This window comes from Pipistrellus hanaki (genome assembly GCF_964339955.1).
Source record: "Pipistrellus hanaki genome assembly, chromosome: 3".
Taxonomy (NCBI): domain Eukaryota; kingdom Metazoa; phylum Chordata; class Mammalia; order Chiroptera; family Vespertilionidae; genus Pipistrellus; species Pipistrellus hanaki.
In genome coordinates, this window is record NC_140505.1 from 74,618,404 (window position 1) to 74,690,492 (window position 72,089).

Sequence of the window (72,089 nt, forward strand, 5' to 3'; positions counted from 1 at the left end):
CATAAGTATGATTGTCACCAGGAAAAGCACTTGTGTGATTATTCAAGTTGCAAGATGAATAAATGCCATATACATATAAATTAGCTTTCCAGACTTAGTGCTAGGCAGATATTGCCTGGAAAACAAAGTAGACCTGTCAATTTAAGGAAAACAATTGGCAGCATTTGTTGCCAATGAAAGAATTCAAGTTTTAAGGAAAAAAAATAGAATTTTTCAAAATTCCTGTTACTGTGAACTTAGCTTTCTAATACCAAGACTTTACTGATAAAATCAGTGGTGGTATTAATGAATGAAGGTTTTTCATATTGTATCATAAAAACTGTCAACATTTGGAAAATGTATGGAGCTCAGTGAACACATATTTTCTGATGACGAATGCCTGATACAAAATTATCTCTGGGTAAGAGATCCATTCAAAGGAAAAGGCACACCAATGAGTATTATTATAAAAGAGGAGTAAAACTTCATTGATGGTTTTACATTCCAGTGTAGCTAATGGTTAAGAGATGAGCACTTGTATTTTGGTGTAATACAATAGAAAAGGAGAACTCCACAATTATCTGGGAAGGCAACGAAACTATTCCTCCCTTCTCTAACCATGAGTTTGTGTGAGGCTATATTTTCTTCATACAACTCTAGGAAAAACAATGAATCACATCAGTGTGGGAACAGAACAGAGAGGAGAATACAATTGTCTTCTATTAAAAATTTCAAAAATAAAAAATACAACTCTTATCATTAATATTTTTAGTTATTTTTCACATTTTTATATTACATGTAATATTTTTATATTACATATTACCTCAAATGAGTAAAAAATGTTCTGTTCTAATGACAAATATTTCTATTATGGCAAATATTTGATAGATATACCTACATTAAAAATGTTTGTGATGTCTTTGATTTTTAAGAGAGTATAAAGGTCCTGAGACTAAAAAAACTGAAGAACTACTACTATGTTTATAATTATATAAAATCTAAAAATCACTCAAGTTCAAATGTTCTTAGGTTCCATAAGCTTGATATTAAAATGCTATTATATTAACATTAAAAGTACATATATTTATTTTTCCATATTGTCTGGGCGTATTATGCCTTTAAATTTGCTGTATGCTTTCCTAGTTTAATTAGACCGACAACATATTTTAAAAGTGATATTATTTGGAGTACTTTCCTCTTTAACACTCAGTTTTATGTTCAACTCAGTCCTCTATTATTGGAATGGCAGAAACATTTATATATTATTTTCTTTTACTTATTCATTTATTTTAAAAACATTCACTAAGCATTGTGTTAAGACAGTAGGATGAAGATAATTAGTTTCTTCATGGAGCTTACAGGCCAATAGGTGAGACAGGGAAGTAAATTAAAGATTACAAAATGATCAAAGTATACACATCTATATAATAAAAGCCTAAGTGGAACAACTAGAACGACTGGTTGCTATGATGCACACTGATCACTAGGGGGCAGACGCTCAAGGCAGGAGCTGCCCCTGGTAGTCAGTGCACTCCCACAGGGGGCGTGCTGCTCAGCCAGAAGCTGGGCTCATGGCTGGTGAGTGCAGCCACGATGGTGGGAGCCTTTCTGCCTCTGCAGCAGCCCTAAGGAACAGCGAGCAGGAGGGCAGTAAGGAACCAGGGATCCAGGACTGCCAGAGGGCACAGGCCAGGCTGAGAGACTCTCCCACCCCCAGGGCATGAATTTGGTGAACCAGGCTTTTAGTATTTAATAAAGAATCATAGAGCCCAACCTAGGAGCATTAGTATCTGGGGCCTTAATTAATGAAGATAAGCCAGTGGTCAGGTGAAAAAAATCAAGAAAGGGCAATCCTGGCAGAAGAGGCTGGATGACCAATAGCATAGAGGTAAGAAATGGGAGGTTGCAAGTACTTTTGTGTTGTTGGGGCATAAAAGGTGAGGCTGGAGGGGGAAAATGAGGCAACAAAGGAAGTGGGAACCGGAAGATAATACAAACCATGATAAGGAGGTTGAGAGTAATCTGCCCAACTGGTGGTTTTTAAAGGAGCTCCAGAAGCAAAAGCAATGGCTGAAAGCTGCAGGTCTGTGGAAATACTTTGCATGGCCAATCAACATGCTTAAAGTGGATTTGAATACATTACTCCAGTTTGTCACAGTCTTTCACATTCTCCATGGTCTTGTCTCTTGTCTCTCCTCTTCTTGTTCCTTCATTTCTCATATGTCCCCTGGTTACTCTTTTACTGACACATAGGCCATCTGAGTTGTACTGTCCATTGGTGCCCCACAGGTGTCTCTCATCTAGTTTGTACTTAAATCCTTGTTGCTCAAACCCTTGATATATGAAGTATATCAAATGAAATTTAAAAAATTTGGAAAACAGTGACTACGAATCCCTTTTCAGGAGATTTACAATATATACTTGTACATTAATGCTACTGCTAAGAACTGCATTGAACATAAAGCAACTAATGTGTTGCTTAACATAGTATTTTCCAAGCGGATCTGACCATGGGATCACCCCTTTTATTAAGTGAATGCCAACTAACATTTCAAATAGCCATTTCACAGTGTGGCCTGGGAATGTCTAAGTGTCTCTGAGATCCTCACAGGGTTCATATATGAAGTGAAAGGATTTCATAACGGTAAGGAACTATTTCCTTTCTCATTCTCATTCTTTTAAGAGGGTACAGGGGAGTGTTCCAGAGGTGGAGGATATGCAATATTATAACACATAAGTACATAAGTGGTTAGGAGAATCTACAAAGCCAAACATAAAAGGGTTTTAAAAAATGTAAAACAGTGTCACTTTTCTTTCTACTTAAAAAAAATTTTTTTTAAATAAACGACTATGTTAACATGCTAATAGGTTAAAAAATCTCTTATTTTGGCCCTACCAGCTGCCATGGCTCAGTGGTTGAGTGTCAACCTCTGAACTTGGAGGTCACAGTTTGAATCCTGGTCAGGGCACATGCCCAGGTTGCAGGCTCGATCCCCAGTGTGGGGCTGCAATAGGCAGCCAATCAATGTTTCTCTATCATCATCAATGTTTTTGCTTCTCTCTCCCTCTTCCTTCCTCTCTGAAATCAACAAAAATATATTTTTAAAAATCTCTTAGTTTGGATTTCTAATATGCCAGGTATCAGTCCTGAGGCCCAAGAGTTTGAACATTGTTGACCTAAAAGAATTACTAATAGTGGATAACTATTATTTTTGCCTGCCCAGCAGCACAGCATTAGCTCCTTATTTTTTTGATATGTGAACTTTAATTTTCTTTTGGGAATTACCTCTCCCCTCCTCTTAGTTCATGAGATTCAGATTGGGTTAACTCAATTGTCAGCTAAAGGGAATGGCATTTGATTCAGGCCTATATCCAGCCATGTCTAAGTCTAGACCAAAGCCTACATTTTCAAATGCATGAACCATTATTGTCACTTGACTTCAAAAGAATTCTGTCTTAATACACCAGGTTACTAAGAGATACAGTTTGATAAATGTTAATCTAATTACATGTTGTTTGTGGCTGACTAGTGATAACTTGAATCTTCAGTTGTGTTCTTGGTCTTGGCATCACTTAATATGTATTAGTGATGACTTAATTATTTTATTTTGGTAACAAATTAACTGATTACCTGATATCTATATATATAAAAGCCTAAGCAATTGGTTGACCATTCAACCATTCAACTGTTTGACCAGTAGCAATGATGTGCACTGACCACCAGGGGGCCAACACTCAATGCACAGGCATGGAAACATGGAACAGACTGATGAGTCTCAGAGGGAAATGGGGTTGGGGGAAGGCAGGAATAGATTAATCAAAGATCTTATATGCATACTAGAGGCTTGGTGCACAGATTTGTGCACCAGTGGGGTCCCTCTGTGTGGCCTTTGGGGATTGGGCTGAAACCAGCTCTCTGACATTCCCTGAGAAGTCTCGGATTGCGAGAGGGCACAGTTCAGGCTGAGGGACCCCCTATCCCTTCCAAGTGCATGAATGCCGTGCACCAAGCCTCCAGTATAATGTTAAGTGTAATAATGATTTCACAGTAAGACATATAAGTCCAACAAGGAGGATATATTAAACAAGTAATTACAAAACCTCAATCATCCTCATTTAAGATAGCCCTCTGGTCATTTTCTTCTTGGGTAGCTATTAGGTATTTGTTTTAATCATTATCTTCTCCCAAAGTGCCCTAACTCTCTCAAACAGGTTAGGCCCCATTATTATTAAAATGTTTTCATTGTTGTGGCACTTTGCCTTCAAAACAATTATTACTATTTTAGTTCATTATTTGTTACGGATTTGTTCAATATGTTTTTGAAGTGGAAGCCCTATGTTCTGTTTTGACCACCACATTGTTTCAAGGTCCAGCTGAGTGCTTGGTATATAGTGGGTTCCTACCAATGTATCTGTAGAGTGAATGAATGCATGCATGAGTGTCATGACAGAAGTTAAGGGTGCTGTGAAAGAGGGAGCCAGCCCAGGACTTCGGGAGAAGGGACATCTGAGCTGAGAGAGGAAGGACAGTAGGAGTGTCAGCCCGAATCAGGAGATGGGAGAGAGTACAGCCTGGAGTAGTGTTTGAAGCTGATGTATAAAACGAATAATTGTGAAGGACAATTTGAGGTTTTTATTATTGAGTTTAGACTTAGAAGTCATTGAAAGATTGGAAACAGGGAGATGATAGATCTTTCTTTAAAAGGAAATCTTGATCAGTGTGTACAAAGTGGTTCAGGGGCAAACAAAACTGGCGATAATGGGACCAGTTAGGTGATGTGATTAATTCAGGTAAGAAGCTGTGGTTTTGACTGGGGTAGTGGCAGAGGCTCTGTGGATCCCATCATTTTTTTACTCAACGTGTATTTACTGTGCACCTACTATTATCAGGCAATGGTCTAGGAAATGGGGATATAGTGGTGAGTAATACAGATAAAGTCCTTGAAAATATAGGGATTACATATTAATTGGGGAGTGGAATGCTGACAAATGAGTATGTAAATAAGTAGGCAAAAAGAGAGGTTCACTATCTTTGAAGGAGCAACAAGTAGACTAAAAGTGGAATTTCTGATCTAGTTTTTTTTTTTAACTAATCTCATTATGCTTTCTCAATGTGTGCTGAGTTCTAGGTGCTCAGCAGAGGTCACCAGCTTCAATAACTTAGAGATGTGCCTTTTGTGGTAAATCTTACCTGTAGAAGGGCCCATTAGAGAACTATGCAGAAAGAGGACACAACATTAGAAAGCATTCATGAAAAGTGGAAACATCCAAAGTTTTTATAGGTTTCTAAATTGGCCAGAATCTCCCAGACTTCCTGCTGAAGATGTATCAGAATTTGTGAGCAATGTTCATATTTTCATTTTCTCACCAAGAGCACAATTCTAAATGCAGTAGAATCTTTTAAAAAGCCCTGGAAAGTTTTCTTTAGCAATGAAACTAACATTTAACTACACCACCAGCTTTGTGCAACATCCCTCTTTCCTGACGGACAGTTGGATGAGCCCTCCTGGGGTTGCCTACATGGGGTGCAGACCACGCTTATCTTTAGGGCAGTGAGGGAAAGGACTGCCAGCCAGGAGGGGTGGCACATGATGAACTCTGAAGTGATCCTATATATGAAGCTACTGGGTCCTACCACTCTCTCTTTTCCCTTTTCCTGTTTAAAATCAGAGTTGGTCCCTATAGGCTCTCTACTGCCACTTTCAAAACCTGCCTGCTAAAACCACTTTGAGGGCTCGGAAACATGGATTTGGGAAAGGGGTGGTGGGGGTTGGGGGGTGGGTTCTGTTTTCCTAAGTCCCCCAAAATACTAATTCAGAACCTAAATTTGGAACCATGATAGAGACTGCAGTCTCAGGATCCCTGAGGATGGTCCTTGCTGTGTATTTGTGGAGGGAGGGGTGTGAGAGTTGATTGGGAGGAGAAACAGACAGAGGGCCTTCATGGATCCCCAGGTCCTATAGGGGAAGCTGAGGTTCAGGGATGCAAATTACCTGGGGGTGGGGGTGGGCGTCCGACGTGACCTTTATCCTTAACTGAGACAGAGCCTCCGCATCTTCGCTGGCCCGTCGCTGGGAACTCCAAAAAGGCAGCTGAGGATAGACCGGCGGTGTCTGTAACCACTGCAACAACCCACAGTCTCCTCCTCGGAGGGCGGCGCGGGGAGGAGGCTTTCCAGTGAGAGAGTGAGAAAGAAGGGAGGCCGAAGGAAGGAAGGACGGGGAGCCAGGGGTGGGAGTGGAAGAGGCAGCCTCGCCCCGGGCTGATTGGCTCCCGGGGCCAGCCCCCTCGAAGCGCTTTATAAGAGTTGGGGCGTCGGGGCGTCCAGCCCGCTCGCCCGCGCGCCCGGAGCAGCGCCCGGCTCTGAGCGCTCCCGTCGAGGCCCGCCTGGCCCGCCGGCTCCGCGCCGCCCGTGGACTGGCCGCGGGCTCCCGGCGGCGAGGGGAGCAGCGAGCAGGAGGCGAGCGCCCGAGGGAGCGGGCGGAGCGCCATGCGCCGCGCCAGCCGAGACTACACCAAGTCCCTGCGCGGCCCCGAGGACATGGGCAGCGGCGGCGCCGGCGCCCCGCACGAGGGCCCCCTGCACGCCCCGCCGCCCGGGGCCCCCGCCCCGCACCCGCCCGCCGCCGCCTCCCGGGTCATGTTCGTGGCGCTCCTGGGGCTGGGGCTGGGCCAGGTGGTCTGCAGCGTCGCCCTGTTCCTCTACTTCCGAGCGCAGGTGAGTGCTCCCCTCCCCATCGGGCGCGCCGCTCCCGCGCGGGTGGGAAACTGAGTCTGGACGGCTCCCCAGCTCTTGCTCACTGAGCGGAGGGAAGGGACCGGAGAGGGAGGGTCCGGGCGCGCTGGCACCGGGCTCAGCTCACCACCGGGTCTCGCCGCGCGCGGAGGCTGAGCTCGCCGGGCCTGGCGAGTTTGAATTTCCCCCCGCGAGACAGCATTGGTCGCTCACCTCTTGTGCAAATTATTAGACTCTCCCTTCCTCCCATTTCTCACCGGGAGCTAAGAATGAATTGGTGCCCGGTTAGGGGGAGAAAATGAGCGCCTTCTCTTAAGGATGGAGCCTTTCTTCCCTTGGCCGCCCACCAGAGGGGCTGGGTGCCTGGGGCCGGCTGCTCGGTAGGGATGCGCAGCCGCTGGAGCCCCGGGTGGTGATGCCCAAGTTGCTAGAAAGGCCAAATGACCGTGCGACTTGAGAAACCTGGGCTCTGCTTACAGAAGAGGGAAGGACCAGGCGCCTCCCCCTGAGGTGAGAAGAGGAAGAAGCAAGGTGTGTGTGTGAGACGGTGGTGAGGTTCTCTCCCCTGACATAGCCTCACTACAATCCAGCAAATAACCAACCATTTGCAAGATGAGGAGGACAGCTTGGGACTGCAGCGATAGAAAGGAAGGAAGGGGTAAATTTGTAATATTATGCTTTCTGGTGGTTTATGGAAATTGCAGTGCAGTTGGTTGGATTCATTCAAAAGACTCTTGTCTGGTGCTGTGAACTCCTCAGAGGAAGTGGAGGGCTGACTGTGCATTTTTTTTTTTTTATGGGAAAAGAGAGTTGGATTTGAACTTCATTGGTTTTCAGATTCAAAGGTGATTACTAAACCCAATGGGATGCATCAAAACATGGCAATGCCCGGGTTCTAAAGGTTTTTGACACGTGTCAGTCTTGAACTCCATTACTTGATATTGTAGATTTTTGTTAAGCTTCATTAACCACTGGTTTGTGTATTGCAGAACTAGTTTGATTACCTACTAAAACAAAGGTAGAAATAATATGTGCAATACTTCAGAAAATTTGCATTTGTGTAGTAATAAAAATAATCTATTGCAAGATTTTTTTTTTTCTAAAAACAACTTTGAGTGATTTGCTTGCAACCCAAATCTATATGAAAGTAAGGAAATGTTTTTCTTTCATTGTCGTATGCTGCAGTCAAGAAGGGGTAGTTTGCCCTAGACGGTTTGGCTCAGTGGATAGAATGTCGGCCTGTGGTCTGGGTTCAGATTCCGGTCAAGGGCAGTCAGTACCTCAGTTGCAGCCCTGGTCGGGGAACGTGCAGGAGGCAACCAATCAATGTGTTTCTTTCACATCGATATTTTCCCCTCTCTCTTCCACTCTCTAAAAATCAATGGAAAAATATCCTAAGGTGAGGATTAAAAACAAAAAAAGAATGAGTGGTTTATTTATTTTCTCATCTAGCATGTTGTTTCCTCCCACCCCCATTGAATGATTGCGTGTTGAGTGCCTGCATTGCACATGGCACTATGAAGTACTCTGCAGTATGAGTTTAGAATCATTTATTCAACATACAATGTCCACTGACTATGTGCATGGCCTGGTGCCTGTAGTGGAGAAGCCTACAACAAAAGCCTTAAAATTTTTAGTCAAACAAGAGGCTAGCATTCAGAAAAGGGCGCGAAGATGCACTAGTTCTCCACCTGGTATCACCTCTGACGCCTGTGGTACAGGTCTCTTCACAGCAGTAACAGTGAGGTGAGTGGTCAGCATTGGAAGAGCAGTTCTAGGGACCAGGAGCAGCTTAGTTTGGCAGGAACCTTGGAAGTTGGGTAGCTACATGAGAAAGAATGACCTGCTGGGCTCTTACTAAAGTTGTTCAACTTCTTGGTAGGATGTCTCAATATTGATGGTCTGGTATGATGAGGGGGATAGCCTCTGATGATCACCTATCATAACTCAGCAGTCTTGATGTCACATGGATAATCGTGAAGCCCTTTTCCAAAGTAAACACATAAGTAAGCCTAGCTAGAAAGTTTTCATTTGGAGAATGTAATGTAATGATGTTTCTGGGTACGATTTTCCTAAATGGCACAGAAATTATTTTTCTCTAGGACTTATGCAAAATATATTAGCCGTTACTCTGAACCCAATTTTGCATTTTAAAAGGTCATCTCCTTCAGTAAAGAAGTAATATTAGTAGCAACGTGTTCATAAGAATACACCACTAAGTCTGGTTGCCTTTTATTGAGAATGATATCTAAGTTTGATATCTAGAGGATGCCTGATAATTTAGGGGTAAACTTTGAAGTAGTTACAAATGAAATGCTATGATATCTGGAGTTTGTTTCAGAATAATGGCCTAGAGTGTGCGGGAAGGGAAGTGGTTATTTAGAGAGGAAACAAGGTTGGCCATGCCTTGGCAATCTTTGACGCTCATGATGGGTACGTGGGTGTTCAATAAACAATTTTCTCCACCTTTTATATCTGTTGGAGGTTTTTTTCAAACTTCTAGCTAAGAGAATAGACTCATTTTGACCTGTCACTGATTTAATATTTTCACTTAATGTTAGCTCTTTGGATTAGAAGTTGGTACCAAATAAGAGATAGTTTGACTCACTAAAGTTGTGGATCAACTGCTTGGGGTTTGTGAATGCAGAATGAAATCATCTGATGTCAGATAACATTGCACTTTACAGTAAAAAAAGAAAATCACATGAGAAAAAGCATCCAATTTTATTCCTTTTATTTAAAGGGGGAGAGGAGAAGCAATACAAAAAAAGTTTAGTTTTAAATGTTTTTAGAAGAATGCTAAAAATATTGTAAAAATTACAGTGACTTAAGTTTTTTTTTTTTTTTTTTTTTTTTTTCTTCTTCTTGCCCGGCTGGTGTGGCCCAGTGGTTGAAAGTCCACCTTGAATCAAGAAATTGCTGGTTCAGTTCCTGGCATATGCTTGGTTTGTAGGCTCGATCCCCAGTAGGGGTGTGCAGGACACAGCTGATCCATGTTTCTATCTCTCTATCCTCCTTTCCTCCTCCTATCTCTCAAATCAACAAAAACATATTTAAAACAAAAAATCTTTCTTCTCAACTCATGTTTGAGTAATTAAAAATGAGTCAATCTCCTTAATGTTTGCAGATCACCAGTGTTTAAATGAAGGAAAACGGGCACTAGTTTTGGTGTAGACTGGCTTTCCCCCCACCAACTTTGCCAAAGAAAAAATAGCATGTGGCTTGTGCTATATACTTACCACATAGTATTCATACTTTGGGTTTAAAAAAAACAACAACACACCAACATAACACCTTCTAACAAGTTGCTTGTAAAATGTATGTGCACTTTTTAAAACACCTCTACAACCATATTCAAAGTTTAGAGATAAGCTTTTCAGAAAACTCAATCTCGGTTGCCCTTTTAAGTCATTTCCCCAGACCCCCAATAGGCACACCAACCTCTGGCTGTGTGCTACCCAAACAGGAGAGCAGTCCCTACTGAGGTTCTGAGGTAGAGATGTGCAGGCTGCCTGTTTGTAAAGACAGATAACGGAATAGTACAAATGTCAAGCATCCTGCCTCATTTAACCCTTTAAGTGATTAAATTTCAGGGAAGTTTTTTTTTTTTTTTTTTTTTTTTTTTTAATAATTGAGTTTATTTCATATGAACTACATTATCTGATAAATGCATTTTAAAAGTCCATTTTAAATCAGATAGTCAAGCTTTATTTAATCTTTTCAGACATTTCTGGGTATAATGAATTCATTTGTAACTAAGTTTACTGTGATTTTTAAAAATTAATTTCTGTGTTTCTTTTGTTGACTTTAAGTTCCATGAAGTTCATCTGGCATGTTAAATTTACTGAAAAAGCTTTTCAAATTATTTGCACTAGAACTATATCCATTTCTAATTTGTGACTTATCTAATTAGTGACTACAATAGACTAAAAAGTACTGTTTTTAGTTATTCAAATTTTCTATCCAGACTGCTTTGTTAAGAGGTAGGTGGAGTAGGAGACACATTCTGAACCAGTGGTTCAAAACTGCACATTGAAACACTTGTGGATCACCTTAGGGATGTTGATTAAGTTGGAAAGGGGGTCTGGACATGGACATTTTTATTATATATTTTTTTGCATTATATTTCTCTGCATCAAATCATTAGCCATTGTTAAGTGCTGCAGCATTTTGGTACCAGTTAGTGTTATTTGTGAAAACATTTTAAAATAGGTGTCCAGGGAAATTGGAAGTCACTTTAATAGCAGATGATCTGTATCTATATATTTGACATTGAAAAGCAGTAGTTGTCCAACTTTAATGTACATCAGCATCGGTGGGATCCAGTTAGAATGCAGATTTGCAGGCAGTGAGTGGAGGGTGGAGGGTGGGTGTGGGGAGGCTGTGATTCCACGTTCCTAACAAGGTCCCCCTGAGCCCACCACACAGCAGGTGTTTGGGCTATCCTTTCAGTTGTGACATGCTAAGGGCCTGCTCTTGTTGTTAGATGATGCTTAGCTTGTTGGCAGGACTTGAGCTGAACCAATTTTAGCGTTACTGCCATTTCCCCACTGACACCACATTGTTCCTTCAGCTCAGCAGTTTTCTGGTGGTGAGCCTCCGGAGGCCCTTGCATGATTCTTCCTTCCTAAGGTCTGAACTCAATGACCCTTCATATCAGTTGCCCAGGCTTCCCTGGTTTTGTGGGAAACTTACTGGCCCAGGTGAGCTTTTTAAAAACAAAACAAAACATGGGATTGAAAGCTTTCTTTATATAAAAACTCACATATTCTTATTTATACAAATTATTTTGAAGAAAATATGAAAGTTAATATGGATTGCAAATAATTTTGCTTTATGAGTAAGGTGACCAGATCATCCCGCTTTTGGCGGGACAGTCCAGGTTTCTAACAATTTCCTCATTGAGTGATACCTTTCCCACGATTATAGGTAATTCTCATATTTTGCAAGACTGGAATAATCACATTCACATTAGTGGATGCATACTTGTTGAAAGGCTATCATTTCATTTTAGGAATTTCAGATGTAGATAGGGTACTTTTCAGTTTACAGCTGATGACTCTTTAATAAATTCGGACATCTTTCTGATTACTTAAAAAAAATAATTAAACCTGGGAATGGAGACTTGGTATTATTGGCCAAGTTGATTACTATAAACTAAGGCAATTTTTCTTTTTTTTTTCTTTTCTTTTCATCTAACCTGTACCTACTTATAAGTAAATTCACAAGAAGTACCTTGAATTTTTAAAATAAAAGGACAACAAATTAAACTATTATTAAAACAATTGACAGCTAATTATCTTTACCCTTTACTTGGCAGTCGAAACCACTACAAAAGCTTGTCAGAGACCTGGAAGGAGTGGGCAGAGACTTTTAAGAAAAGAGCAATACTTAAATGTTTTTGCTGACCACCAGCTAGTAACTTGATGGGGATATATTGGGTGGGACAATCCCTTACATTACAAGAATTTTAGCATCCCCTCAGTACATATCCACCCAGCCTGCTCAACCCCATCCTCATCCGAAGTGGCACCAATGCTCACCCACACACATTCCCAGGCACCTTGACAGCCCACACTCCAGGTTGAGAAGCACCGATAAGGGGTTCAACAAGAAGGAAAATTATGTTCCAGCTTTAGGTTTTCTTTGGGCCTAGGAAATGGATTGCTCTCGCCCTTCTTTAGGTTATTAAAATATACATATTTTAAGAAATAGGCCAGGCACACATGGTGGTTAAGGGAGTTGTCAATTTCATTTGACTTATGTAGTTTTTGTGCTTTCAAATTCTAAGTGGGCTCTATAATCCAGTCTAGCATGATGCACGTGACTTGACAAAAAGCTTTCTCTACCTGCACTGACCACGTGCCAGATGATTTTGACAATTTCCATATGAATCACGTGTTGAGGATGATAGCTACTCATCAAAATGAATTGGAAGTCAATGTTTCACCTGAAACTTATGTAATTTTATTAAGCAATGTCACCCCACTAAATTCAATAAAGATAATTTAAAAAACGTTTTTGCTAATTTGAACTATTAAGTATTGGGGCTATGAAGACTCTTGAAAAAATGATTTCTTTTTGTTCTTAAGTCACACTTTATTACATAGCAGAATGGTTACCATTAAACACTCTCATGTGCTTTCTTTTTTGTTTCTCAGATGGATCCCAATAGAATGTCAGAAGATGACACTCACTGCATTAATAGAATTTTCAAACTCCATGAAAACACAGATTTGCAAGACACAAGTCTGGAGAGTCAAGACACAAAATTGATACCTGATTCGTGTAAGAGAATTAAACAGGCCTTTCAAGCAGCTGTGGGAAAGGTGAGTCCACATTGAAGGTTTTAAGTCAAGGGCCCTCGTTGATTCTACTAATAATGAAATTAAAATTGGTTAAGTGCTATTGACTTTATTCTTTTTTATTTTAAGAATTTGTAAAAGAGCTAAAGAGAATTGTCCAAAGGAGTTAGCAGAATTGTTCTGAAGTTATTGGTTGAATATGTTGACCAGAGACATTCATGTTCATGAAAATATTCCTTTTCTTCTTTCCTTTCTTTTTCCTCTTTAAATTTTTATTTAATTATTTGGAGAAGAGATTTAAACTTACACTTGGAAGGAGGACAAAGATGGCTTGTGGTAATCAATGGAACAGTTTGCTAGTTTGAATTCCCTGCCTTAGAACATCCCCTCAATTCAAAGGACTTTCTCATAGCTATTTCCTCCATATTTAGTTTTGTAATGGTAGGATCTTCTATTCCACACTGTTGATCCAGAGCTCTGATAAGAATAATTGTAACTGGTCCATTGTTGTCATTTACTGTGAGGAGACAGGCAAGAAGACCAGGAAATGATGTGATAGGTGAGATGCTCTGTGTCAGTTTTCTCATTTTCTGGGAGAGCTGGGTGAAAAGATAAGAAATAGGACAGAGAAGACCAGTGACTTCTGTTATGCTGTCAGCTCCAAATGAAAATCACTTGTATAACTGCTTGTTTTACTTTCCTGGATAAGGTCACTTGAGAATTCTTCAGCCTTGGAATTACTTTACTTACTGACTCCACCAAAAACTGGGTAGAGCCCAGTGACTCCATTGCATGCACACCTGCATGGATTCTTGCATCTAACATTATATCCCAACCTCTAGTTGCATCCACCATTATATTACAACTTCTAGTTGCAATTTCCTGGATTATCTTTAATCATCTTAGAGGAAATCCTCAAGTTCTCAAATTTTTAAAATCTAAATTGAATTTGAATTCAGTTTATTTTTTTAAAATTCACTTATAGCAATAGTATTTTTTTTTTTTTCCAAAAGAGGATTTATGTTAGAGCACAGGTAGGGAGATGAAGCTGTTTGTATAATCCTTAAAGTTGACATTTGCTATATTTTACCAAGTCTAAGTAAGATACCACCAATTTTCAACTGACTTTACTATTTCATGGATTACAAAGAAAGAAAGAAAAAGTCGACTAAGAAATGAAACATAATGTTCATAGATTCTATTTACATCTTAATTTTAAATTACATATAAAATATAAAAAAGGGGTATCAGCCAAAACCGGTTTGGCCCAGTGGATAGAGCGTTGGCCTGCGGACTGAAAGGTCCCAGGTTCGATTCCAGTCAAGGGCATGTACCTTGGTTGCGGGCACATCCCCAGTAGGGGCGTGCAAGAGGCAGCCGATTGATGATTCTCCCTCATCAATGTTTCTAACTCTCTATCCCTCTCTCTTTCTCTCTGTAAAAAAATCAATAAAATATATTTAAAAAAAGGCGCATCATAGAATAAATAAAGTGCAGATTGCTCTTATAGTTATGAGAACATATCACTTATAAGTATTACATTTTCATTATAATTAATGTGTAGGTGCTTAGATTTATTCAGTAGATGCATATTTTAAAATGTGGGTTTAAATTCAATTTTCTTTACTTATAATTTTTGAGGTATAGCAACAGTAATTTTGCTAGTCTATTCATTTTTGTTGTTTTGTGCCATTTTCATTAGTCTGCATATATATATATATATATATATATATATATATATATATATATAATTGATTTTTTACAGAGAGGAAGGGAGAGAGATAGAGAGCTAGAAAAGTCAATGAGAGAGAAACATCGACCAGTTGCCTCTTGCACACCCCCTACTGGGATGTGCCCACAACCAACGTACATGCCCCTGACCAGAATTGAACCTGGGACCTTTCAGTCCGCAGACCAATGCTCCACCACTGAGCCAAACCAGTTTCGGCCATTAGTCTGCTTTTTATTCTGTTTCCCAAATACTTAATAATCCTTCTACAACAATTATTTACATGTACTAGAAGTAATCAAACTGAACCCTTAATTAAGGTAATTCAGGCCAGGTAAATGATTGTTTTCTAATTTTTTGTTTAGGTTGACCCAGATTTTACATCCTTACAATGAAGGGGAACTTTTAATTTCATTGGCTCAGTCTTAAAAATTATCCGTTGTATGTATTTCTTCTAGAAAAATAAATATGTATGATCAGCCCAAGTGATTTTGAAAGTAACGTTAAGAAGAACAGATACTATTAGTATTCGTTTGAGAATGCAAGAATGGTTCATCTTAACAGGTCAAAGGAGAAAAACATTATCATCTCATAAACACTAAGAAGTAGTGGACACTTTTTCCCTCTTTTTATTTCTGATGTTTAAAATTCATTAGGAAATAAAACTAGATAGTTTAGTTCATGTTATCTGAAATTGCTCAAATTAAAAGTTAGTCAATGGTGAAAAACAGACGCGTTTCTCTTAACACAAGGAAGGTGCCCAGTGTGCCCATGTTTTTATGACTCAGACTATACTAGCTATGTAATTACACAACAGAATGAAATAAGAAAGTATATAGATGTGGAGAAGGCAGAATTTGTGTTTTCATGTGATTGTATTCTTAGGAAGATTCAAAAGAAACTGAAAGGCTACAAGCAAGCCGAAACCGGTTTGGCTCAGTGAAAGGCTACAAGCAAAATAAAGTGGTTTATAAAAATTAATAAATAATCACCATTAGCTGTCCCCATCTCAAACAATAATTAGAAAATAAAAATGAGTCTATTTATAACTTTTAAAAATCCCTAAAAATAAAACTAATAAAGAATATACAAAGCTTATGGAAATAAAACTAGGTAAATCTACAGAAGCTTTCCCCCCATGTTTTTATTTTAACTTTATTTAGAATTCTTGTCCAAATATTACCCTTCACTTACATATTTGTACTCTTCAATTCACAATGCTTGCTCTTTCTTTCTTTCTTTTTTATTATCTAAAGTTTTACATAGGTCTCCCTTTTCTCCAATTGATACCCCCCAGCCATTCCCACCCCAGGAAACCCCTACTGCCCCAGTGTCTGTGTCCATTGGTTATGCTAATATGCATGCATACAAGTCCTTTGGTTGCTCTCTAACCCACACTCCTCCCCTGCCATTTGTCTCTGGATCTATTCTTGTTCGTCAAATTATGTTGATCATTATATCCCACATATGAGTGAGAACATGTAATAACTATCTTTTTCTGACTGGCTTATTTCACTTAGCATAATGCTCTCCAGTTCCATCCATGCTGTTGCAAATGGGAAAAGTTCCTTCTTTTTTTTTATAGCAGCATAGTATTCCATTGTGTAGATGTACCCAGTTTTTGAATCCACTCATCTGCTGAAGGGCACTTAGGCTGTTTCCAAATCTTAGCTATTGTAAATTGTGCTGCTATGAACATAGGGGTGCATATATTCTTTCTGATTGGTGTTTCTGGTTTCTTGGGGTATAGTCCTAGAAGTGGGATTACTGGGTCAGATGGAAGTTCTAACTAGACACTTTTCAAAAGAGGACATACAGAAGGCCCAGAGACATATGAAAACGTGCTCAAAGTCACTAATCATCCAAGAGATGCAAATCAAAACAACAATGAGATACCACCTCACACCTGTCAGAATAGCTATCATCAAGAAATCAGCAAACAACAAGTGCTGGTGAGGATGTGGAGAAAAAGGAATCCTCATGCACTCCTGGTGGATGCAGACTGGTGCAGCCCTGTGGAAGATAGTGTGGAGATTCCTCAAAAAGTTAAAAATGGAACTCCCATCTGACCCAGTGATCCCACTTCTAGGACTATATCCCAAGAAACCAGAAACACCCATCAGAAAAGATATATGCACCTCTGCAGAAGTTTTTAAAATCAGATTGGTTAACGTAAAGATGTACTATGTAAAGTTATAATCCATGAAAAGACAACACCTACTTTAGGATAGAATTTATTATATGTGTGTACATAACTTTATCATCTATCTATCTATCTATCTATCTATCTATCTATCTATCTATCTAAATGCCTAAGTGACCATTATGACTGAACCACCAGCCAGTAGCTATGATGGGTACTGACCATCAGGGGCCAGGTGCTCAATTAAGGATGAGCAATAATGGCAGAATATTTACTATTTTCGCAGTCTTTTGGAAACATTTTGCCTCATCCCAAATGAGTAATGTTAAGTATAAGCGATTCAGTACCTGGCAAGCCAGAAGGAGAAAGCTTTGTGGGCAGACAGGATTAGCCATCTGCTCTTATTAAAGGCACATTGTCTTACTTATACTAATAGGTTAGTATAACTTGCAAGATGAGTAGAGCTTTATTTTATTAGTTTCACAATTGTTTTTGCAGTGTTATGGGGGGGAAAGCCAAGAAAACCCATGTTACCTATTAACTGAAGGTAATAATATTACACAAGTAATACTTTTTTTTTTAAATAATAGTGTTTTTTTAAAAAAATATGTTTTATTGATTTTGTACAGAGAGGAAGGGAGAGAGATAGTTAGAAACATCGATGAGAGAGAGTCATCGATCAGCTGCTTCTTGCACACCCCCTACTGGGGATATGCCCGCAACCAAGGTACATGCCCTTGACCAGAATTGAACCCGGGACCCTTCAGTCCCCAAGCTGACGCTCTATCCATTGAGCCAAACCAGTTTCGGCTCAAGTAATACTTTTTAAAGAATAAGGACTTCATGATACATCAAAGTGTGTTTGGAGATAGGATATTTCTTCCTCCAGACAGAGGATCTTTAGGAAGGAGACAAGTGTTATCCATACCTTATCATTAGGACCAACCACTGTTTACTAAGTGCACACACTGTGCTAGGCACTTTGCCATAACTTCTCCTCTACCTAATGGTTTACACTGCTTACCCTTGCCACATAATGATTTTCCACATGTGTTAGCCTTTGATAAGGATTACTGGTTAATGTGACCTTCTACATACCTTGCCAAAACAATCAGATTTCCCATTTCTCTTGCCAATGTTGAAAATAGGATAGATGTATCAGGCATATACTATAAGTAGATTTATATCTTAGTTTTAATTCTGATATATAATAGATATTGAGTGAACCTATGAAACAAAATTACATGTGTGGCTGCAATAATTATTGAGAGATCAACCCATCCAGTGGTAACAAATGCTAGACATAAGCACAATATCACATTGTATGTGTGCAAAAAGTGGTGTTTACCCAGCCCGTCTTTGGTCAGACCAGTAATGCTGTTTTCCCCCCTTTTTTGATTGTGGCTGAGTTTTCTTGGCTTTTTCCCCCCTTTAGCACTGAAGCCTCTTAGTAATCCAACCCTACCAACCGCAGTTTTCCAAGTCTATCATAACAGTCTATGACAATAAAGAAAACATTAGTACAAATACGGTGTCCGATTTATAAAGCCATTCCTGTTTCCAGCTTTGGCAGCCTCTGTGGCCTCTGCCAGCCTGAGCAGCAGAGCGGAGAGCTCAGGACTAGACATAGGCCTGCTCCACGCAGTCAGAGAGGCGCTTGGCCCTCACACCTCTGGCCAGGCTTACTGGACAGCCATCTGTTCATGCGCTAAATATCCATCCTGAGCACCTGGGGCTGAGACCACCTGACTTAAGTATGCCAGATTGTTGATTTCACATTGGATACCTATTTGCGAAGAACTTCCTGAAATTTACTTGCAAAGGTATTTGAAAGTGCGATATGCCAGAGAGAGATCAATGTAATAATTGCACAATCACTTTGCTCTCCAAAGTGAGATGTTCAGTATATTCAAGTTGATCCCCAGGACATGGGAAGGAAGCAGAGAGATTTATATGTACATGTTTTTTTTTTTTTTTACTATCGGCTCTTTTAAAAAGCTATGTTTTTGAGACCATTTTATAATGTGCCAGATATATAGGGGTGGGCAAAGTAGGTTTACAGTTGTTCCCATGGAAAAATACTAAATAAGTGAGTCAGTAAGTAAATAAATACAAGAATAAACTGTGTTTCATGTAGTCACAACTGTAAATCTGCTTTGGCCAATCCCTGTACAGGACAATAAAGAAAACATTAGTACAAATATTTATTCAATTAAATATTTTATTTAATATTTAAGAAATATGTACATTTGGGATTGTTAATTATTTTCCTGAAAGAGCTGCACAATCAGAAGTATTAGAGATTGTGGAATGAAGCTACAGGCTCCATTGGGATGAGGACGACAGCTTTTTTGTTCATATTGTAATATATCACACCTAATTTAGTCTCAAGAATGAAGGAAATAAACAAATAAATGATGACCTACTGAACTCTGTAAACTAGTATTTTGAAATGAAAACAGACATCAGCTAACTCATAAAGTCATTTGGAATGCTATAAACCTGGTTCTCATTTACTTGATGTCTTTTTAGTGTTAAGATGATTAATTATTAATATTAGAGCCTGAGGCAATAATGCAGGTTAATTTTTGTTACAAGTTATCTTCATCCTGTTTCTCCCTTTAGTCCCATTTATCTCAGCTCTCTTCACCTCTCCATAGCCTACAAACTCTATAGAAGCTGGTCTGTATTGTGACTAAAGACATGGCTTTGGCTCCATTTGTGTGTATAATTCTATAAAACTCTCCAATGTCACCCCAGAATATGAAAGGCCAATAATAACTACCAATAGGTTGTCTTGTTTGAATATTATTATATTGTTGACTAACTGCAGTTGACCTTTGAACAACATGGGTTTGAACTAAGCAGATCCATTTTAACATGAATATTTTTCTCTAGCTTACTTTTTTGGAAGAATATAATATACTAGTAGCCCGTCGTATGATATCCTTAACCTTAACCCAAACCCACACATTTTTAAGGATCAACTGAATTTCCTGGAGTCAATGAGCCTCTGAGCCTCCAAATACTTACTGGAAAATAAGAGAGCCATCATTATTGAACCATGTATTCTTACTTGAAATTATGTTTTTATTTCCTTGAGATCAGTACATACTTAACTTCATCTCTTGCAGGATTCACAATGTAAATGCAAAATATTCCCTGATATTAAGAACTGTATACGTACCCCAAATTAACAAGCTTTGATCTCAATGAAATATTTACTGTTATTTGGAATAGTCTATGCTGCTGTAACAGAGACCTATCATTCAGTGAACTAAATAAAATACAAGCTTTCTCTCGCATGCAGTAGTCTAGAGGAGAGCAGTTCAGTGCTAGTGGGAAGGCTCCTCCATCCTCAGCAGGTACCTTCTATCTCTAGGACCAAGCTGGCTTCTTTATTTGTTGTTTCCAGACAGAGGAAAGGGAAGAAGAAAAACTGAGGCCAGTACCTGGGAAGTGACACATCCACACCTCTAGTAGTATATTATAAGACCACTCCTTGCTACCAGGTCAATGTGACTTAGTGGTTGAGCATCGATCGGAGGTCACAGTTCGATTTCCAGTTAGGGCACAAGTTCCAGTTGTAGGCTTGATCCCCAATGGGGGGTGTGCAGGAGGCAGCTAATCAATGATTATCTCTAATCATTGATTCTTCCATTTCTCTCTCTCTCTCTCTCTCTCTCTCTCTCTCTCTCTCTCTCTCTCTCTCTCTCTCTCCTCCCTTTCCTTCCTCTGAAATCAATGAAAACATTTTGTTTTTTTTTTAAAAGACCAACCTCTCTACCAGGGAGACTGCACAGTATTATTTCAAGCTGAGTGGCCATTGCCCACCAGAACTTGAGGAAGGGGATTGCCTATAACTAATTGGAATAGAAGAGAATGGATTCTAAGGACAATGATAGTTGCTGATATTTACTAAATCCTATGTGAGCAAGAAAGTGGGCTTACTATATTAATGAACTCTGTGAATACATAAATCCATACAAAATTTGAATGGTCAAAATTTCATTTTTTAAAGTTTAAAATACTTTAGAATTATTTAGTTTGCAGAAAAGAGAGAAATTTAAAAGTAAATTTAACAGCATGCATCTTTTTGAAAAATTTCCAAAAGTCTGTTTAGGCATATGCCTCTGTGATCTTTGAGTAAACCCTGATCATCATCTGCAGTTTGTAGTAAGTTTTGTGGATTCAAGAACAATAATTTTAAATCAGAAAGTTCATCAGACAAAGTGTTTATTTTTTCTATATCTAAAGCTGACCCCTTAGAATTCCAATATCAATTATTATAAGAAGCCTATTTCCATTTTTAAAACTAAAGTACATAAGAAATAAATTAGAATTTGAGTAGATCTTAGCTGCTTATAATTGGAATTGTTAAATAGATATACTTTTTTGTTTGCTTTCTAGTTACACACACACACACACCAAAACAAGGGAAAAAAATTAAACACCATTCATTATCTCTCTGCCTTTGTATATAAGTTATGTGTCTCAAGAAAGTTTCTTGTAAACCCACAAGGAAACTGATGTTCCCAAATCAAGATGTTAGTCATGCAGTGGTTTTCCAATGGGATTTCATCGCTGTTTGCCATAACAGTTTTGGGAATTGCAATTCAATCAAATCTAGTCATATCTAGCATTTATAAAAGCTGTCTTTATGGGAAAGCTGAAGTAAGAATGATAGAATTTTCCTACAACTTTAAGGCCATCTTCTGCTTTTGTCCAACCATGGGCTATTGACTGTGATGTGTGCTCAATCTCAGGGCAGACCTGGGGCAGAAGATTGGATGGTTTGCAGGAGGGAAATAACCTGGGGTGGTGTCATCACAGCTGGGCTTATCTTCACACTAGAAGGTACCCAGCGTGGTTAGAAAAGCCATTGTGATTTGACATGTTTTAAAAAAACGGAGAAGAGGAAGGACATGCCTGAAAGAGGAGCATCTAATAATGTGGCATGGAATCTTGGGCTAAGATTTCAGAAGTGAACAAAACGGAGGGTCCTGGGTTTGAGAGGACCGTGTAAAAGGATAGACTGGATTGCTCCACCAGGAGTGGCTGACCCTAGGGGAAGTACAGCCTGTGGAATTGGAGAGAAGGGTGCCATAGAGCAGTGTTTCCCAGACCTATTGCTCTTACTCACTTGGGGCCCTTGTTTAAAATGACAAATAAATAAACAAGAGGCTCCCAGATCTTTCACAAAGACTCTGATTTGATAGTTCAGGACTAGAGTCTAAGATTTTGGAAATCCTCTCCTAATAGGGCTGGGATGTCTTTAAAGGAGGGCTGTATATAGCACCCGGGACTAAGAAGGTATTGTAAGCATCCTAGGAGGCGAGAGCCCCTGGAGGACAGGACAGTTGGTGAATGGAGTGACTGAAGTGGAGAAGTAGGATCAAGCCTGCGTGGTGCAAAAAGGTGGGCCTTGGAAACTGCAGAGAGCAGTCTGAACCTGGCATGACCAGACAACAAATGTTTGCTTGAACTTTTTGAGGTTCAAGGTCGGGGAGAGTTCCATCTGTGCTCAGTGGCCCCCACCAAAGTGAAGTGCCCGGAGCTCCCTAACCTGGCTGTGTCCCATCCTCCTGCCTTCCTGCGTTGACCCTTGTAACACAGCATCCTGAGCTCCCACAGGACAGGGCCCTCACTGCCTTCAGTAGACTTTGTGGAATGGGTGGATGAATGAATGATGGGTCCTTTTTGTGACATTCCAGGCCATTTTTTGTGTAGTCAGTTTTCTAATTGTCTTTCAAAATTCAGTTCAGGCATTACTTCTGAAGGAGGCCCACAGCGAGGCCCAGCTGCCCATCTTTGGTGTTAGGAACCCCTACTGTGCACACCAGGTAGGGCTTCTTGCATTCACCCCGTCATTGCTTTGGTTGTACGAGTCTGGCATTGGTCTGGCTCACTCATGTGAGCTTTTCAAGGACATGGGCTGTATGATGTTTAGGTTCTCTCTGCAGTGGCAGGCTTAATGAAAGTGTAAAGATCCTGTTTAATGAGTAAGCGAGTGATCTCTGCCCATCGCTATTTTTTGGTCATCAAATGGCAGGTTGTATAATATTGTTAGCAGCTTGCAGTGTAAGATTCCTACGGCCTAGATAGAGGCCACTCCCAATCATGGTGTTTTTCCTGCCTCTTCAAGAGGGGAGTTTCTTCCCTCTTTGGAGCTTGAACACGTTAGGAACCTCGAGGCTAGAAGCCCTTCACTGGCCCTCTGCCCCTTGCCTTCCTGGGCTCATCTGTCCACAGTGGCTGGCCTGTTCCTCTTGGAGTCTCATCCTAGCAATCAGTCAGGATCACTAGGGTGGATGTGTGAGGGTCAGCATTCTTCAGAGGAGACGAGGTTCTGTGAATGTCAGGAGGCAAGATTATGTTTAAGTGGGAGAAGAAAGCAGAGACATGGTAAATCGCACCGTTAGCCCAAGACGCCCCACTGCAGTTACTCTGCCAAACCCTCGCATGACACTTTTTAAACAAGTGCCATAGCACAAGACACTTTCAAATTGGGCAGTTTATGAAGACTAATATTGCTGTCCTAAGGCTGCTTTATGAAAGCCCAAGGGGACCTTTAACTGTGGCAGAAGCTTCCTCATTTAAACCATGACGGTTAAACAATAAAACTAATTTTCTGTTCCCGGTGCGGCCATCACGCTGCCAGGAAAGCATCTCTCTGCGTTAGGAAAACAAGGGCGCTCTCTTCTTCAGCCCTTTGGTGGGAGAGCGCATTATCTGTTTGCAAAGACGTGTCTTTTCCAATCAGCAGACTCTTCCGAGAGAAATGGGCCCCTGGTGACCGTGCTGCGGTGGGAGGAGGAGGCCAGTCCACACTGCGTCATGCTCTGCCCTGAGAACTTTGAGAGATGGCCTTGGGATGGCGGCAGCTGACTCAGTTAGGAGGCGAAGGGATTAGGGGGTTAACAGGGGGCACTCTAGTGGGAGGGAGGTAGAATGCACATTTGGAGACTTGGTCTTTGAGAGAATGTTTTGCTTCAGTAATTTCTAGTAAGACAAAGTTTCAGGGATCGAAATGCAAAATTACCAATTTCAGTCAAGATGGCTCTTACCTTCAGGATTAGAGGGCAGGGCTCTGTCTCCTCTCTCCTCTCCCCTGCTTCCTGCTGGGATGCTGCCCCCCTCTGCCCAGTGCTCCCATTCCCTCCTGTCCTGGGATCCTGCAGGGCCCTGCTCCAGGCGACCTGGGCCGATCAGCACAGTCTTTGCTAGCCCGGTCATGATAGACACCTAAGTCACAGGTCATGTTCTATCTTGCTTTGCTTTGAGGTATTTTTGAACGGTCCCCATTGATTCTTCACATGGAATTGCGGGTTTCTATCCAGTGCATATGGGATGTCCCCCATGTTCTGTGGGTTTGAAGGTCAGTGTGAGCTTAGGGGTGGAGGAAAGCAAGAGGCTGAGACAGCGATGCTAATCCCTGTCTCTTCAGTTGCTGCACAGCCTTGTAAACCAAGAACACCATGGGAATAAAACCCTTACAGTTACACACGGGCTGCCTGAGGGAGCAGCTGTACACAAAATCTGCACGACCCCGAGGGCAGGATGCTCGCAGGGAAAATTGACCCCAAGTAGTTCTGTGTGGCTGGCACCTTTGGTGTCCAGGGGTATCCTTAGGGTGGTGGGGTTTGGGGGAGAGCCTGGAGCAGTAGTTGTGCAAGGCCTGTTAAACAAAACACCAAAATCAAAGAAGAAAAAAAATAACTTCCACAGCTGAAAGTCTTTTTAAAAGATAGGGTTTATTAGACCATTACCAGGAAAAAGATGGGGGGGGGGGGGGAGAGAGAGAGAGAGAGAGAGAGAGAGAGAGAGAGAGAGAGAGAGAGAGAAAAGAAAGAAAGAAAGAAAGAAAGAAAGAAAGAAAGAAAGAGAAAGGAAGAAAGAAAGAAAGAAAGAAAGAAAGAAAGAAAGAAAGGAAGGAAGGAAGGAAGGAAGGAAGGAAGGAAGGAAGGAAGGAAGGAAGGAAGGAAGGAAAAAAATGCTGGTCTTGGTGTTTGGAGCCTAAACACCAGCAGCATGGCGGGGTAGGAGAGACTAGGCGTGCATCCTCTCGGGGTTTGCAAACATAGCAGGAGGGGAGAAAGTAGTAAGCCCTCGGAAAGAGCTGACATTGCTGTAGGCAAAGGGGCGGGAGAAGGTGAAGCAGGCAGCTTGGAACAAGCAGAGCTCACAAGGAACTTCGCTCCCGTGGATGTGGATGGGCTGTGGGCAGCCGGAAGCCCGAGGGTGACAAGAAGCGGAGGCTCCTGGGGTTGGATGGTGCCTGGTTTAGAGATCTGGGGAAATAGCCACCGGGACAGTAACCCAGAGATCCAACAGACAGATAGGAATGCAAGCAGACTTGTCTGAGCTGGTCCACAGCTATTAACAAGGCTAACTGTTCTGTCTCCTTTACTCTCTGGTCGCTGTGATTTTCATTTACATCTCAGCATGCTCTACTCTTCAGGTCTTCTGAGCCCTGTAGGAATGTGGGCTTGTTCCTGAAGCCCCGGGCAGCCACTGGAGGGTTTTCAGAGAGAAGGAACTCGCTTGGTGCAAGGAGAGCAGGCTGGAGAGGCTGTAGAAGGCTCTTCCCACAATCCCAGTGAGAAACGCTGGAGCTTGAAGGAAGGCAGCGGTCCTCCCGCTGGAGGGCAGGGCCTGGGTTTCAGAGCTGTTTACCAGGGGGAGGTCTGCCGGACTTGTTTGCAGGAATAGAAAAGCGGCTCCTCATTCTCAGAAAGAACCCATGTGCGGCATTCCCGTGCTAACGCGGCTGACGGATACACTCTTGTAACACACTGGAGAAGAATTACATGAAGGTTATCATTAAGATGTTAAAATAAATGCATTACATGTGTTAACAAGTGTGTGAACCCTGCATTATATCTGTCAAACCAGATCCTTGTTCAGCCAGCCAGATGTCCCTGCAGCTGCTGCTGGAGTTGTGGAGGGAGGCAGCCACCTGAGACCCTGGCTACGAGCTGGTGCCAGTGGTTTCCAAAGCATCTGGCGTACAGATTCCTTCTTCTGTGCCCATATTGACAGGCACGCACGGACTACACAATTCACATCACAATGCACAGGTGGGATTTTCAGTCGGAGAAACCCAGACTCGGGCAATCTCACCTTTTCAGGGAATCTTTACAGCTGGGGATGTCCTCAGTGGGAACTTAAATCTGCTTATATTATTTTGTAAGACAACAACAACATCAACAAAACAAACAAACAACCCACTGCAACAAACAAACTTAAGCCCAATTTAATAGCGTCACTCCTGTATTGGAATGTTATCAAAGTCTAGTTTGGGACAATCACCAGCAGAGTTTGCAGAGGCGGGCTTACTAGTAGCTACCATTTGTGGAAAATATTGAAATTCCCTGGAGCAAAATTCCCTTAACTGCTCAAAGGAGTTGAAAATACTCATAGGTGTTCCTGTTTATTCTACACTACAATCTCTCCTAAGTGGCCCAGACTTATCGAGGTTGAGCCAGTTCTGGGATGTCTCTCTCCTCTATGTTTGGCAAAAGATCCTAAAACCCTTAAAAAGAGGAACATCATCCTGGCTGGTCCCAAAAGACTGAAGACATGGTCTGTACTCTTCATTTCCCCCGTCATGCCGCTGGGAATTGCATTTCTTGGATGTTGAGTTCAGGAGAAGTTGAAGGAAAGCAGTGTCAGAGACCACAGTTACACAATCACATCGATCCTTTGTGTACTCTCTTTCCTGGAGGCAAAATTGTGAAATCCCAAGGTTCTTCTGTGAGTGAAAAGTTGAGATAAAAAAAAAAAAATCATTATCCTTTGTTTTCCTGTCCAAATGACAGCAAAGATGAAAAGTTAATGCAGTCTAAATAGTAAAATACCACAATGAGAAGACTAAAAAAAAATGTTGTGAAATTTCCTCATTTCTATTGTTTTTAGACATTGGAGTGAGGGCAGAGGGCAATTTTAAATCTGTTAAGCCTCACGGTGGCTCCTCAGGCTTGTCAATGTCGGACAGAGTCCACTAGGTGGCAGTGTGTTAGAAGATTTCTGTTATCCTTGACTTGGCAGAGATTTCCTTAGATGCCTACCAGTGGTTTAGTTTTCCTTTTTGTCCTGTTTCGAAGGTCGAAATAAAGCTATCACAATTTAGGGCCAATTATGCTTATCTAAAATTACTTAAATTCTCTGAAAAGCCTACTTGTTACAGTGTAACCATAAGCAAGTTCATTCTTTCACGTGAATTTTCTTAGTAACTTATAGGCATTGTCATGAGTACTTTATAGAACCCGGAGGGAATTCCTTTTGTCCCTTGCATGTAACAGATACGACACATGCTGCATTCTGAGAAGGCAGATCTGTGGTCTTCCCGGGGAGCAGGACACCGGGTTCTCTTTTGTGGCTCTCAGCCAAGAGAAGAATGCAGGGCAGGCCTTCTGCCCAGCTTCCTCACCCTGGAGGCGGTTTCTAGTTTCTGGGGGAAGCTGTTTGCTGGGAGGTGTGTCCAAGCTGTCCACACTTCTCTGCGGCAAATCTGTGGGCATTCTGATACTGCAGACAACATGTACTTGCATTGGAAGTTTATCCAGAGGGTTTTTAAAAATTTATGTACAAATGGATTTAAAACAAGATAAAATGCTTTCTAAAAAGATCTCTTGCATTTGAATAATTTGTTCAGAGGAGAGGAAATTAGGATGTTCTTCGTAGTGTTTTCCCCAAATTAGATCAGAACTTTCTGAATTTAAAGTAACCAGAAACAATGCTTGAATGATAAGATTGGGGAATAAAGAACTCTGCAAATTTTAAAGCATTCCCATTAATGTGACAGGCGTAGAGGAACAATGTGGATGAAAATGAATGTAAATTCAAAGCTTAAAAAGAAAATGGAATTGTCAGAGTGAATTTGGATAGTGCTTCAGAAGGAGTTCCTATGATCTTGAAAATGAAAAATATTAATTAGGAGGGAATTTGAGAACAATCCATGCTTGGGTATACGTAGCAAAATATCTGACTTTGGGGAATTGCTTCTGCTCTGTGCAGTGGACTTGGACAGGATACCCCCTCATGCCTAGGGCCTGCATGGCTCAGTTTGGGGGGTTCACCAGCCCAGCCCTGACTCAGTGACCTCTAAGCCCATTGTTTTCCGAAGCTCCTGGGAATTCCTTCCGAGGCCATATTTCCTGATGTGGGGGTCTCCTTTTTGTCAGATCCCCAGTCAAACTGTACCTCATTTCCTCATCATTACTTCGGGGAAGGAACCACCCTCTTGACGGGTGTGGGGAAGGGAAACAGATTTTTTCCCCCCTCTACCTTCCGCGGTTCTCCAGTTGGAGCCCTGTAGCTTAGACTGACAAAAGAGAGATGAACAAGAGAAAAGTACACAAATTCACATGCTTTATGTGACATGGGAGACCCCATAAGGAAATGAAGACCTGAAGAAATGATTAACCTGAATGCTTATATTAGGTTTGGTGAAGAGTGGAGCAGTGTGGGAAAATGTGACAGGACAAAAGGGCGTGGAGTAAGGACAGCAAATTGGGAGAAACGTAGCAAGGCCTTCGTTCCGGTTTTTCTCAGCACCCTTTGGGTTTAAAGAAAGGGATGCTCCCTCCCTCCAGGTTTGAGGAGCATCTCGCACATGAGGGTCCATGACCTGCTTCGGGGAATAAGAAGAAGGTCAGGTAGTCAGTCCTTCCTGCACCTGATGCCTCTCAAATTCCTTCAGCTTAAAGTATTCAGTGTGCCAAGGTACCATTTTTTGGGGTAGCGTGTTCTGAAGCCCATCACTGGCCATTAATATTTCTCCCCTCCCCCCAGCTTTCAGGAGTATGTTTGATGACTATATCTTAAAAAATGGGAATGGGCTTTTATCTCTAAAAAAAGTGTCAAAAGGCCTATGTTCAAGTCCCAATTTTATACACTGGGTTCTTATTCTCTCTCTGCCTCCTAAATAATGAGGTTAGTAATAGTTACCCAGCCTGTGAATCAAATATGATAATGTAAGGGACAATACTTTGTTGGCTATGAATCTAAGAGATGATTTCATTTTCAATATGTGGAATATGTATAAGTTGTGAGAGTATCATAAATCTCTGACTAAATAGAGATGTCACCAAACAACTGCTCAAGGGAACACTGAGTCAGTAATAATGTTTCTCACTCCCTGCTGCACATTGGCATCACCTGCCGAGCTTCTTTTACCAACTACTAAGTCAGTACCTAATTGACTTAGATTGGCTGGGGCTTGGGGCCAGGCACTCTAAAAATGTAGGCTTAGAACCATGATTGGCAAATTGCGACTCGCGAGCCACATGAGGCTCTTTGGCCCCTTGAGTGTGGCTCCTCCACAAAAATACCACGGCCTAGGCGAGTCTATTTTGAACAAGTGGCGTTAGAAGAAGATTAAGTTTAAAAAATTTGGCTCTCAAAAGAAGTTTCAATCGTTGTACTGTTGATATTTGGCTCTGTTGACTATTGAGTTTGTCAACCACTGGCTTAGAAGAATGTTGTTTGTGGTTATCTATACAGATAAACAACGATACTCTCAGGGTGCAAAAAATTGGGAGGGGGTAAGATACAAGAACAGATATTGAGAACACACTTTTTTTTGTGGAGTGAGGCTATAGACACATCATGTAGCCCCTTTTCACATGGAAACTTCCCTGTAGAGTTTCAGAGAGGAATTGCAATCCCTGGATACCCAACAGCAGATATAACAAGAAAGCAGCATTGCCTTATGAGTCTTCAGCTAGAATTTTAATTCACCCTGGGTTATGACACAGTTTCTTATTTTTTATAGCACACATTGCAAGTGCTTCTGGATGTTGCTGGTTATTGAATTTTCTTGTAACAGAACAAATCTGTGACAGCTCTGACCTAGAAACCACTGATTAAATGGGCAGGAGAAGTTCATTCCCAGGTGGGAGAGAACAAATTTTCCCTGCCAACTAATCAGTGACTGGAGTCTGATGCTTCTTTAGCCTCCATCTCAAGCTTTGAGAAAATCTCAGATTGCCCATCTCTGGTGTCTTTGGGGATGTGAGAGGGATTGTTGTTCTCAAATTGAGGCCCCAGGCCCGCAGCACTAGCTCTCCTATTAGAAATGCAGATTCTCAGGCCACACCCCAGACCTGGATCAGAGACTCTGTTCCAACATGACCTCTGAGAGACTGTGATGGATGCTCAAGCCTGAAAATCACTGAGCTCCCACAGAAGCTCTTTCCATGTTTTTCTCAACAATAAGTGTGTATTCCTCAGCAGAGACCCCTGAATCAGGAATTTGCAGACCATTGGTTCCTCCTCTGCTCCTCCTTCCCTTTGACGATGAGGCACAGCAGGGCTACAGGGAAAATTAGGGGTAGACAATTTTAAAGCACTCTGTCATCAAAATTCATATTCCAATGTTTTAAGAGATAGTAATCAGGTAAGCATATATTTTATATGTAAATGTATAAATATATATTGTATTATAAATATATACCCATTATAAAAGTACAAGGATATATATATATATATATATATATATATATATATACACACACACACACACACACACACACACATACATACAGGTATCTATATTTTACATATGTATATAAAATTTTCAAAGTTACATTGTGCATATATAAAATCTTTGCTGTAAATGTAGCAGAGACCAAATCAGGAAAGAGACCAAAACAGGAAATTCTATCATGGTAGAACTGGAAACCCAGAGGCCATGAGAAGAGATGGGAGATAGGAGGCCATCAGGGGAAAGAAATAAAACTTGGATGGGGTAGAAAGAAAAGCAATGCCTGGTAAGGGCCTCTGCCTTGCACAACTCAAGAGGAGCTACGAGTTGCCTAGAATTTTCTGCAACTGTGCAGTGCAGTGCCCTGTGTCAAAGCGAGGACAGAGGTGGCCCTGGATACATCCCTAAAGCTTCTTTCTAATAGTCAGCAACACTATGATTTCTTCAGGACTTTAGAACAGGCAGCTGAAGATTGCTGTGCTGTCTCCTCTAAGAGTATTTAAAAATTGAATAGATTCTCATCTCCCGTGGGGGTCCTAAAGGCAGAGAAAAGAATCAGTGCTGTCTTATCTCTAGAACATTTTCAACTGCTAACAGTTGAAGTTGTGTTGTTGGGTCTATGTATCTATCATCTATTTATCATCTTTCTCAAAGCCATTCTCTCCAGGCACTCAAAGAAGTTAAGCTCCATGGCCTATCCTTTAAACACCATGGAGGGGATGTTCAGCACGCATGCTCATCCCAGTAACAGAAATTAGGATGTCTCTAGAGCAGTTCTGGTATTTACACTCTGCTAAGTGCCTGTGTGCATTATCTCAGTGACTCTTCACAATTACCTTATGAAAGAGTTGCTGTTAATATCTTCAATGTAATAGGTAACTGATTCGAACTGAGCATGGATTTGAACTGAGGTCAAAGCCCAAGGTTTTAGTCACTTCACCTATTTAATGGTAGCCAAGGTCTTGATTCAGGGTGCGATGGAGTTATCTGTTGCATCCTTCATCCGCAGGGCTCACATTGAGATATTCAATTACCTACACTCTTTATGGACTTGTGTTCTTTCCTTTTCTGACTCATGCCTCTAAACCTCTGTTTGCAGCATTATTTTAAGGTAATTGGTACTTCAAAAGCTATTAGATTTCCAAGTAGTAATTTATACATTGTTACTTTTTAAAATAAAAAACTAACCACTGGTAGCTAGGTATCATTCTATTTTTTGTAATGTTATAATAACAGAAATTCACTAAAGAAATAGACATAAAAGGACCTCCCTAAAATTTAACACTGTCCTGTATTCTGTGGTAGTTGTTATTTTCCTATTAACTTCATCCCCATCTGTGTAACTGCTACAAGTTTTTAATTATGTTCAATTATTGTATGTTTTATAATGTACATTGTCTTTCATTTCCTCTTATAGTCCAAAGTATTTTGTTAGCTAGTATGTGTGCAGTCTTACTTTTTTAGCACTTCAACGTAATTTTTTGGGCTGTACTCCCCTTGATAACTACCTAGAATAACCAGGAATTTTATCTCCTGTGTACTTATGGCTTATGTTAAAGGAAAAAGGATTCATTTACGGTATGCCCAACAGCCCTAAGTTCTTACTGCTTTACTGAAAGAATGTGTAAACAAAATTCTTTTTTTCTTTCTTTCAGGAATTACAGCATATTGTTAGATCTCAACACATCAGAGCAGAAAAAGGTAAGTTTGGATCTGTATGAATACTTGAAATTCCATAAGGTCACTTGTCTTTGGGCTAACATGGTTTCTCTCATATCTACAGTGGAAGGTTCGTGGTTAGATCTGGCCAGGAGGAGCAAGCCTGACACTCAACCTTATGCTCATCTCACTATTAATGCCACTGACATCCCATCAGGTAAGTTTCATTTGCATCCAGCTTGAAAAAATATTTCAAGAGTCATTTATCAGCCCTATTTGAATACTCAAACCTATTTATTAACCTTTTACCCAATTTTTGAGAGCCCTTAACTTCTAGATCAGAAGAAAGACACTTAGTCTTCAATTGGTAATCCACACTGTGAAAACAGTGATTGGCAAGCATGTAAGAATGGTCATTATTACTACATTAATTTTCAGATAATCAAATGGTTTATTTTAAACTAGAAGCCCAGTGCACAAAATTTATTCATGGGGCGGTGTGGGGCGGCGTGTCCCCTCAGCCCAGCCTGCATCCTCTCGCAATCCTGCATGCACCAGTGACCATACTTTTTCATATAGGTGAAAGGCATCTTGCTGTTGTATGGGCAGCTATATTTTTTTGCCATGATTATAAAAAGTAGTACATAACATCATCCTTCTGGGTCAGTAGTACCATTTCCCCCATCTTATGGGAGAAAAACTAAAGCAGAGAGAAGTTAAATAATTGGCTTTGTCCCACAGTTATAAGTGTCAGAATCAGGGCTGACCACAAAATGTGCAAGCCAGACTCCATGCATGTCATTGCTGCCTCATTCTCTTTTCAGTGTTAAGAATAGCCTTGCTATGTTTTAATTTTTAAATTGAAGAGACGGTTCCCAATAATAGGGTAGAGTCCCTAGGCCTGGCCGGTGATCAGGGCCATCTGTAGGATGACTGGTGACAGGGCAATTGGGGAGGGGGGCCAGTTGGCACCTATCTTGCCTGGTGGCCTGGCATCACCTCCTCACAGGCCCTGTCCCCTGCCACCGCCTCCAGTAGCCTCTCTCTGGGAAGATGAGCATCTGCCCTCTGGTGGTCAGTGCACATCATAGCGACTGGTCATTCCACCGGTCGTTATGCTGGTTGTTCTGCTGTTCGGTTAATTTGTAAACTAGGGTTTTATTATCTAGTATGATTGCCAATTAAGATTGCATAAATGGGAATCCCTTATGATCCTCATCTATATTTACCCAAGCTAAAGTTGACCATCCTCATTGCTTGCCTGTGAGGTACATGAATTTACCCAGTAGTCATATACTCAGCCATCTCCTGCAGAATTCCAGGTAGATGCTTGACAGATTGATATTTAATAGGCATGAAATGAAACATACTTCTCCTTCTCCAGAGGTTATCACTTTCTCTGGGTGGGGTAGGGGAGGGGTGGGATTCAGCTCAATAAACTGGAGACCTGGTTATCTTTTGGAAATGAGGAAAGCTAGAGCTCAGGGCCTACATCTACCTGAATGACCCAGCTATTTCAACATATAATCCCCACTGCTTACTCCATCTTGGGGTATTCGAGCACCAAAAATATTACAAGGAATATTGTGATCGAGTGACAATTGAACATTATTGTTATTATTATTGTTATGCCATTTATTCAACACACACATGTAGTAGGCATTTCACTCTGAATTCCTGACTCTAACATTACTACAACCCTACAAGGTATGGTTACTTCAGATTTGCAGACAGGGAAGCTGAGGTCTCACATAGTTTACCTGCTCAAGGTTACGGTGTGGCAGGATTAGAAGTTGAATTCCACTCTCCCAAGTTTATGCTTTTAACAGGATAGGTTGTTATCTAAGCATCTTCTTGCCAATTGGATTAGTCAGAGGGAGAGAAATTCATGTTCCTCTTTTTTTTGGTAAGAAATAGATTTTATAGGCAGGGGATCTAAGGCCTGACTGCCTGGGTTTGTGGCCCCACTGTACAGTTTACTGTAACTTTGTGCAGATTATTGGCATAATTTGTGCCTCAGTTTCTTCACTGGGATGGTGGTAGTATTACCTCCTGAAGAGCTATGAATATTTAATGAGGAATGCAGTAACATTCCTTTATGGAAGCTGACATCTAGTAAGTACCCAGTGAATGCAATCTGTTATTGTTTGAGTTTAATTAAATAGTTATATATATTCCACTTTGTTCTAAAAATTACTTAAGGCAGATATTTCTTGGAGTAAAAAAACAAAATTTAGGTTTTAGTAAACAATTTTGAAGCCACTATCACCATAGTATGAGCCATGGAGGGATTTTTCCTGACAGCAGACATAGAAACTGAGAAACCAACTCTAGTTTTTAGATGATTTTCCTAAACTATCTATCCTGTCCCAGATACTTATTTCATAAACAAATTTTCTTTCTATGTGTGTATGTGGGCCTTAAGGTGTAGCTACACCGACTTTCTGAGTGTAAAACTATTTTGCATGTTAGCAAAGGCAATCAAATTAATACTTGATGTATCAGCTGTGTGTGCTCTGGATGTACTCTGCATTTATCTCTTCAGTTCATTACAAAGGGCATGTGAAAAAATATTGCATTAAACTGTGCCAGAGTCTGCTTGCCAAGAGCAAGCATGCTGCAGTTTCAAAGCTCTCTCTCCAGGCACCTAGACTCAAATCATTGCCAAAAAACAAGGCAAAATTTCTGACTACTTTCCAATGGCTATTAAATTTGAGACTGAGTGGCATGAATTAGTGTATGCTTCTGTTTAAGAAAATAGAATTTGCTCCTCAGGCTGGGCCAACAAGCCCCTGAGTCCATCTATTTCCCAGTTTTGGCCAGTACTAGGAGGATGGCTTTAATTTTGCAAGTTCATTTTGGGCCTCGCTTCATACTTATTTACACATAAGAAGAATCAGAACCTGTTTTATATTGACTGTTAGCTTATACATTGGCAAAGCTTTTTAAAAAAAAAATATATTTCTATTGATTTCAGAGATGAAGGGAGAAGAGAGATAGAAGGATCAATGGTGAGAGAGAATCACTGATTGGCTGCTTCCTGCATCCCCCACACTGGGGATCGAGCCCAAAACCCGGGTATATGTCCTGACTGGGAATTGAATCCATGACCTTGTGGTTCCTGGGTCAATGCTCAGCCACCCAGCCACACCCAGCTGGGCTGGCCAAGTTTCTTGAATGAAATACATTGGGAAATATGTTGTGAGGCCAGAATATGTGGCTTTCTTTAGGGCTAAATATTTGTAGGTATCTCTTCTCCAACATCTAACAGCAGTGACCATAGAGACTGGGGGAGGGAGCTGGGATAAGAGGCCATCAGCAAGCTTCATTAGGGATGGAAACCCAAATCTGCCAGGAGAGGACTTCACCTGGATCACAGTGTAATCTCATCCTGTTTCCCACTACTGTCTGTTCAGGAGTCCTTTCCCCTCAGTACACTGTGTGTATTCCATCCTCTGCAGTTTTCCTCATGGACAGTACCCTCCCTTTCCTCAGCCCACCTGTATTGATCCAAGTCCTCCTGTCCTCTGGCTCCTTCTTTCCTCACTGGGCTGAGCTCTCCTGCCGCAGCTGATTTCTGAGCTTTCACTTTCAGTTGCTTTAACTGAACTTCATCCATGTGCTATGTGACATGCAGAAATGAAGATGTCATATTTTTTGTTGTGCATGCTCATTTCTCATTTTCTCCACTACTTGTGTGGTTAGTGCCTTGAAGGTACACTGCTTTATATAATTCTCAATTGTGGACAGAAGGAATGCTCATAAAAAAGCACAATGGTCATTTATTGAGTGATTGATCAACTAAATTGATCAGAGAATGGCTGAATAAGTGGATAAAGACAGAGATATGCTTTGTAGGACATGAGACACCTTTCACCTGATTTTAGCTAATAGTGGGAGTGGTACGTAGTCAAGGGTCCTTTGTTTTCCCTTCTCGAATTCATATTCCTTCTTTGCCTTACCAAGACACATCTCTGAGCCTGTGTTTTATCACCAGCTGCTCTATCCCATTGAGAGGATAGACTTCACCTTTGTCATGCTGCTCCTCTCTAACAGCAATCATAGGAGATAAATTATTAAGACAAATAATTGATTGTATAAGTATTGAATTCAGGAGTAGCATAAGAAGGAAGGAAAGGCAATAATTTGAGATAGGAAACATCTTGAATTTTGTTAGCTTTGTCAATGGGTCATATAGCTCTATATCAGTCTGGTGGAATTACTTGCTAGTATTTATGAGGATGTGATGAATACTCCTGTAGTCTCATCTTGACTCACTTGGGACCATGGGATGACGTTTACGTCTGGGATGTTTTAACCTAGGATGACCTGAGGCAGGACCTCCAATAAAAAAGGACTTGTGCTGTGGTGGGTCCTGAAGGTAGCTGTGCCTGTAAGGTCTTGTAGGCTTGTTCTAATGCCCTCCTGCGGATGAAATGTGGATTTCAGTAAATATATTGTCCCGGAAAGAAGGGTTCACTCCATAGGCCTAAAGATGAGTTGCCCCACTGTAGCTTGGCCTCTGTGCATCCCCTCCCCTGCCTGCCCATTTGCTCTACCACCTGGCTGGTTTTTGGAACCATATGCTATTGACCATATGCCAAGCTGCCTAGTAGTTCTACAGAAATAGTAGAAAATTCTCCTTTTTGTTGCTTTCTAGAGAAAGCTGCAGGTGCTTGAGGCTCCACAGGAGTCAGACTAGTCTGGAAGATAGCCAGTGTGGGTTTATGATTCTGCGAGAATCTCCCAAGGAGTCACTGTAACCAGAGGATTGTCAGCTCTGATGGATCTGTGGAATCTACTTTAAGCCTAAGGCCCCCCCATGACCTGATTGTTTTGTGTGTGGCAGGCAGTGGACTTCTCCTTAGCTTCGTTGGCTGTAGAGGTTACTCCAACCCTGATCTTTGACTCCTCAGCTCTGTTTTGCCTTGTTGAAATCTTAACAGATAGTCCTCATTTGGCACAAGTATTTACTAGTACAAGGTTTCTGGAGAAAAAAAAAGTATTTTTGGATTTTCCACAGCATAACAACTTTTCCCCCCACTAGTTGATACCTACTTGAATAATAGGTGTCCATATAAGTACAAATGATTGATTAACTGGGTTTATCATAGAGGTATTGACAATTTTAAAAACCCTAATAAGACACACTAAATCCCTAAAATGTGAAAAGCATTGGACACACTGCTGATTTAGAAGATTCCTTAGAAACTTTTACTGCTCCAGAACAGTAGCATGGGGATAGCTGTCACCACATTTCAGGGGGAGAAGGGACTAAAAAAGAACTCTGGTCTATCAGGAGGTTTTGTGATACTTTGGTCACAAAGGATTCTATTATCCAATGTCACCCCAATAAATTGCATAAAAAATAAAAATAAATGAAACCACAAAACAAGCAAAGGATCCTGTGAAGCTGGGGAGTGCAATGCCAGGAGTGGTTCTTTTGTGAGCTTCTCTGGGAGCAACTTTTCAATTATGTGAGACTGGGAGGTATTTGGGCTATTGGAGGAGGGGGAAATTGGTGGTGATAATAGAGTTTTAGGAGTTTGACCTTTTAGTCAAAGTTACTGTAATCCTAACTTTCATCTCCTTCTACATACCATTTCCCACGAGTTAAAAGGGAAGATAGAACCCTGTGAAGTATGAAAGTTATGTATACTTATTTCAGGCTTCCTCTCTACTGCCTTTAGCTCGTTCTCTTCCTTCAACCTTGAATGACTTTCTGCTTCTGTTGGTTGCATCCTATTTCTCCTTTGTGTTCTCAGGTTCAGTAATAGCAAAGTCACTTTTGATCCCTCTGGGGGACCATCTCTCCTTTTGTATTCTCATAGCAATTAGCTGCACTTCTCCTGTCAAAGTTCATGACTTGCTTCTTGAACACATACTATACTTAACTCTGGGGGAAGGAAAAATGAGTTTTTGTCTTTGTACCTTCTCAGGTGCCTAGCAGAGAGCACTAAGTACATCTTAATGTATTTCTCCCCTTTTAGAAGATCAATTCTGAAAAGTAATTCTCCTGTTGGAACAATGACTGGCATGCCATGTATTTATTATTATTATTATTATTATTAACCTCATAGAATTGTGAGGATGTTCTTATCATTGAAGGGGTGAATTTTTTAAAAATAAATCTTTATTGTTCAGATTATTACAAATGTGTTCCTCTTCCTCCCCTCCTCAATTGCACCCCTCCACCAGGTTCCCACCCAACCCTCTGTCCTTTCCCCATCCCCCATTGTCCTCATCCATAGGTGCACAGTTTTTGTTCAGTCTCTTCCCACAACCCCACTCTCCTTTTCCCCGAGAATCGTCAGTCCACTCCCCTTCCATACCTCTGATTCTATTATATTCACCAGTTAATATTGTTCATCAGATTTTTTTAATTCCCTTGGTTTTTAGATTCACTTTTTGATAGTTACGTATTTGTTGTTCATAATTTTTATCTTTATCTTCTTCCTCTTCCTAAATAACCCTCTTCAGCAATTCATATAATTATGGTTTGGTGGTGATGAACTCTTTTAGCTTTTTCTTATTTGTGAAACTCTTTATCTGGCCTTTGATTCTGAGTGATAGCTTTGCTGGGTAGAGTATTTTTGGCTGTGTAGGTTCTTGCTATTCATCACCTTGAATATTTCTCGCCATTCCCGTTTGGCCTGCATGGTTTCTGTTGAGAAATCAGCTGACAATCATATGGGTGCTCCTTTATAGGTAACTACCTGCTTTTCTCTTGCTGCTTTTAGTATTCTCTCTTTGTCTTTTGCTCTTGGAATTTTAATTATGATGTGTCTTGGTGTGGTCCTCCTTGGATTCCTTTTGTTTCCTTTGTGGGCTTCCTGGACTTGTAAGTCTATTTCTTTCCCCAGGTGGGGGAAGTTTTCTGTCACTATTTCTTCCATTATTCTTTTGGTATCTTGCTCTCTCTCTTCTTCTGGGATCCCCATAATTCTGATGTTGGTTTGCTTGAAATTGTCCCAAAGGTTTCTTACACTATCTTCAATTTTCTGGATTCTCTTATCTTCTTGCTTCTGTGGAGGAGTGTCCTCTGGCTCTTTGTGTTCTAAATCTTTGTCTTGATTCTTGCAATCTTCCAGTCTGTTTTTAGGACTCTGTATAATATTTTTTATTTCAGACAATATTTTCTTCATTTCTAGTTGATTGCTTATTATTTCTAGTTGCTCCCTTTTCTATCCTCATAGGTCTCATTTATTTTATAGGTCTTTTTTTTAGGATATTGTTGAATAATCTTATAACTGTAATTTTGAACTCAATGTCCAATCTTTTCTTTTCCTCCATCTCCTTCCTTTGTGTCCTTCCTCTTGTCTGCATTTTAGTTATTTCCCTCATTTGATGGGATAGTTTTGTGTGCTAAGTGTTCTGGTAGAGCCCAGTAGCACAGCCTTCTCAGTTACCTGCGGTGGACAGTCTTGGTGTAAACCTTTGTGGGCTGTGTGTGAAGTCTTGTTGTTAAGCCTTGCTTATTGTTGGTATCACTGGGAAGCATTGATCTCCAAGCCAACTGGCTGTGAGGATCAGCAGTGTCTCGGCTAAGAGGGCTTCTGTACTCCACTTGGATGGGGCGGGGTCTCGGGCTGGTGTAGACAATCTTTGGTTCCCTGTCAGTCTTGCCTTAGAAAAGTCCTGTTCACGGTGAGTTTTGGAAGATTGGTTGCAGGCGCACACACCTCTTTGGTAAAGGTGCAGACAAGCTTTGGATTCCGGCCAGTCCCTCCTTAAAGAAAGCCAGCCTCTGGAAGAGCTTCTGTGCTCAGTTTGGATGGGGCTGAGTCTCGGGTTGGTGCAGACAAGCTTTGTTTTCCCTTGGGCTTCTCCCCAAGTCCCGCAGTAATGGCTTCTGGCTTCACACACCTCCGAGAGATCTCTGCCCACTGCCTGACAGTCTGGCCTCTCCCTGTCTAGGGCCATCTATCAGAGCAATAAGGTGATTCTGTTTTCCTCTTGAACAAGAAAGCCAGCCGCGCATTAGCTGTCCACCCTCTCTGCATGCCAGGAGGAAGCCAGGAGCGAACTTAGCCCGGCCTGGACTCTCCTTGCGGGAGTAAACCAGCAGCAATCTCAGTCTGGGCCTTTCTCTCTGCGCGCCGGGAGTAAGCCAATGCCTTTTCACATGCACAGTTCTCTGTACCTTCACAGTTCCTGAGGTTCAGCGTGCCTTCTCTCTCGTTCCCAGATGGCAGAGCCTCCTCTCAGCTTGCCGTAGGTGCTTCAGGGCAATGCCTCCCCTGTTTTCCAGTTCTAAATTCAAATTTGTTATGGTAGGCTGCATTCAAGTGTCTACTATGCTGCCATCTTGGTTTCTCCTTTTATTTTGAAGGGGTGAATTTTAAATCATGTGCCTCTTCCCTCCTCAGGTTCCCACAAAGTGAGTCTGTCCTCCTGGTACCATGACCGAGGTTGGGCCAAGATCTCCAACATGACTTTCAGCAATGGAAAACTAATAGTCAACCAAGACGGCTTTTATTACCTGTATGCCAACATTTGCTTTCGCCATCATGAAACTTCGGGAGACCTTGATACGGAGTATCTTCAGTTGATGGTCTATGTCACTAAAACCAGTATCAAAATCCCAAGTTCCCATACCCTGATGAAAGGAGGAAGCACCAAATACTGGTCAGGGAATTCTGAATTCCATTTTTACTCCATAAATGTTGGAGGATTTTTTAAATTACGGTCTGGTGAGGAAATAAGCATCGAAGTATCCAACCCTTCACTACTGGATCCAGATCAAGATGCAACGTACTTTGGGGCTTTTAAAGTTCGAGATATAGATTGACCCCCATTTTGTGGAGCATATTGTGTATTTCCTAGGACGTTTGGGAACTTATCATTTAAGTAAGCCAAGAAAGATGTACATAGGTGTGTGAGACTACTAAGAGGTATGACCTACGTGGTATAAGAAGACTCTATCCAGCTTTTGACCCTGTAGAGAGCATGTGTATTTATAGCCGAAGGGAGATGTTAGACTCAAGGTGTGTTACAGTCTGAAGGCTTTCTTACACAATGGTTTTAAATTTTGTAATGAATTCCTAGAATTAAACCAGATTAGAGCAATTATGGTTGCCTTTTCGGAAAACTGCATTTTGGCCACAGGCGAGGTTAATTCTCTGGATCTAGCCCTTTTTTATGTGCCACTCTGCAGCGGAAGCAGAGAGAGTGTTATCTAATTGCAAAAGGATCATCATCTAAAGGGTTATGTTCTTTTGAATTGTTACATCATGCTGGAACCTGCAAATAAATACTTTTTTTCTAACGACGAGAGAAAATATATGTATTTTTATATAATATCTAAAGTTATATTTCAGATGTAATGTTTTCTGTGCAAAGTATTGTAAATTATATTTGTGCTATAGTATTTGATTCAAAATATTTAAAAATGTCTTACTGTTGACATATTTAATGTTTTAAATGTACAGACATATTTAACTGGTGCACTTTGTAAATCAGCTGGGGAAAAATTGCAGCTAAGGGAAAAATATTGTTTGTTAATATCAACTGTATTATATTTCTTCATTCTTTTTAACTTAATAGATTTTTCAGACTTGTGAAGTCTGTGCAAAAAAAAAAAAAAAAAAGTAAAAGTAAAATGGATGCCTTGAATAATAAGCAGAATGTTGGCCACGAGGTGCCTTTCACATTTAGAAGCTAATTGGCCTTAGAAAGCTGACATCACCAAAAGGATACATAATGGGAGACTGGAATCTGTCAAGAGTATTTATATAATTATTGAACAGGTTTTTTTTTTTTCTACAAGTGCTGCAAATTGTAAATGTTTTTATTTTAAATGGAAAATGTATCGGTGGCTTATCAGCAAAAGAAACCCTTTTTTAATTGAGCAAAAGTTATTTTATACTGTACAATAAAAACATTGCCTTTGAATGTTAAATTTTTTTGTTACAAAAATAAATTTATAAGGAAATCTGCCTGTGATTTTGTGCTTCTCTTTTATAAATCTGTGATCTTGTCCTCTCCAATATGGTAATGTGGCTTCTGTCTTTCCAAAGGTTACAGAGAAATGCAGATTCAATTAAAAATTAGGAAGAGATTCAATTAAATTAATGAACCTTGGAATTTGAAAAATAACTTACAAGGTATCTGTATGCAAAAATGTAGCCAGATAGAGAGGAGAGGCTTCTACTTAAAAAAGAAACTTTTATGCTATGCTCCTGAGGAAAAATGGAGCTTTGCACAAGTTCATAATGCCTTGCAGCAGAACAACTGTCTGACCTGGAGGAACCCCTGAACATATTGTACCGTCCCTCATGGAGGAAGGATTAGCTGTAGACTGATCCTCATCCTCCTGGAAATGCATGTGGGTGAGTTCTTCAACCAAAGCTAGTTACCAAGATGAGAGATACAAGAAAATGAGCAGCTTGGGGAGGCACAGGAAGCCATCATTTAAGGCACTTGGGTATTTGTGGGTAATGTTTCTTGATGGTTGTGATAAGGTGGAAGGAGGAAAGAAACAGCAGATGTTACAAAGAAGAACTTATAAATTTTGAACAGCAGAGCTTTTATAGAGTGACTAAATCATTGACCAAAATAAACCTATTGCCTTAAAACAATTAGTAAATCTAGGGTAGATTGATCCAAAATATGGCTTCAGTGTTGCATAACCCTTTGGCTGAGTTTTTGTTTAAGGAAAACTAATTTTGACAAGCATTTGGGGAATTCATCTACTCCCCACTGACACAAAGTCTTGTGTAGAGAGCCTTAGTGGCTTTCCTGGCTCCTATAATGTGGTTCTGTCATTGTTAGAGGTGAATGACATTCATTCATTCATTCCATGTTACTTACTGAGCACCAGTGATGTGCTAGGCACCGTGCTGACAAGGCCCTGGGGATAATATGCACTCTTTCCGCCCTTGAGTGGTTTATGTTCAAGTGTGGGAAGCTCCAGGGTCTGGGCATGTGAAGTGTATTGTGGGAGCAGAGAGGAGGCCGTTAGACCCAACCTACAGGGCTGCAGAAGCTCTAGAATTGAAATCAGGCTGGGTAGGAGGTGGTCTGCAAGGCTCCAAAAGTGAATGTAGATTATCCATTAATATTTTAACTTGTTGCAACTAATTTGCAGTCTCTCAAAGATGAGCTGAAACTCAGAGTCTAGGGATGGAAAGAACCTGGGATCTAGTGTGAAAATACAAGGTGGCACCGGCCAGACTGGGGGACCCACTTGGCAGATGGTCTGCAATGCTAAGGGAGAGCCTCCATAGAAGACCTTGACTGTAATGTGATTTTTATGTATATTAAAGGGATTTTTAAGAGCTTTGCTGAAATGAACCTATGACAATGAAATGGTGTACACTGGCCTGTGTCTGAAAGGAGACAACTGGATCAAGTGGGTGTGCCAGGAAGTGTGGAAAGGGCTTTTTCTCCTTCCTGGTAATGCTCAAGGCTTTCCTGGATCTGATAGCAGGATCCACACCCCTACTCTCCCCACTCACATGCTACTTTTCACCCCTGCCTTTTTTCTTCTCACCCATCCCTTTTTCCACTTCCACTCTTCTGTGTGTGTTGTAACCCTTTCTTATTATTTCCCCCTCACCCCCATCCCTGGCTCTTTCCCCAGAGGACAGGGGACCATTTAGTTTCTCTGTGGCACTTGGGGGATAGGAGGCTGCTGCATCTGATTGAGAGGGAACAAGATCATGCCCACACTCTAACTAAACATGTTGAGGAGTGACAGGATATGTCAGGGAGCTACATGGTTCCTGAATTGTTTGCTCATTTTAACTATTCTATTTCAATCTCCTTCCCAACACGTCAAACCCGAAGAAAGAAAAGCATAAAAATTTAAAGTTATTTGTCTTCTTGAGTCAACTTACAGAACTACACCAAAGTCAGGCATCCTTGCATTTTCCCAAACACCACCTATTCCAAAATCCTTATTTAGTGAGGTTGCTTCCCTTCCTCCTGCCTCTTTTCGTCTGCTTTCTGCTGTGTTGTTCATCTCCATCAGGCCATCCCAGAAAAATATCCAGAGAAGATGACCTATTTCTCCAGTGACTTAGGTGGGAATCAGAGCACCTCAAGCCTCATCCTTTCTCTGTGTCCAATTATTAACTAAGTTTGAGATAGTGACATTGAATTCTACTTGTACATTTTGAGGATACAACTCTGATTCAACTTTCAGTCCCATGTTTAGCCTGTGGAGGCATTTTGGGCACACCAAGCATGTCCTCACTTCACTCTTGGCTTTGCTGATCGATTCTTTAGCTTCCTGGCTAGGAAATTGAAATAATGTTTTCTAGTAGCTGTATTTATAAATGCTATTAGTTATTGATTCACATTATTATGATTTAGACTTGTGTCACTTTTTACAATAAAATATTTGTACACCTTGAGCATTAGATTTTAGCTATAAAACAGAAATCTATCTTTTTGGTTAATAACACTTTTATGACACTTCTACGCTTCTAGTCTTATAATTTTAAAAATTCTACTGTGTAATAATTTCCCCTCCCCTGCCCTCTCTTTGTTGACTGATTTTCTTAACAGGAGCTTGTTTTATTGCATCTTGATCAGTACTCCAGCTTCTGTGGTGACAATTTCTTTGATTTTTATCAGATGTGGACTAGTTATCACACTGTTTATATTGCAACATCTGAGAAAAATCTTATAGGATCATTTAAGAAAAATTGAAGTACAGTTGACATACAATATTATATTGGGTTCAGATACATACCACAGTTAGTCAACATTTATGTTCTTTATAAAGTGGTCTCCATCTTAAGTCTAGAAACCATCTATCACCTACATGGACAGACCTACAAGGTGCTGTGCTAAGTGAGACAAATTAGACAGTGAAGGATAAAAACCATATACGGTAGTTCACTTATATGTGAGAAACAAAACAAAACAAAAACCAAAAAAGAATCTTTTGTTTTAAAAATTGAAAGAGTTGTTCCTTCCTGTTGGTCAAGAAATAAACTAGAAGTTACTTACTCCATTAGTAGCACTCAGAGCTAAGTGGAGATCAGAGATGGTTTTAAAAATAGTAAGTGCTCTTAAAAATAAGTAAATATTTCAAGTTTATGTATCAGGGGTCTAAAATCATGGAATGGCACTCTCTTGGGCAAAAACCATTTTATCCCTCTTCCTATAGATTCTGTAAAAGCTTCATTTTTCTCAAAAGCCTCATCTCCACAATCTCAGGTTGGTGGAATGAGAGTTCCTTAGGACACATGAACCTCTTTGGAAGGATGACCATAGGTTTGGGTGTCTATGGACCGGGGTGGACTCTAAGGTCTCCTGTGTGTAACCTTGGGCAGGTGGCTTTCACTTGGATTTTGCTTTCTGGCCTCGTGACGCAGGAGTTTTATAGGATCATTTTAAAAAAATTAAAGTACAGTTGACATGTGTTGCAGAGTTGTGAGGATTAATTGGCTCATGAGAGGGGCTCAGCAAATAGGAGCCACCGTTATTTCTTTCCTTCCCATTGGCTTATCTTCAGTCCTAAGGCTCAAGCAAGCCCTTTGACCTCTTTCTCTCTAGTCACTGTGCAGGGCCTGTATTCAGCAATGCACTGTGCTCTTTGCCTTGTGGTAGATACCATGATAGATACTGTGTTAATTTCCTAGGGCTGCCTAAGTAACATTTACCACAAAATGCGTGGCTTAAAACAACAGAAATTTATTCTCTCACAGTTCTGGAGGCCAGATATCTGAAATCAAGGTGTCATGTGATCACACGTCCTCTGAAGGCTGTAGCGAAGAATCCTCTTTCCTCTTCCTGCTTCTGTGGCTGCTGACAATCCTGGGTGTTCCTCAGTTTGTAGCTGCTCCAGTCAAACTCCACTCCTACTGTCATGTGGCCATTTTCCCTGTGTCTTCACATGGGCCTCCTTCCTTGTGCATCTGTGTGTCTCCAAATCTTCCTCTTCTCATAAAAAACAACAGTCATTAGATTTAGGGTCTACCCTAGTCTAGTAAGACTTCATCTTACCTTGATTACATTAGCAAAGACCCCATTTCCAAATTAGGTTGCAGGTTCTGGGTGGACATGGAGTACTGGACAACACTAGTTAACCCAATATAGATATCAATAACTTAGAGTCCAGGGAAGAACAGGGAAGCCACTGAGGCCGAGATTGGGAAAACAATTATTAAATGGAGTACTGAGTGATGCAAAGCCCTGGGATGTGCCACTTTCTAAAACTGTGAATGCCTAGGGATAGATCCCAGAGGGGTAGACAAACACGAGAATGTTGCTGTGTTAGGGAGATGGGATTATGGATATTTTCTTTTCAAAAATTTCAGGACTCTTGTTGCTGCCATTGAATTCAATAATAAAGAGCATTAAAATTGACCTTTTCAATAGAGAGATAACACTGCAGCTTTTCATGGTAAATTAATTTAGGGCCCACGATGCAAGGCCTGAGTGCTTCTGAATTAAAATACCCCTGAGGCTGCAGAAATATCCTGAAGGAGTGAGGAGCCAGCTGTTGTTCTGGGAAGAACTGACTTCTCCCCAGGGTGCTGCCCTTCACTGTTTACAGCCTTTGACTTAGAATGTGTACAAAATTCGGGGCTGAAAAACCTTGTTGGAGCCAGGCTTCACACCCAATATTTCCTCCTAACACTGATTTTTCATTTACCCAGGACAAGATAAAAAGGACAATTTCAAAGAAGGAGAATGTTTTCTTGAATGCTTTAAAGAACAAATCCAAAGGCTCAGTTAATTTTTTAAAGATGGCTTGACAACTTGTTCACCTTGTTTTCTGCACTCATCAAGCGAGTAAGCTTGACAGACAAAGACAAGTTCATTGAAATATCCCCTTAGCATGCAAGCTGCTTGGGTAAAGATAGTATCCTGTGGCATAGCTATTAAATAAGGCGCGTGCGTGTGTGTGTGTGTGTGTGTGTGTGTGTGTGTGTGTGTGTGCTGGATTGTTGAAAAAAACTCTGGCAGCTGAACATTTTTTTTTTTGTAATATAATAAGCATTTGGTAATAAAGTCTTTTAAAACAGAAATTTAGTGTTTTAAAAATGCAAGAATTCTTTTTTAAGCCTGATATATTGGCTCATTGAAGTTAAACCCTGCAAGCTACAATGTCTGTAGACATATCTACTAGCCCAATAGTTCTGATTTTCTATCAGTAAAGGCAAAAGTGGTTAGAAAGCCTTTTTAACCATGTTTGTTACAGTCAAGTCCTTAGGCATTTGTTTTTCGTTCTTAATATTTGTTTTTCGCTCTATAGCCTTTATCTTATTTTTATTGGAGACTTAAGGAGATTTCTGTGGTCATTGGTATCTCAGAAAGGAAAGAGACATTCTTGCTCTGGGTCTACCAGAATGCAGATGCTGAACTAAGAAGGATAGAGCAATTTTTAAAAATATATGCTATTTATTTCAGAGAAGAAGGAAGAGGGAGAGATAGAAACATCAATGATGAGCGAGAACCATTGATTAGCTGCCTCTTGCATGCCCCCTACTGGGGATCGAGCCCCCAACCCCAGGCATGTGACCTTGACCAGAATTGAACCTGGGACCATTCAATCTGCAGGCTGATGCTCTATCCACTGAGCCAAACCAGTTAGGGCAGGTAGAGCAATTTAGTCTGCTATAAATTAGTATTTTAAAATTCCTGTTCAAGATCTTTTTAAGAGGAGAGTGATGCATATGATAGGACAGAGAAGGGGACTGCTGGTGGCAGCAGTAAGTCTCCTTTTGGATGCCCTGAACAGATTAGATCTGGTCCAATCTGATGCAAACTTGCATATCCCACTCAGAAAAAAGGATTCTTGAAGTTCATCAGAATCCCCCTGCATAGTTCCTTTTTGTTAGAAGAAAATGCTTATGAGTCTGACCCCTATGGATGGTCTCAGGGGCAAAAAATGGATTTCTTTCCATTACAGAGAGAAATTAATATTCTCTTCATTCCCATCTTACATCTCAAGTGCCCCAGGCATCTACCTCTTCAGCCCACCCAGTTTGGCTCTGTAAAACATCAATCTTTCCACAAAAGAGAATTTTTCTTCTCCTCAATGAAAAGGGCTTAAGGGCTATATTACATAAAATTGTCAAAAATTATCAATAGACTATTAATGCATTTCCATGCATTTTTCTTTGCTTGGATCAATGATTAAGAGATAACTTTTATTGCCAGAGACACTCAATGCCATTCCTCCCATGGTTAAAATTTGTGGATTAGGCTATAGCAAGACATGCTTCTTTTCTTTTCAGGTTCAGCTGAAAAGGGTTGAGAACTTCCAAGGATTGAACATTCTTCTGGGCTGTTTTTATCCATAATCTCATTTAACCATCACTATAATTCTATGCAGTGACTATCACTAACCTATTTTATAGAGTCATAAATATTAAATGGCATCTGGAGTGGTGTGTGTGTGTGCGTGTGCGTGTGTGTGTATGTGTGTGTATTTGTGTGTGTGTGTTTGTGTGTGTGTGTTGTTGTATGTATTTGAGATTGGAATGTAAGAATTCAAGGCTCCCTTCTTCCTCACTCCTGATGTCACAGACAATGTGGCTGATATGATTCCTTCTATTTGAAATATTTTCCACTTTTCACATGGCCTTCAAATCCTGTATAAGCTCCAGCACCCCAAGAGTCTATCAATAACCTTTGCCTTGTGAATTCCTACTGTCCTTTGTGTTTTTAACAACACAATGTAAGACTTAGTCATCTCTTGTCTTTTGCCACCTTTAGGTTGTTTTCTAAGTCAAGGTCTTGCTTTCCAAGGAGTGTGGGCTGCTTCAGTATGAGAGTGTTCTCCATGCTTCTCTTGTGTTCCCAAAGGTGCCGAGCTGGTGATGGGAGCAGAGAAAAACTCGATATGTGCTTAATGAAGACATGATTGATGGATTCACCTGTGTCTTCTGTCAATTGTGAGTATCCACAGCCCAGCTTTTGTTGTGTGGCTTGTAAAAGCCCCTTAAATTTTTGCCCCAATTTTTTGCCGGGGTTACACAGGATTGGGTGAGTAGTGGGAGGGGCAATGAAACCAAAGGGGCCACTTGGCATTCTGGGCTTTTCAGGTGTAGTGCCTTTACACAAAATCCCATGGCAAGGAACAGACCGGAAAGATGAGCAAATTTGATGTTGAGAGATCAGAGACCTAGTCTTGTCTCATCAATAATTGTTTCATGATTTTTTTATACAACACTTAATTTCTTCCAACTCCACTTTGTATTCATAAAGTTGAAATAATAAAACCATATCACTTATCTTGTGTTGTTGAGGATTTAAGTAAAACAATACCAGTAAATGTGAAAACATGTCACAAAGGGGTAACATGGATTGAATAGTGTTGTTATTCTTGAAGTCAGCGAGAGCAGTAACACAATTGGACCTGCCCAACATCCGGTAGCTCGATTCTGCTTTCCCAGGCCGGCTCATTCATACCCTCTTAGGTGCCATCTCCCAAACCAGCAATCATTTCTGGGGAAGATTTTAGGGGTCAGTAGGGTCCATTATGCCATGGTCTCTATGTTGACAGTTCTTCAAATTAATTCTACTTTTATTTGACATTTTAAGTGGTTTTTTCCTCTGTTTAACTGTTTTCACATTTTATAGACTGAGCTTATCTCTTCCTTTTTTTTTTCTTTTCTAAAAGAAAAGAGAAAGAGGAAAGAGAAAAGGGAGTACACTTCAATTATGGTCATAATGAATCACTTTCTCTTTCCTGAAGGCAAAATAAAAATGTCCGTGAAGTAGCAATCATTTGGAGTCTTAGAGCCAAACCCATCATCTTCTCCCTCTCCACTGAGCAGGTCTACAACCTCCCTCTCTCAGCAAGCCAATCAGTCTGTGCTGAGCCTGGTGGTGAAAATGAGGGCAGTCCAAAAAGATGATGGCCTCAGTAAACCTTCTGCATCATTAAAAATCACAGTTCCTTAAAGTCCACCCTTGTTTATAGTTTCTTTCCCTTAATCTAAAATTCTCACAGACTAGAGCAGTGGTTGGCAAACTCATTAGTCAACAGAGCCAAATATCAACAGTACAACAACTGAAATTTCTTTTGAGAGCCAATTTTTTTAAGCTTAAACTTCTTCTAATGCCATCTCTTCAAAATAGACTCGCCCAGGCCATGGTATTTTGTGGAAGAGCCACAGAGCAAGGGGCTACAGAGCCGCATGTGGCTCGCTAGCTGCCGTTTGCCGACCGTCTAGCACTTGGTAAGTATCCAATACAATATTGAATAAAATTTAAACCAAATTTCAGAAAAATTAAAAGATAAAGAGATATGTGTGTTCTAATAGAAAGAGCATTTCTCAATTTAAAAATGGCTCACTAAAGAGGAATAATTTCAGACAGCAAGGGTTGGTTAGGGAAGAGATTTTATTTTGGGATGAGTGTGTGTGTGTGTGTGTGTGTGTGTGTGCGTGCGTGTGTGTGTGTGTGTGTGTGCACGCGCACACTGTGTTCATGTTTATTTGGGTAGTGTAATTTAGAATTTAGAATGCTTTTGTCTGTAACAGACAACCTAAACTCAAAGTGGCTTATACAATAAAGAAATTAGGAATTTTTTCTTGAATAATAAGAAATTGAGAGCTTAGTATAACATGTCAAGGCTTTTGCAGTATTCTTATTGTTCTCTCTGACTTGCTGTTCTTCATGTGTTGGCTTCACCCTCTTGGTGTTAACCAAATAGTCACAGCAGTTCTGAGCATCAAATCCAACTGCAACAATGTTCAGAAGAAGAAAGGGACTATCTCTTCATAACACATTCTACGGAGCAAGGAAATCTTTCCCAGAGCATCTCACGTAATAACTTCCTACTTCTGATTGCCCAGGGATTGGGTCCATTCTGAAATCTTGTATAGTGCTGGCTATCAACAAGATGAATATTTAAAGTGTAGGGCAAGTTGCTATATCATCAATTCTCTAGTTCTAACACAGAGTATCAATGTTTTGGGACCAATATGAATTTTGAAGACACATCTCGTGTTTGGATATTCTTAAATATTTCTACCAAGTCATTTGAAAGCTTGAGAGCTTTGAGTGAATAAATTCTAAGAAGTTTCTCCAATTGACCCAATTTTAAGAGAAATCTAACTGTTAACTGTTCATCAGAAATGCTTCCCCTTCCTGAGGTTGTTGCTGGGAAGTGTCTGCCCAGCTAGTGATCTATTTCCTAATCCCCATGTCATGGAGCCACATGACAGTTCTCAGTAATGGCACGAGAGCAGAATGAAATGTCACCTCAAACCAAGTGATTAAGAAGGACACCTCTGGCTGACAGTAAGAGGACTCTACGTGTCTAAGCAATAGCAGACTCATAAGGTGGAGGGAGTCTGGGTCTCTGAATCTTCAAGTGGAGCAAAACCATCTGTTTGTCAGGTACACCTGATATGTGGGTGAGAAGTAAACTTACATTGTGCTAAATCACTGATATTTTGGCGTTACTGTGGCTGGCAACATTATCTTAACTAATATGCCATATGTCAAGGCAAAAAGCAGGAGTTAAGTTCTTTTTAAAGTTCCTCTCATGAAAATCTTAAATTCCAAGGTCTGTTTCTATACCCTGAATGTCTTAGTGTCAGTGTCTCCTTAGTCTAGTCTCTATATATGAAATATCCACTTGTCAGGAAACTTCAACCTTTCATTCCAGAATCATGCTCACAACTAGTGCATCTGTCCAACTTTGGTAAATGCCTTCAAGACAAGTCTTAGTTGGTCTTTGGTCATCAAGATCCTTCAGAATAGTCTGGTTCCAAATCCAGTCTCTTTCAAGATCTCTTCACGGTGTGAGTTGCAAGCAACCTTTTTTAGTTAACTACTTGTTCAGTGAATAACTGCTAAGAAACACACACACACACACACACACACACACACACCCCTCCCCAAAACAATCTTAAATGTTAGGCTTTCATACCGTGTTTCCCCGAAAATAAAACATCCTCCGAAAATAAGACCTACTTACAGGTTTCCTTCTGAGTGAAATATAAAGCATCCCCACCCCCACCCCCCCAGGCTCTGACTTCTCTAAATACATTCTTTCCAACATGATTGCTATGGATGAAACTGCAGTGTTTATGGGCCAATCATCTCAAACAACAATTGAACAGCGGGGTGCCTCCTCAGTGTACATTCCTTCCACTGCTTACGAAAGTGCACATGTTTCCTGTATTTTGGCAATTCGTCTGGATGGTACTAAAATCCCACCTTTAATCATTTGTAAGGGCAAGAAGGAAAAGATTGAATGTGTTTTGGGCGTTTTTATTCTTGAAACTGAAAAAGCCTGGGCTACACAAGCAGTTATATGGAAGTGGGTCAATTTAATGCTGCCACTTGTTATGCCAGGGAGCCAAAGAGGTCTACTAGTCTGGGATACAGCCAGCACTCACCGCACTAAAGACATGAAGACATTTCTTCACGAAAAAAAAAAAAAAGATCAGATAATGATTCCTGCAGGAATGAAGGCCTATCTCCAGACTCTTGATATTGCAATAAACAAGTCATTCAAAGACAATTTGCGCATGGAGATTAATGACTACATTGAAAATAAAATGGAAAGAAATCAGCATGGAAACTTTGTGAAACCTAAACTGTAAGAAGTTGTGACTTGGGTGAAGAATTCATGGGAGAAAATCACTGACAGTTGCATTGCAAATGCAATGCGAGCAGGCTACCTTGACAAGAAGTACTTATTTAAAGACAGTGCTATTGCTAAACATGAGAGATTTGGTCCACTGATTCTGAAAGAAATGGAGTCACAAGAAATTCACCAGGAAATTCAGGAATTGGATTGTTATGATGATGTTCCAGAAGATGATGACATGATTGTCATTGAATAAATGAGTAAATTCTTGATAATGTAGGATTCACAGTTTGTCTGGTTTGTGTTGACAACTACTGTACTACCATACCGTATACAGGAAATAAATTTCCTTCATTTTCATTTAACAATAAATGTGTACCATATTCTTCTTCATGGAAAAATAAGACATCCCCTGAAAATAAGACCTAGCACATTTTTGGGAGCAAAAATTAATATAAGATACTGTCTTATTTTCCTGGAAACAGGGTAGTATACATCCTTTATGAAGAGGAGAAACATATTACCAGCTGTGCAATTTGCAAGACTTCCTTTCTCACAATGGAGTAAGAGATGTACTCATCCTCACAACAGTTGCAATGTCCCATTTTGAAGAGCTGAGTTAACTTCTTTTCTTCATGTCCCTCTTATTTCAAATAGTCCCTTTGGGGGTCTTCTGGGAACAGCAAATTGGCCTGTTGATGATTTATAGAAAACTTAACAGTGTCTGCCTTAACTGGTAAAAACCAACCAAACAAACAAACATGGAAGCATTGACAAATAGGAGGATGATTAAATCCTCATTGGGGGGCAGCTTCAGTTCCATTAGTTGAGTGACAGAGTAACTGAGGTGGGTTGGTTTTGTTCTTCCAGCTACATGCCTCAAATGGGGCAGGTCAATTCTCCTGAGACCTGGAATTCTTCTTTTTATCTGTTTAGGTTGAACTCATGTGATTCCATTGTGGTCTAAGATCACTTTGACAGTGATCACAGGCTCTCCACTTCCTTTCTTATTCCTCTTTCCCTCACCCTCCTTACCGTATGATGGACTGATACCAGAACATGGGACCATGATGAGAATAAATCTTTGGAAAGCTCGGAAAGCTTCCAACCTTTCAAAAGAAACTGCTTTCTTGGTTCAGATGCCCATTTGCTGGCCAGTGTTTGTTCTATGTGTGAGATAAATAGTTCTCAGGAATGCCACAGCCTCCTTAGGTCTGCAACTCACAACTGTTGGAGTGTTTGGATTTTTTTACCTGGAGGAAGGAGAATGATTGAACTCTGCAGAATGTTGGCAGGCACCACCCTGAGCCAAGGAGCTTAGTAGTGATTTACACCTCCATTTATTCAGCATCTAGTAGTGCCAGACAGGCAGTGGGAATAAAAGAATGAATGACTGAATTCTTGATTTTTAGGAACTTAGAGAAGAAACTGCAAAATTCCATGTAAGGTAAAAAGTGTTATAATAGGAATATGCCTCTGGGGCTTTGGGGACAGAGAAGAGAGGCACAGTGTCCACCCAGAGAAGTTTAGAGAGGGCTTCCAGGAGATGAAAGCTAAGACAGTCTTACAATTGGGGTAGGACTTAGGTAGGTAAGGGATTGAATAGAGAAGGAGTAGAGAGAACTTAACTGGGAAAGATGAGAAGAAAGTTTAAATTATAGACACTTTGGGCAGTTGAAGAGAGGGAAGGAACTCCAATAAAGGTAAGTAGTGGAGGGGTGGGGAATAGGGTATACGATTGAGGACCAAGAGTGGATTTCACCATGTTTTCCTAGGTCTTCCTTGTCACAGCAGGGAATATTTCTTCATCCTACTTAACAGTGCAATGTAGAGCCAATGGAAATATTTTCTACAGAACGGTATCATCTAGACTTCAAAAATATTTTCTACAGAACGGTATCATCTAGACTGTCCCAATTCTTGGTGGGAGATGTGGGCTCCTCTGGAAACTGAGAGTGAGTTCTGAGAAAGGCAAGCCACAAAATGGAGCTATCACACTGGAGGCCTCTGGGAACCAGCCCCTCTATGATCTGTTTCTTTGCATGGAAACACAGTGATAATTTTCCCCAGGGGCACAGCTCAGTAGAATCCTAATTCTGCTTTTGGAAGTGTGGTAGCAACTGCTGGTCTTCATTAACATTCAGTTCTCTTCTCCTTTACATCATCTGAACAGATTGTGTATCTTTATTTCCTTGTGAGTGGATAGAGGAGTCATATCACTAGTTCTAGACCATAGGTTGTAGGCTAAGTGACATGTGACTCATGTAGGCAAGAGCATTTAATTCTCAGTGCAAAGCTGCCTGGAGGTCTCTTTCCTTCGCTATCAAAATCAGTAGTATTCCATATGGCATAACTCCCAATATCTTGAGTCTGTGGAGCAGAGCCTCCCACAATGTAGACCTAGCATGAGCAAGATATCAATCCTTGTTTTTCAAATTGTTTGTTGGCAAAGCATAACCAAACCTATCCTGACAGATACAGAAGGGCTCCTTCTTCCCTTGGACTTGATGAGTTGCCACCTGTAAGGTTGTTCAACAATAATATGCACAACTGGCCAAGTCCTTTGAGGGGCTCCTAGTGGCAAAGAGAATAAGTTTTGCAATTCCCACAAATTGGTTTCTTGTCAGAAGTCAAGTGAGAGCAGACGGAACTATATGCTTGGCTTAAGAAATTGGTATTGGTAAGGACTTTTATACTACTTTTGTGTACAGAACACAAACTGGAAGATTTTTCTGCAGCAAAAGCCCACTAATCCACTTATAGCCATGTGACCTTCACCTGAACCTTCCCCATCATGCTTACTTGGCTTATAAGTAATTCTTTGGGGCTGGATTTCCAGCATGCACACATTTTTCTGAAATTTGAGATCCCCCTTAAAATTTCTGATTTGGCCAACACATTGAAGATCATCAATAAGAACTCTCTATTTTTTTTTTTTTAACATTAGTTCTTTGTGGCCTGAAGCCTATTCTAGGCATGTTCTTCCAAATTTGTGTGGCTGCTCAAAACATGAGATCAATAACCATTTAATGTTTCTAGATGACTAAACAACTGTTTTGGATTGATTGTACTACTGGCCCAATGATGGTAGAAATTGGTGATTAAGATGACTGAGAAACATGTTCCTGGCTGAATAACACTGGGTTTTATGTTAACAAGTTGATGTGCCCAAACTCTGAACAAGTCTTCTACCCTCTCTCATTACTAAAATGTAGATATTAATACTGTAAACAGGTGATAGTGGAGCTGGAGAGGTAGAGAATGAATAAACAGACATGCCCCCCACTGCTGGGACAGACAGGAAGAGTTGGCAGCAGCCAGACAGAGGGAGACAACATTCAGAAAGCACCCTTCTGACCACTGATGATACTAAATTAGTAAATAATGTGGAGAGTGTGAGGCAAGAGTGCATGTGGTGACAGGATCCTCCCACATGGGGGCCAACGACAAAATACCCTTGGGGAAAGTTATTCTCCTTCTTCCCATTCCCTGTATCTGCTAGGGGAGAGGCCAGGAGCAGAAAGTGGGCTTCTCTCTCCCAACCCTCCAGACTCATCACCATCAGGGTGGGGGTTGCACTGTCTCACTTTGGGGTGGGAAGAGGGGTAGGGGTTTTAGTGGCAGGTGGGACCACAGGTGACCTGACACTCCAAGCCTCCAGCCCATGCTCCATTGTCCTATAAATTGTATAACAAATTAATTAAAAAATGAATTACTAATAACTTAAGTTGGTGCTGGCAGAGCCTTAAACCCAAGCATGGGGCCCCTCTAGGTACAGGTCCCGCTCTGCTCTGGGCAGCAGCAGACTTGGGTACTCTGCTGCGAGGCAAGGCTGGACTGGCTTGGTGGGGGAGGTGGGATTGTTTCAGCCCCTGGAGTTTTCTAAAGGCAACATCAGAGCCTGGTTTCATAGCACAAAGCCCCAGTGTTGGATGGAGCGCTTCTTAGGTTCCTTGCCTCAGACTCACCTGTTCAGCCTGTTCTGCACACCTCTGTAGGGAGACCAGATGGCTTTTGTTGCTCATCACCTATTGGGAGAAGGGGTTTGACCCGATGTTCTAGGGCTGAAGTGATTATGGCAAGCGAAAGCAAATGCTAATAAACCCTGAATGCTTAGAGAGTCACATGCTGGCTTTAGGGAACCATTTACATCTGTCTGTATTTTAAACAGAGGCTAACAATGGCCAAGTTACATTACTCACGTGTAACTGTTAGTAGTGCGTTTTATTGGACACAGGCCCTCTACAAGACATCATGCTCTGGCCTTAACTGGTCCGTTGCCACACAGTTGTTGCTAACTTCTACCTGCAGGGAGTGCCTTGTTAAGAATGGCTCATCAAAAATGAGGATAAGTTCTACAGAAGTGGGTTGCATTCTTCTAGATAAGAGAATCAACTTATATCTCACTACAGGTGCAGTCAATACATAACCTAAAAGTACGGGCATGTTGAGCCTTGCTTCTAATTCCACGGCCATCTGTAATAGAAGCGTTCCTCATACAGTTTAAACTTTATAAAAATTATCTTAGATTACATATGTCATGCACTGTATAATTTATCTAAAATTATAATGTTAGTTATGGAACTTATTAAGTTCTTAATTAATTAATAGAATTGGGGTTCATTTTACTTTATTTTTCCAGCTTTATTGAGATATTATATTATACTAGAGGCCCAGTGCACAGATTCCTGCAGCAGTGGGGTACCTTGGCCTGGCCTGCACTCTCTCACAATCTGAGACTTTTTGGGGGATGTCAGAGAGCTGGTTTTGACCCAGTCCCCACAGGCCAGTCTGAGAGACCCCACTGGTGCACAAATCCATGCACTGGGCCTCTAGTATGCATATAAGATCTTTGGTTAATCTCATCCTGCCCTTCCCCCTCTCCCTTCCCTCTGAGATTCATCAGTCTGTCACATGTATCCATTCCTGTGGTTTCTGCTCCTGCATTGAGTGTCTGCCCTCTGTGGGTCAGTATGCATCACAGCTACTGGTCGTCAGCCAGTCATGTAGGCTTTTATATACTAGTATATAGATGTAACAAAACATAGCTTAAGATGTACGTGATGATTTGATACCTATATATAACATAAAACTATTATTAGAATTTTAAAATTAATATAATTATTTGGATAATTCTTTTAAAAATTATACAACCAAAATGCATTAAATTACTTAAAAGGCCCATATCCTTTGACAGAGAAACTATCCTAGAGAAATAGGAGGCAAATGTATGTGTAAAAAGGTGTTTACCAAAATTGCAAAATACAGAAAATAACTTAGTTATCCAACAGAAGAATGATTACACAAAAGATATTAGAGTCAGCAGTTCTGAGTTTGAAAACAAGGTTTGTTTAGGCCGTGTGGCTCAATTGGTTGGGCGTCATCCAGTGCACCAGGAGGTTGCTGGTTTGATTCCTGGTCAAGGACACATGTCTGTGTTGTGGGCTCCATAGGGCGGGGGTGGGGGTGAGGTGTAGGAGGCAGCCTGTCAATGTGGATCTTTCTCATAAATGTTTCTCTCTCTCTCTCTCTCTCTCTCTCTCTCTCTCTCTCTCTCTTTCTTTCTTTCTTCTTTTTTTAATATATTTTATTGATTTTTTACAGAGAGGAAGGGAGAGAAATAAAGAGCTAGAAACGTCGATGAGAGAGAAACATCGACCAGCTGCCTCCTGCACACCCCCCACCGGGGATGTGCCCGCAACCAATGTACATGCCCTTGACCGGAATCGAACCCGGGACCCTTCAGTCCGCAGACCGACGCTCTACCACTGAGCCAAACCGGCTTAGGCATAAATGTTTCTCTTTCACTCTCCCGTCCTCTCTTTTGAAAAATCAGTAAACCATTCTTTAAAAAAAGTTAAAATGAAACCAGCTCTTTGACTTATTGATTTTGTGACCTGAAGCAAATTAGTTTTCTCATCTAATCTATTAATTAGCTACTGCCAAAACAAAACAAAACAAAAGAAAAAAAACCCACAAAAAAACAAATGCTCCAAAAACTCAGTGGCTTAAAATTATCTCCGGCCACGCATGCAGAGGCTGGCACCGCTGCTTCTCACTGCAGGTTTTGTGTCTGCTGCGTGGTCCTGCTTCACGTCTCGCATCCTCCTCTTGGGTCTAATGTGAAAATGAGCATTTTCTTTGCCGTGTGATAGAACCACAAGAGGGAAGTGTGAAAATGCCTAAGAGAATGTCACGTAGTAATTTCTAACTTATTCTATTGGCTAAAGCAAGTCACTTGACCATGCCTCAAATCAAGGACTCAAGTCAAGGAGTGGCAAAATTCACACAATAAAGGTTATGACTTTAACACGGGGATTCCCAACCTTGGCACTAGTTTGGGCAGATTATTCTTTCTTGTTGGGAGCTGTCCTATGACTTATTGGGTGTTTAGCAGCATCCCGGGCCTCTATGTACTAGATGTCTGCAGTGCCTCAACAATTGTGACAATGAAAATGTTCGCCCCCCCCCAAAAAAAAGTCTCCAGATATTGTGAAATGTCCTGCATGAGAAAAAAGATTCTTGGTTGAGAACCATTATTCTGTAGGGAAGGGGGAAGAATTAGGTACAATAATGATGTTTTCTACTGCGAGGGTTATAATATTATTGATCTCATAATGTTTTCAAAGGATTCTATTCAATGGTTGCTATTTTTATGTTTAATAAATCATAGCTTCTGTTATATTATAGCCATATATCATTAAAAATTATATTTTTGAAGAATTTATAATATTACTTGTAGCCCTGCACAGGAATCTGTGTGTCAGTAGCTCGCCAGCAGCTTGTTGCTGCCCTCCAGTAGCTCTCCCTCCGCTGTCCTGCCATCCTCTAGTTCCCTCCACCCCCTGCCCTTCTGTAGCTCCCTCCCCCCCCGCATCCCTTTGTCCCCCTTAAACCTTGCAGCCCTGCCCCCTCCTGTAGCTCTCTGCACCCACTTATAGCCAGTAGCTTGCTGCTGCCCTCCTGCAGCTCCCTCCAGCCCCCCTATAGCTCCCTCTGCCTCCCTGCCCCCTCTCATAGCTTGCTGCCCTGCCCCCTCCAGTAGCTCTCCACCACCCACTTGTAGCTTCATGGTGTCCCACCCCGCAACTGACTGTGATCTAATTGTTTTGTGATCAGCCATTATGCTTCATGATGTAACAATCATTTGCATATTACATTTTATTATATAGGATGGGAAAATATGTAAATACGTTTTTAAGTGAAAAAAGAACGTAACATGATATATAACATGATACATCAATAAAACAAGCTTGTAAATAATATAAATTGTAAATATAAATACTTAGGACAGGCAAACTCATTAGTCAACAGAGCCAAATATTAACAGTACAAAGACTGAAATTTCTTTTGAGATGAGAGCTGAAAACCGACTTCTGTGCATGGGCCAAGAAGTTTCAATCGCACTGTATGTGCACTCCCACACGTGGTATTTTGTGGAAGAGCCACACTCAAGGGGCCAAAGAACCACATGTGGCTCACCAGCTGCAGTTTGCTCACCACTGACTTAGGAAGAAGAAAAGGTAAATATACAGTAAAGTGATAAAACATAATTTTATATTTTGATATAATTAGGTATGATACTAATTTTATTTATATTTTTCTGCTTTTTACTCTCAAATTTTCCCAATGATATTATATTTATTCTATAAATTAAAAAATGAGTTTTACACACAATTTGTTTAAGATGCTTTAACCCGATTCTTGCCTTTCCAAACATTTAAATAAAATATATAAAGCCCTTTTAAAAATCATTCTATTTACCTAGGTTTTTTAGAGAAAGTATTGTTATAGGAAGTCAGTAAATATTTGTTGTTGATGATTTTATTTCTTACAGTACAAGTACTTCTAAAGGCAAGAATATATTTATTTCTATTTTTGACACTATTACAGATGTCTCCCATTTTCTTCCCTTTGCCTATTTCCACCTAGCCCCTGCCCCCATGCCCTGGCCATCACATACTATTTGGCTAATCCTTTCACCTTTTTTAATCCAGTCCCCCCACACCCTTCCACTCTGACATTTATTGGTCTATTCCATGCCCTTGGTTCAGTATTTTTAAAATATAAAAAATTAAGTATTGGAGATTTATGTGAGGAGGCAGATTTATATATTGCAGCTGGAACTACAAATGGATGCAATCTTTCTAGAAGGCAATTAGTCAATCATTTTAAGTGTTCATGCATAACATTTCCATTTCTAAGGACATCTTTCAAACCACTGATAAATAAAGATGATCTGGAAACAGCCCAGTGCCCATCAATAGATGAATGAATAAAAAAGATGTGTTACATTTACACCATGTAATATGATGGTGCTGTAAAAAAAGAAGAATCTTTTATTTGTTGAGACAGTATGGAGGGACCTGCACAGAGTACTATGCTAAGTGAAATAAGCAAGTCAGAGAAAGACAAGTATCACATGCTCTCACTCATCTGTGGAATTTAATGAACAAAATAAACTGATGAACAAGATAGATCCAGAGACATAGAAGCCTGGAACAGACTGAGTATTCTCAGAGGGAAGGCAGGAGTAGGGGAGTGGGTAGGGAGATATTAACTAAAAAATTTATATGCAGAACCATGGGCACAGACAGTAAATAGTGTGGTGAAGTCCTGGGGTGAGTGGGTGCAGAGTGGAGGGAGGTCAATGGGAAAAAAGGAACACCTGTAATACTTCAACAATAAAGATAAATAAACAAAAAAATACAGAATTATATACTACTAGAGGCCTGGTGCACAAAATTTGTGCAGGGTGGAGGATTCCTCTCAGCCCAGCCTGCACCCTCTCCAATCTGGGACCCCCTTGGGTGATGTCTGACTGCACAAGGGGATTGGGCTTAAGCCGACAGTAGGACATCCTTCTCACAATCCTAATCTCTCACTTGCCTGCCTGGCTGGTCATCCCTAACTGTCCCCCCATGCCAGCCTGGTCACCTCTCACTGCCTCTGCATGCTGGTCTGATTGCCCCTAACTGCACCCCCCCCTGCTTACCTGGTCACCCCTTACTGCCCCAACCCTGCCAGCTGGGTCACCCCTAACTGCCCCCCTCTGCTGGCCTGGTCACCCTTTATTGGCCCTTCCCTCCAAGCTTAGTCACCCTCACTGCCCTCCTGACAGCCTAATTGCCCCCAAGTTCATCCCCCCAGCTGGCTAGGTTGCACCTAACTACTCCCCCGCTCCCCCCGCTGGCCTGGTCACCCACACAGCCTACCATTTAGTCATTTGGTTGTTCCTCACAAACCCCCCTGCCAGCCTGGTTGCCTCACGTAGCCTGCTGGTTCAGTTGTTTGGTCATCCCTCACTAACGTCCTTGCTGACCTGGTCATAGGCAGCCATCTTGTGAGGGCATGAGGGTCAATTTGCATATTACCTCCTTATCATATAGAATAGCTTAAATAGAAAATAATGTCTGGTGAGAGAGAGATGTGACCAAGTATTCTATTGCCATAGAAGTTTTGCTAGCAAATTCATTTGAGGATATTAGAAAATACTCATCATTCATGGGTACAGAAGAACTCTAATGCCCCCCTAGTACCATGTATTATATGTAGGCATCTTACAGATAGTAATACATCCCCAGCCCTACTTAAGGACCATAGTCTCCCACCGGCCTCATAATTCTGTGAACAGAAATGATGTGAGCAGCTTGAGAGTCACATCCTTAAAAAGAAAATAACTGCTTGACCTCTACCTCTCTCCACTCACAGATATGAAATGCAGATGTGGTGCTTGTATGTAAGCCCAGGCCATGTATCTAGAGCAGGATTTCAGCAGGTGAAGGAGCAGCTAGACAGAGGAGACCTGGATCACTAGGTGATCTTAAAAACAGAAACATTCATGTCCCTAACTGCTTATTTTTGGGTAAAAATTTCTATCTATTTTGCAATTGTGTATTTTGGGATCTTTTGTAACAATAGTCTGATCATTAGAAAAAAAAATCCCACATAAATTGCTACTAGAAACAATATCCTGCAGGGGTAACAAGAACATAAACTGTGTCACTTTAACAACCATGCGATCTTTTAGCAATTGTGTTAAAATGAATTGTGTTTAAAATTGATCTTTTAATAATTGTGTGATAGGCAGCAAGGAAACAGATATTTCAGGTTGAAAAGCTGGTGACTTTTGTCAAACCATAGCAAAACATTTGGTAAAACTGGTCCCTGTAATAACTTTGAAGGCAGATTACATGCTCACCATGCCTGGACCTCTGTGAGAAACAGACAAAATCAGAATCTTGGATTCTGTTGGCTGCTTCTTGCTGCTTTCAGTAGGGAGCAATGAAGAGAAAGACAAAGTTTGGTGAGAAATTGCTGGCAGAGATGGAAGGAGATACGGCTTGGAGAGGGATCCCCTGTGCTGATGACTACAATCTAATAGTGACTAGCACTCTAGTAATTTAGGCTTCGTGGAGCTGAAAAATTGAACTGCTTCAGTATCATAAACAAAAAGAGATGATTCTGTGTCTCTGTGCCTTCCTCCGGGGCTGGCTGTTAATGGAACCATAGGAGCCAATCCAATGGCAAATATAGAATTAAGTGAATTGCTGTCTCACCCAAGCCTGTTATTTCAAATGGCCTCAAAGTTGCTTTTGAATTAGAGAGAAACTACAGAGATGAGAAAACACATGAGAGTTCATAAATTGAAGATTTATGCAGTCAAGGTCTTTGGCTATCTTTACATGTTCATGAAAACGATTGGTAGCATAGGGTCTAGAAAACTGCTAAGAATTTTGAAACAATGATGTGATCAAAGAACCCACAAAACTGGTCTGCAAAAGTTGTAATTTTCTGATCCCTAAAGCAACCCCCAGAAGAGTCATGCACCCCCAATTAAGGCAAGCTCTCCTCCCCTCGCTTTTGTTGTGGGCACAGAAGTTAATGGACTGGCAGAGTTCCCGAGAGGTCAGTGACGAAGGACTGTTTCCCAGAGGGAACTACTGTCTATAGACCAAGGAATTTCTTCATTGGCTGTGGCAGAGACTTGTTACAGTTCCTTTCCCAGTAAGATTTCATCATTCTTAAGGGCCATATGATTCTTTCTTACTCATCCCTTTTCCAAATGGGAGTTTTTACTGCAGTTATCCTGTTTGATTCCACTGTTAAACAGTAAGTAAAGAGAAGATGCCAGAAAAAAAAACATGCCTATTAGTTTTATTTTTAATATATTTTTAATTTCAGAGAGGAAAGGAGAGGGAGGGAGAGATACAAACATCATTGATGAGAGAATTATTGATCAGCTGCCTCCTGCATGCTTCCTACTGGAGGTCGAGCCTGCAACCTGGGCCTGTGCCCTTGACTGGAATGAAATTTGGGATCTTTCAGTCTGCAGAGCTTATCCTATCTAATAAAAGAGTAATATGAAAATTGGCCATCACTCCTACACACAAGATGGCCACCCCATGTGGTCAAAGATGGCTATCCCATGTGGACACAAGATAGCTGCCATAAGATGGCCTGCAGGAGAGGGCAGTTGTGGGCGATCAGACCAGTAGGGGAGGGCTGTTGGGAGGAACCAGGCCTGCAAGAGAGGGCAGTTGGAGGGCAGACCTGCAGGAGAGGACAGTTGGGGGCAACTAGGCCTGCAAGGGATGGCAGTTGGGGGCAACCAGGCCTGCAGGGAATGGCCGTGGGGTGCAACCAGGCCTGCAGGGGAGGGCAGTTAGGGGTGACCACGCTGGCAGGGGAGGGCAGTTAGTGGCAATAAGGCTAATAGGGGAGCAGTTAGGCATAGTTCAGGCTGGCAGAGGAGTGGTTAGGGGGTGGTCAGGATGGCAGGCAGAAGCGGTTAGGAGCAATCAGACAGGCAGGCAGGCAGGCGAGCGATTGGGAACCAGCAGTCCTGGATTATAAGAGGAATGTCCAACTAAATGGGCAGTTGGACATCTCTCAAGGGGTCCCAGATTGGAGAGGGTGCAGGCTGGGCTGAGGGATACCCCCTCCCCATGCACGAATTTTATGCATCAGGCCTCTAGTTATTAATGAAATGAGAAAATGGATCCTGGGAACAGTTGCCATAATTTCCCTAATGTCCCCTAATTATTCATCTGTTCCTCCCTATCTACACAGAACATACTCCTTCACCAAGGGGACAGCCTAAAGAACTATACAGTTATTACCATACCAACTCAAAATTCAAGATTTCTGGGTGATATCAAGTCTTTTCCAGCAGGCCTGGAGGTGCCTGAATCTGGGGACTTTTAAGCTAATAGGCACAACCTTAGCTCTCTCATGGTAGGGTTTTGCAAGATATATGGCTGAGCAATGGGTGACCAACTTTTCCCTGTCTCCCTATCACTGAGTATAGCCATCTGGTTGAATGTTAGCAAATGATAAGTGGACAGAAAAGCAGTAATCTACTAACAGGGCACATCCTTAAAAATGGAAGCTGCTTGCCTTCCATCTCCTCTGTATCTCTTTCCCTTTGGCTAGAATGTGATGTGATGTTGCTGCCCTGCTTCAACCACATGGACTAGAGCAGTGGCCTAGGAACAAGATGTGGCATAGACCTGGGTCCTTGGGCAACCACAGGAGCAGAGCTGCCTAAGACACTAGGCCACCTCTGCATCTGCTCCTGGAGAGAAGGAATTGATGGAATGACTATATTTTTGGGTCTTTTTGTGGCAGTAGTTTCTTTCTACCATAAAAATTCAGTTGTTCAGATTAAAAAACACATACACACAAAATCTAAGATGTGCATTATGACCTCAAATTTAAATATTCTGAAAAGCTAAGTATCAACTGCTTACTTCTGGGTAGTAATAATATGTATGAATACTTGCATTTTCTTTGTTTTGTTTTTCCATATTTTCCACTTTTTTCTTACTTTGCATATATGTTTACAATTAAACAGATATCAATTTAGGTAATTTAAAAAAAATATATTTCACTATATTTACAGTGAAATCTACAGAAAGGAAGGGAGAGGGATAGAGAGCCAGAAACATCGATGAGAGAGAAACATCAACCAGCTGCCTCCTGCACACCCCCTACTGGGGATGTGCCCGCAACCAATGTACATGCCCTTGACCGGAATCGAACCTGGGACCCCTCAGTCCACAGAAGGACACCTCATTCACTGAGCCAAATCGGCTTTGACCAATTTAGGTAATTAAAAATAAATAAATAACCACAATTCCCTCACATGTAAATACTAATATTTTCTCAGATGGCCACAGGTTTTCAAAGCTAGGATCATTAGACCAAATACTAGTACAAGCCTTGAGGAAGCTCTAAGTACTTTTTCTTATCTTTAAATGCCATAAGACCTGTTCAATACTTGGTTGATGTCTAGCAGAACACTTCAAATTTTATGGAAAAGCAAAAAGAATGATTACTAGATGATGACCACAGCTTAAACACAGGCCCACTTATAGCAGCTAAGGTGTCCTAAGACAGGGAAGACAGGTAGCCTATTGAACAACATGTCTACTTTTCCTTTCTCTCCAGATTCTCATACCTTAAACATGATTGTTATGATCATTTTTGACGAGCATTTTTATAATCTGCTCAAAATCCTCTCTCTGTTCCTACATCCAACCATCCAATAAATAATCTATTCCAGGTTAAATAACCTCTTTATTGCATCACCTTACTGTGTTCTTCCCATGATTATAGTGTAGGGCACTGGACTCACCCGCTGATGACAGCAAGAGCAGCTAACCTCCCTCTCTCTCATCTTTACTCTTTGTAATTAGGCCTCCACACTGCACTCAGAGCTGTTCTTTGAAAGGGCATCTGTTGATGGTAGCCATTCTGACAGGTGTGAGGTATTACCTCATTGTTGTTTTAATTTGCATCACTCATGATTAGTGACTTGAAGCCCTTTCTTTTGGCCTTCTATATGCCTACTTTGGAGAAATGTCTATATAGGTCCTTGGCCCATTTTTTAAATTAGATTGCTTGTCCTCCTTTTATTAAGTTGTATGAGTTACTTATGTATTTTGAAAATTAACCTATTATCAGATATAACATTGGCAAATATGTTTTTCCATGCAGTGACCTCTCTTTTCACTTTGTTGATGGTTGCTTTTGCTGTGAAGAAGCTTTTTATTTTGATGTAATACCATTTGTCTATTTTCTCCTTAGTTTCCTTTGCCCTAGGTCCTAGAGCCTAGGAGATGTATTAGTAAACATATTGCTACAAGAGATGTCTGAGATTTTGATGCTTATGGTTTTTTCTAGGATTTTTATGGTTTTATAACTTACATTTAGGTCTTTATCCATTTTGAGTTTAAATGGTGTGAGTGTATGGTGTGAGTTGGTGGTCTAGTTTCTTTTTTCTTTTTGTATATATCTGTCCTATTTTTCCAACACTATTATTGAAGATACTGTCTTTACTCCATTGTATGCTCTTGCCTCCCTTGTTAAATACTAATTGACTATAATGACATGAGTTCATTTTCTGCGCTTTCTATTATGTTTCATTGATATATATATATATATATATATATATATATATATATATATTGTTTTAAATTTCTTTATTGATTAAGATATCACATATTTGTCCTCATCCCCTCATTCCCACCCCAAATCCCTCCCCATGCACACCCCCACCCCCTGTTTCTATGTTAGTACCATGCTGTTTTGATAACGTGACCTTGTAGTATAGTCTGATATCAGATAGCATGATTCTTCCAACTTTGTTCTTCTTTCTAGAGACTGCTTTGGCTATTTGGGGTCTTTTGTGATTCCATTAAAATTTTATAGTACTTGTTTTAATTCTATGAAATACGCCATTAGTATTTTGCTAAAAATAGTACTGAGTCTATAACTTGTTTTGGGTCATATGGACATTAAAAAAAAAAATCCTCATCAGAGGGTATTTTTCCCTCATCGAACTCTTAGAGGGACTGGAAGGAAGGGAGGAGAAACAAATGGAAGGAAGGGAGGAAGGAGAACTAGACATCAATTGGTGAGACAACATTGATTAGTTGCCTCCTGCAAACAATCCTACCAGGGCTGGGGAACCTGTAATGGAGGTAGGTGCCCTTGACCGGTAATCAAACCCATGACCCACGACCTTTCAGTCCATGGGCTGATGCTCCAACCCCGAGCCAAACCATCCAAAGCTATTGGACATTTAAATGTTATTAATTCTTTCTATCCATGAGCACAGTGTATGCTTTCACTTATTTCTATCTCCCTCAATTTGTTTCTTCAGTATCTTATAATTTTTTGAGTACATGTCTTTTACAAGGATGCAGTTGTAAATGGGATTATTTTCTGTTTCTCTTTCATTATTGATGTATAAACTGCCTCCGATTTCTGATTATTAATTTTGTGTCCTGCTACTTAACTGTATTCATTTATTGGTTTTAGTAATTTTTTTGTGGAATCTTAGTTTTTTTTTTAACATCCAATATTATATTACCTGCAAATAATGACAGTGTTACTTCTTGCTTTATAATTTGGATGCAGTTTATATTTCTTTTATGTCTGATAGCTTTGATTAGGACTACCAGTATTATTTTGAATGAGAGTGATGAAAGTGGACATGCCTGTCTTGTTCCTGATCTCAAGGGAAACACTTTCAGTTTTTGTCCATTGAATGTGATGTTGGCTGTGGGTTTGTAAAATATAGTCTTTATTATATTGAACTATGTTCCCTCTATACCCATTTTGCTAAGAGATTTTATCACAAATGAGTGCTAGATGTAATGCTTTTTCTGCATCATTTGTTTTTTCTCCTTCATTTTGTTTATGTGGTATATCACACTCATTGATATGTGGATATTGTACAAACCCTCAGATAAATACCACTTGATCTGGATGTATAATATTTTTATTTATTTATTTATTTATTTATTTTAAAAAATATATCTTATTGATTTTTTACAGAGAAGAAGAGAGAGGGATAGAGAGTTAGAAACATCGATGAGAGAGAATCATTGATCAGCTGCCTCTTGTACACCCCCTACTGGGGATGTGCCCGCAACCAAGGTACATGCCCTTGACTGGAATCGAACCTGGGACCCTTCAGTCCACAAGCTGACGCTCTATCCGCTGATTCAAACCGGTTTCGGCTCGATGTATAATATTTTTAATGTATTGCTGGATCTGACTTGTAATATTTTGTTGAGGATTTTGGCATCTATGTTCATTAGGGTTATTGGTCTGTAATTTTATTTCTTTGTAGTTTCTTTATCTGGTTTTGAATTAGGATAATAATGGCCTCATAAATTGAGCTTGGGGGTCTTCCCACCTCTTGAATTTTTTGGAATAGAGAAGGATGAGTGTTAGTTCTTCTTTGAATGTTTGGTAAATTCACCTGTGAAGCCATCTGATTTAGAACATATTTTTGCTGGAGTTTTTTTTTTTTTTTTTTTTTAATTCTTATTACCACTTCAGTTTTATTAGTCAAAATCAGTCTATTCAGATTTTCTGAATTTTTCTAATTAAGTTTTGGAAGATTCTATGTTTCCAATTTGTCCATATTATCAATTTATTGGCATATAGTTGTTTGTAATATTTCCTTATAATCCTTTATATTTTTATGATGTCAGTTTTACCTCTTTCATTTCTTATTTTATTTATTTGGGTGTTCTCTCTCTCTCTCTCTCTCTCTCTCTCTCTCTCTTTCTCTCTCTCTCTCTCTCTCTCTCTCTCTTTTATGAGTCTGGTTAAAGGGTTGTCAATCTTGTTTATCTTTTTAAAGAATCAGCTCTTGGTTTCATTGATCTTATGCATTGCCATTTAGTTTCTATGTCGTTTATTATATTCTTTATTCTTTCTTTTTTTCTACTTATTTAAGGCTTAGTTTGTTGTTCTTTTACTAGTTCTTTTAAGCATAAGATTAGATTGCTTATTTGAGCTTTTTCTTGATTCTTGAGGTAGGCTTGTATTGACATGAATTTCTTTTTTAGAAATATCTTATAATTATATAAGAATTATCTTATATATCTTTTTTTTTTTTTTTTTTTTTTTTTACAGAGAGGAAGGGAAAGAGATATAGAGCTATCGATAGAAACGTCAATGAAAGAGAAACATCAACAAGCTTCCTCTTGCACTGGGGATGTGCCCGCAACCAAGGTACATGCCCTTGACTGGAATCGAACCCGGGACCTTTTAGTCCGCAGACTGACTCTCTACCACTGAGCCAAACCGGTTTCGGCAGAATTATCTTATATATCTTAAGATACTATCTCAGTATCTTATAATTTTTTGAATACATGTCTTTTCACTGGATCCCATAGATTTTGATTGTCCATCACATTCAATGGACAAAAACTGAAAGTACATTTCACTGCATCCCATAGATTTTCAGGTGTGTATTCATTTTCACTTATCTAAAAGTATCTTTTGATTTCTTCCATGATCTCAGTAATTGTTTGGTAATTCTATTTACCTTCCAGGCCTTTAAATGTTATTCAGTTTATTTTTTTAATGATTGGTTTCTTGATATATTTTTTCCTTTCTTCTTTTTAAAAAACATAATTTAGCATTTTTTATAATATTGGTTTGGTGATAATGAACTCCCTTTAGCTTTGTTTTCTGTGTGTGTGTGTGTGTGTGTGTGTGTTTGGGGGGGGGATGTCTGAGGAGCTCTTATTTCACCTTCTATTTTAAATGATAGCTTTGCTGTGTAAAGTAGTCTTGGTTGTAGGTCCTTGCTTTTCATCACTGAATATTTCATGCCAATCTTTTCTGGTTTGAAGTGTTTCTGTTGAGAAATCAGCTGACAGCCTTACATTTTTTGTTTGTTTGTTTTGTTTTGTTTTTGTTTGTTTGTTTTTTGTAGGTTACTGTCTTTCTCTTGCTGCTCTTAAGATTCTCTCTTTATCTTCAATCTTTGCCATTTTAATTATGATGTGTCTTTGTGTAGGCCTGGTTGATACTCTCTACTGCTTTTTTAGACTTGTGTGTTTTTTTCCTTCACCAGGTTAGGGATGTTTTCAGCCATTATTTCTTCTATTAGGTTCTCAATCCCTTGCTCTCTCTTCTTCTGGTACCACTATGATGTAGTAATTGTTACTTTTGATGTTGTCTCAGAGGTCCCTTAGACTTTCCTCATTTTTAAAAATTCCTTTTTTTCTTTTTCTTGCTCTGCTTGGGTATTTTCTGTAATCTTGTCTTCACTGACTTGATCATCTGCTTCATCTAACTTGCTGTTGATTCCCTATAGTGCTTCTTCATTTTAGATACTGTGTTCTTAATTTCTGACTGGTTCTTTTTTATGATTTCTCTGTCCTTATCTTTTTGTTTGAATCACTAAGATTTTCAATTCTTCCTCTAAGGTCCTTGATCATTTTTATAATATAATTAATTTTTAGAACAGTTTTAGGTTTACAGAAAAATTTAGCAGAGAGCCCTAATCACCACCCCCAACACAAAGTTTTCCCTATTATTAACTTTTTGCATTAGTATGGTACATTTTTATTAATACAATTGATGAGCCAACATTGATACATTACCATTAATAAAAGTCCACAGTTTACATTAGGGTTCACTCTTTTGTTGTACATTTTATGGGCTTTGACAAATTTATAAGGACCTGTATTCACCATTAAATTATTATACAGAATAATTTCACTGACCTGAAAACCTCTGTGCTCTTCCCTCTCAATGCGCCTTTGAAACTCGGACCTTTTGGTGTCTCCATAGTTTTGTCTTTTCCAGCAGGTCAGTATAGTTAGATCATATGTTGCCTTTTCAGATTGGCTTCTATCACTTGGTGTTATGCATTTAAGGTTCCTCCATGTCTTCTCATGGCTTGATAGTTCATTTCTCTTTATTAGTAAATGATATACCAGTGTGTTAATGTACCACAGTGTGTTTGTTCTTTCCCTGTTGAAGGACATCTTGGTTCCTTTTAGTTTTTGGTGATTATGAATGAGGCTGCTATATACATTCAGCTTAACAATAATCCACAACCTTCGGACCAACTAAAGCTGCTATATACATTCACATGCAGATCTTTTCTGTAGACATATTTTTAATTACTGAATGCCTTTTAATTCCTAAATATTCTTTAATTAGGTACTTTACCTCTGATCCCCCCCCCACCATGCTGTTCCAATATCCTAGAACATGTTTCTGTCTTTTGCAACCTGGGTAACTCCGATTCTCTCATCAGGTTACAACCTGGTAATCACTTTCCCCAAGAAGTGTGTTCTAATGCTGCCATCTCCTCTTTCCCAGCTTATTAGATATGTTTTCTATATGCTTCTGCAACATTCTATTCTACCCCTTGCATAGCATGTATTGTCCTAGACAGAAAAGTCTATTTATTTCTCTGTATCCTGCACTAGACTTAAAGCTTATTTTTATTATAATGAAAAATAAATCCTGTAATAACACTATCAATGTAAACATTGTGCTGTGTCTATTTTGTAGCTATGTGTTGAGCAGGGCACAATTTACTTCACGTTAGAGGTACAAAAATACAGCAGAACAACATAAAAGAAGTTTCAGTGTTTCCTGAAATATGTGTAAACTTGTTATCTTGGTCAGGGCAACATCAGCTCTGTTTAGACCAGTGTTTCCCAGCATTTTTTTTTTTTTTTGTACATGCCTCACCTCAGCATCT

General features: G+C 40.4%; 1 protein-coding gene across 1 annotated transcript; it reads left to right on the plus strand.

The window, feature by feature from the left end:
- Positions 1-6,469: 6,469 nt before the first annotated feature.
- On the plus strand, positions 6,470-41,303 carry TNFSF11 (TNF superfamily member 11; the record flags this gene model as incomplete). Its single annotated transcript, XM_084876573.1, has 5 exons — positions 6,470-6,697; positions 12,877-13,044; positions 32,037-32,082; positions 32,165-32,257; positions 40,410-41,303. The coding sequence occupies 5 exons, from the start codon at positions 6,470-6,472 to the stop codon at positions 40,829-40,831; spliced, it is 957 nt and encodes a 318-aa protein (XP_084732699.1). The 3' UTR covers positions 40,832-41,303.
- Positions 41,304-72,089: the final 30,786 nt, after the last annotated feature.